A 60,948-nucleotide genomic window follows, 5' to 3' on the forward strand; every position below is an offset into this window, starting at 1 on the left:
AATAAATTGTTATTCTAATTTTGTCAGCGCTTTTACACTTTTTTGTTTGTTTGTTTGTTTGTTTTTGTTCCTGATATTTATCTCAAACTACAAATGAACGGTCCTGTAAAAAGAAGTATCTCCATAACATCTTCTTCTTATGAGTTAATAAATATAGATGTGTTTTCAGCATTATGATAATTACTATTTTTTCAAATAATAATTCTGTGGATTTTGAAATGGTTTATTTATCTTAAAAAGCAAGAGAATCTTCTTCATGAAATAACACACAGAGAAGCATCTCTGTGCAAGATACTGAAACTCAAATTCCCCCTGGTGGCCGTTACATCACTGCATGAATTGGTGAATGTGACATGTAGTGGAAAAGCACTATACAAGTGCAGTCCATGTACAAGGTACTAAAAATTTCAACTTGAACATATGGGAACAATATATAACGACATTGCAAAATATGCAGGTTCATGTATTGTCACAGTTTTTACAATGCATTGTTGTTGTTTTGTCTGTTTTGTTTTGTTTGTTTGTTTATTGTTCCTTCTTTTATATGCTTATTGCTGTAAACAAGCAATATGACATTGCAGTCCTGTCTATGTGAAATGACTATAACAACACACAGTATGTGAGAGGTGTCCGTGGTGGGGGAAGTATTCAGATCCTTTACTTTAGTAAAAGTATTAATACTACACTGTAAAAAACACTTTGTTGTTGTTTTTATGTCTACCTGCCCAGCGATGACAGATGCAAACTAGCTGCTGGCTAACTCTGGTGCAGTCACATTTAACTGTTTACTGTCCCTGCAACAATAACCAATAAATGAGAAAAGAAAAACAAAGGTTAAAGTCCTGCGTTCAGGAAAATGTACATAAAGTATTAAAAGTACTCAATGCAGAAAAACTCAATTTAATCAATCAAAAATAATTAAAACAATTAAGAAAAAGGAAGCAAATCATCTTATTTGAGAAGCTGGAGCCATAAAATATTTCTGCATGAAAAATTACTTCAGTGATTATCCCAATAGTCGCCAATTAATTTTCTGTCAATCAAACAATTGACTAATTGTTTCAGCTGCACTGGTACATTTTTATATGTTTTGTGTGCAAAAATCTTGCACGCCAAAACTAAAATAATTGCAGTGAAATAAAGAGCGCAATAATTCCCACTGAGTGTAGCAGAGCAGAAGTGGAAAGTGGCTTAATATCAAAATACTGAAGTAAAGTACAAGTATGTCAAATCTGTCTTTAAGTAGAGTACTTAAGTAAGTGTACTCATTCCACTTCTGGTAGTATCACACTCAACTAATCTTGCAATATTTTGTTGTATCTATGGCCATTATTATTATTCCTACAGGACAAAATGAATATAGCAATATATAATATATAATGTATAATATATAGTGAGTCTGTCCTGTAATGGCACCTGTACTGTACAATAAATGAAATGGAGCTAAATGTTCACTGTGTAAGACAGTGGACTTCAGCATCAGGCCCAGCCCGCAGCACTGCCCTCCATTTCTGGAGTTTCTGGGATCCACAGTCTCCCAGGACCTTTAAAGTGGAACATCAAACATCATCAGTACGGCCCAGCCTTAACTTCTTGTGCCAGCTCAGGAAGTTCAAGGAAACATCACTGCAGACCATCACACCCTGGACACCTGTTCAACTTCTCCTCATATGTTGGTGCAATACACCAAAACACCAAAAACACAGGAACACATATTTACAGTTCAAGACACACACAGTGCTTTAATGTGTTCATGTCATACCATTCAGTATTTATTCCTTTGCTCTTTTGCACAACTGTTTACAATTTACAGAAACACTTGGATATGAGCATGTAAGTTGTTGGTCATAGTAGCTTTATATTCATATGTATATACATTCTGTTTCACCTATATATGTACATAATAATGCTATCTAACCCTAACCCCTATATGCTCAGCTTCGTTGTGCTTGTCTTTAGCTGTATGTCTATTTCTGCATTGGGAGCAACCTAAACTTTTTTCAGTTTTGCTGTATCTGTACACATACTTGCAGTGGTGGTAAAACTACTCAGATCTCTTACTTATGTGGCAGCACTTCAGTGTAGTAATATTCTATACTCTATTGCAAGTAAAAGTCCTGCAGTCAATTTCTTATTGAAACACATTTGCTTTAAAACATGATTACATTACCAAGAGTAAATGTACTCATTATGCAGAATGGCTGTTTTAGAATCATGTTCTGAAAGGGGTGTTACATACAGTTATTGATGAATTAAAGGGACAGTTCACCCCAAAATCAAAATACATATTTTACCTGTAGTGCTGTTTATCAGTCTAGATTGTTTTGGTGTGAGTTGCCGAGTGTTGGAGATATCAGATGTCTAGAGATGTCTGCCTTCTCTCCTAAATAATGGAACTAGATGGCCCTCAGCCTCTGGTGCTCAAAGCGCCAGAATTTTTTTTTTTTTTTTTTTTTTGAATGAAAAAATTAACAACATTGTCTCTTATCAAGCATGAGCCTCTCATCCATGAGTAGATGCACGCTTCCTTTGGTGTGGTGATACAGTTGGCGGATGTAGTTTGGTGTAACGAAAATAGTTCCTACATGAAACTGCTCACAACACAGTCTGTGGATTATCTTGAGTAACTGGGTCATGATTTCTGTTAAGAGACATTGCTGTTGAGTTTGTATTTCTGGGCGCTTTGAGCACCACAAGCCCAGTGCCATCTAGTTCCATTATATTTCAGAGAGGGCAGACGTCTGTATGGCCGATATCTCCAACACTCTGCAACTCACACCAAAACAGTCTAGACTGACAGTGAACTTCAGGATTGATGCTGATTTCTTTTAATAACCTTTAAGTCTTAACATGGTTTAGTGCCGAGTTATATAGCTGAACTTCTGACTCTGCATGCTCCAAGTCATGACTTGAGATCCTCAAGCCTACCCTCCCTAGTTGTCGCCAGGTCAGGGCTGATACCAAAGGTGATCAGGCTTTTGCCATCAGGACCCCGAGGCTCTGGAATTCTCTGCCTGAGGAGGTTTGGTTTGCCAGCCTCATCCATTTTAAATCATTGCTTAAAACATATTTTTATAGAAAAGCTTTTCCTTTTGTTGCCTGATTTGTAACATTTGTGTTTTATTTTCTTTTGTTCTGTTTTGCCTCTGTGCACAATATTTTCCTTAACTCTCAACATTGTTTTAATCGTTGTAACTGTATTCTTTTATTGTTTTATTTTTATGCATGTTGTGAAGCACTTTGTAACCTTGTTTTGACAAGTGCTATATATATATATACATATATAATAATAATAATGATAATAATAATAATTATTATTATTATTATCATTATTATTATTATTATTATTTAAAAAAAAGAACTGCAGATAAGAGGAAAATATGTATTTATTTATAATCTGAATCTGCACATTAATTCCAGCTGTTAAATAAATGTAGTGGAGTAAAAATGTGGGTAACATAAAATGAAAATTGGCAAAGCAGCTTTATTTGTATAGCACATTTCATACACCAGGGTAATTCAGAGTGCTTTACAGAGCAGTAAAACATCAATCATAATGAAGGATACAGATTTACAATAAAAGAATAAAGAGAAAAAAATATATAAAAGGTTTAATTTATTCTAAATGATTTACAATTTTAAAAAAAAATCCCCATTAAAAAATAGAATTAAAATAAAAAATAAATTAAAATACATAAAATAAATATAAAAGTATAAATAAAATATATGTTATAAATAAATCTAAAATAGTCAAGTAAAGTACTTCAAAATCATATATAAGTGTAGTAAATGTACTTAATTGCATTCCTGCCCTGTATCCTACACTGGGCCAGTAAAACTGATGCAGATGTGCAGCTGCAGTAACAACACGACGGTCAGCAGGGGGCGTTAGAGATCTGTACTGGAGCCTGAAAACGGTTCAGATTGAGGACGCTTTGAGTCCTCCCTTTTTCTACTCGCATGCAACCATCCTCCTCTCAGCCGGTCCGCTCCTCTGTCGCCTCTCACATTATCGTCTCTTTATATTTTCCTTACTGAGCCGGTTCTCCTCCTGGGTGTGTGTGATCCTCACCTCCCCTGCTGCTCCCTGATCAGCTGCACCGGACACACGGTTCTCTCCAGCTGTGTGTGGCTCTCCAGTCCCGCAGGCAGGGTCGGCCATGTTGTTATGTGGGGGTTGATGTAAGTTTAGTAGTAGGAAGTAGGGAGCTACAAAGAGCTGGGACACTTTAGGGATCTGACTTTTTTTTTTGTCTTGTAATGCTGCAGCTGGATTAATCCTGTGTGATGACAATGACAGTGTCCTCCATCCTCACACCCTGTGCCTCTGCTGTGCTTTAACTTCAGCTGCAAATCTCACCACAGTTGCTCTGCTGGATGGATGAAGTGAGGATGAAGGCGGTTCGGTCCCGGTTGGAATAACTCGGATTGGTTTTTTTTTTACTCGTCCCGGATCTGACTGAGGAGAGGAAGAGGGGAGAAAGGAGAATACACAAGAAGAAGAAGGCTGATTTGTGAAGGTAAAAAAAAAATCCTAAATTGAAGTGGTCTTTGTGAGCAGGGTTAAAAAAAAAAAAAGGATGGGCCGAAACGCAGCTGCTCGCCTGTCTGACCTGTCATCAACAAAGGAATGAAACTGTCTTAAGATGATACACACATATACCTGACTGTGGGGTGTAGCATGGAGTGTAATTCTCCAGGAGCTATGTGTTCATCAGCAGATCATTTTTAAAGAGGTAAAAATCTCAGTGAGGATCTGCATGTGCTTTGAGTCCCACAGGAGTGTCAGTGCAACCACACCAGACAGCAGATAGATACTTTAAAGTAGGACAAGGTCACCACACCACATATATTTCACTATATAATAACATCTGTAATGATATTTACAGTGCTAGTAAAACAAAAAACTCCTCCTGCTACATCTGCTCTGACCTCTGTCTCCCACTTCTTGTCTTAATTTAAAGTCATGTTGGCCCCAGACAAAAGAAGCAAAAGTGCCACCTCATCATTCCAGATATTTAACCCAATCTTTGACTCATGCTGAGTCAGATTAATGTTAAATCAGTAGCAGGTTAAGGAGAAGAAAGAGGAGGAGGAGGAGGAGGAGGAGGAAGAGGAGGTTCAGGCTCTTTTAGTGATGCTCTCAGTCTGATTTCAAACTTCCTGATCGAACAGCTGAGTCACAGTTTCTCTCTGTGGCTTCCCCAGTTTGTGCTGTTGCTTTATTCTTCTCCTACTTTTTTTCCACTTTGGCTTTGAGGCCAGGGGCTGGGGAAGTGTCCTCATTACCCGCACAGTGTGTGACACTCAAATTAAAGCGACTGTCACGCTTGAGGTGAGTCGGGAACATATCATGTAAAGGATCCAGCTCATCCTGAACAGCTCAGCAGAACTGGGACTGAATTAATGCTAGTGTGGATCCATATAAGGGCTGGTGGACATGGAGGGGAGAATGCTGTGATTTATAAGATAAAATGTTATTAATATGTGGCACCGTCACTCTGTACACACTACACAGTGAGTGGACAGTGTCTTTGTTGGCCCAGAGTTCTGTATGAGCTCATGCTCAAGAAGGTTAGAATTCCTGTTCAAAGTCTCATCTCTGGAAAGCAAGTTTTATATAAACCCTCATCCCACAGAGCATGGGTGGATTATGAGACAATGGGCCCCTGGGCACAGAAGTGCAAAGGACCACCACCCCCTCTCCTTCATAGGTGCAAGACAAGCAGACTTGGTGGTTGTTTTGCACCTCTTTGTAGTCGTCTGCATCGTAATGCATCCTTTTGTGGTTTTGTGTCTCTTTGTAGTCATGTTGTGTCTCGCTCTATTGTTTTTTGTGTCTCTCTGTGGTTGTGTTGTGTCTCTTTGTAGTCATTTTATGTCTCTTTCTAGTCCTTTTGTGTCTCCTTGTAGTCTCTTTGTGTCTCTTTGTGGTTTTGTTGTGTCTCTTTGTAGTCATTTTTGTCTCTTTGTGGTTGTGTTGTGTCTCTTTGTAGTCATTTTTATCTTTGTGATTGTGTTGTGTCTCTTTGTAGTCATTTTTTGTCTCTTTCTAGTCCTTTTGGTCTTCTTGTGGTTGTTTTGTGTCTCCTTGTAGTCTCTTTGTGGTTTTCTTTTGTCTCTTTGTAGTCCTTTTATGTCTCTTTCTAGTCCTTTTGTGTCTCCTTGTAGTCTTTTTGTGTCTCTTTGTGGTTTTGTTGTGTCTCTTTGTAGTCATTTTATGTCTCCTTCTAGTCCTTTTGTGTCTCCTTGTAGTCTCTTTGTGTCTCTTTGTGGTTTTGTTGTGTCTCTTTGTAGTCATTTTTGTCTCTTTGTGGTTGTGTTGTGTCTCTTTGTAGTCATTTTTATCTCTGTGGTTGTGTTGTGTCTCTTTGTAGTCATTTTTTGTCTCTTTCTAGTCCTTTTGGGTCTTCTTGTGGTTGTTTTGTGTCTCCCTGTAGTCTCTGTGTCTCTTTGTGGTTTTCTTTTGTCTCTTTGTAGTCATTTTTGTCTCTTTGTGGTTGTGTTGTGTCTCTTTGTAGTCATTTTATGTCTCTTTCTAGTCCTTTTGTGTCTCCTTGTAGTCTCTTTGTGTCTCTTTGTGGTTTTGTTGTGTCTCTTTGTAGTCATTTTTGTCTCTTTGTGGTTGTGTTGTGTCTCTTTGTAGTCATTTTATGTCTCTTTCTAGCTTTTTGTGTCTCCTTGTTGTTTGTTTGTGTCTCCTTGTAGTCTTTTTGTGTCTCTTTGTGGTTGTGTTGTGTCTCTTTGTAGTCATGTTGTGTGTCTATCCAGTTATTTGTGTCTCTGTAATGATTTTGTGTCTCCTTGTGGTTGTGTTGTGTCTTGCTGTGGTTGTTTTGCATCTCCTTGTAGTGTTTTTGACTCCTTGCTGCTGTTATGTGTCTACTTATAGTCTCTTTGTGTTTGTGTTGTGTCTCTTAGTGGTTGTGTTGTGTCTCCTTGTAGTCTTTTTGTGTCTCTTTATGGTTGTATTGTCTCTCTTTCTAGTCATTTTGTGTCTCCTTGTTGTTTTTTTGTGTCTCCCTGTGGTTGTGTTGAGTCTCTTCTGGGTCTGCACATGTTAATTTCAGAGACATGTTGTAAGTGAAGGCCAGGGGGCCCTTGATACATACCTTGGTACATTGGGGCCTGTCCCTGGTAGGCCCGTTAAGTGATCCCTACTACCAACTGGGGTCCCCATAGACCCCAGAGGTATACTTTTTTTCATATCTTGCAGGTGTTTATTCTTTCTTTCCAATTCAATCAATTTGTTCTTAATGACTTCATTTCATTTTGACTAGTGATTTTTCAAGGCACCAAGATATTGAGGTCCTGGGGGCCCACTTTAGAGCACCAATTTCTACCTTTGCAGTTTCAATAGCTGGTTAGTTTCGGAGGTGGTGGTTGTTTCTAACAGTAGTTTATTTTTGGGTCCCAGAGACCCCAGTTGGTAGTCCACGTAGGGTTAAATGTCACAGCTCAACTCAGCATATTACGATTCAACAAACTGGGATTTAACTTTTTCCCTCCCGATACAAATTCTCAAAACTTGTCTAATGATCAGCGTCAGTCCTCTACTGTTATGTTCAAATCACCAATTTAAAATCAGTAGACCTCACTGCCTGGGACCATTTAAATCATTTTTATTTAACGTAACATGAAGCAGAGATTGCTGAGTGGATGCGACAGATAGTGGAAACACTTACTTTTAAAATGACATTGACAAAAAACGATTATGTAAATTGCAGATGTGTGAACTGCTTAATAAGGTCAGTATTAAGCTGAAACCAATCCGGTGTGTGGGACCGGTGCAAAGCTACGATGCTGTTCAATCTGTATGTAGCAGCTGATTTTGTTAATTGAGATGTCTTTTTTAGCTTTAGGAAGAAGAGTTGCAAGTTAAATAAATTAATATTTGTAATTCCTAACAGGAGAGACTTTGAGCAAGGCAACAGCTCTATGAAACACTGGTTTCATTTGCAGTTTTAAAGGTCTGAGTGGACGTTTAACAGCCGTATAATCTGAGCTAACATGCAACTTAATTATTTATAAATCCGCATCTGAGATGTGCAAGCATCTCCTTTGTAAATATTGTAAGATATCTCTAAAATTAAGCAGGCAATATTGGGAAAAAGGTAAGCAGAAAAAAGACAGGAACAGGTTCTACTTGTGTGTAGTGTTAAATCCTTTAGGGTGCTGCCCAAGAGCTCACTAAATTAAATTATACTAAGTACTGGGCAGGCACTGAATTTGCTTTGTACATTTTCTAAATTATTTTCTCAGGCAGAGCCCACACTTAAAGAGAGCTCACCCCGTACTTGTATGAGAGACTTGGACTGAAAATCATAGAGACATCTTAAGATGATCGTCTTGTCAGCTGTCAATAATGTGATGGTGGGTTCGGATGTATTTTTCCAGAGAGAACAGCCTGATCCAGATCATCATGCCGCTTTTACTGTCACTCCATTAGATGTTGACAGTTCAAACAGCCAGCCCTGTTATGTGCTGACAAATGGATGATTGTAGACACACTCAGATTCCCAAAATAGCTCACACTCACCCTAGACTCAGGTGCCAGTGTTCAGGTATTCCCATGAGACCTGTTTATTCTAGAGGATGTGTGTGATGTCTGTTCTCTGGCAGCATCGGAAAGCTTCTCTGTGAGGACTTTGTGTACTGATTTGTCAGGTTTAGTTAAATTCCTGAGGATGTTGACTCAAATTTCCAGGACAGTTTTTTACCCAGGACTGAAGTATTGGTGCTAAAGACAGCTGAGGAATTAAGCTGCTGTATTTCAAAGTGAAACAGTCGAGTGATCTGAAGTCTCTCCATTCTTTTCCACTGTTTTTAATATTTTCCTTTCTTGTCTTAAATCTGTTGTAAGCGTCAGGATCAGGTTACTTTGCTCGCCACAGAACTCTACACCCAGTCTAGATCTAATTTTAAATCATTTATTGATGTTTCTGTAGACGCTCTGAGGCTTCACATCCGTAGCATCACATGACATCTCTCTAGACCCAGTTTTAACCCTTTGGCATCAGAGGAATGCGATAGATGGTGGCAGGCAGCATCTGTTGCAGATCTGAAGCCCAGTAAAGCCCCAGAGACCCTCCCCGTCTGCAGGCGCAGCGTCAGCTGCTAACAGCTGTCCGACGGGATGCTGGGCAGGGTTTCACTCAGACTGATGGATAGAGGAACTCCACCTTCATCCCCCTCAGCTCTGCTGTCATCAAGCCAAATGTCGACTTCATCAGCGTCTAAATATCTTTAACCCCAGAGGAGTGGAGGCTGTAAACGTGAGATACTAAAAAGACCAAACATATTTTAGAACCAGGGTTTAGTTTAGTTATAATGCATAATATGCAAAATACAGATTTAAAATCTGTTCAATAGGGAGGGGTGATACACATTTTTAATTCAATATGATACAGATACTTTTTGTTTCAATTTTTCTGCAAGCCAAGGATATGTTACATAGCAGATACATTAAAACTTAACTTTTGGGGGTTTTTTTTCAACAACCCTGTGCTTAATGTGGGGTTAGATTTCACCACAAAATCCACTTAGTTATTGTTAGAAAAAGATCCTGTTTTGGATTGAAACAGCCGCTTTTGCTCGCACAGTCGCAGCAGGAGAGGCCAATGATGTCTCACTAAAAGGCAACTGCTTTTAATGGCACTGTCCCAGCTGGAAACACAGCCATGACTCACTAAAAGACAACCAGTTTCTATGTTTGTTTGTCTCAGACAGTGGCCTGCAGGCAGGTGTCTCACCTAGGTGTCACACCACCCACCATCCCTTCCACCTCCACATGACAGTCAGCTCATACACTATGTCACTTTAGAAATGTTAATATGATATGATATGATATGATATGATATGATATGATATGCAGTATATGTGGTTTGCAGACATGTAACAACATCTTCTCCTGGTGCCTGGGCTGCTTTCTGACAATTAGGAATGTAAATCAGGATGACTTGGCCCTCCAGTAATCCTGCACTGTCAGCTTACTCAGCTAAACTTTGTCTCCGCAGCCTTCTTTAGAATTCTGTACCATGTCCAGCACAAGCACCCAAACTTCTTCATCGCTCCATCAGCGAGTGTGAGAGAGAAAAACACCGAGCTCTCCTCTGTCTTATCAGCATTTTGTGAAGCCTGTGTGGAATTCTCACTCTGTGGTTGGAGTAGAGGGGGAGGAAACCGAAGACAGGTCGCTGATAAGAAGAGCGCATGTTTAAAGTTATCACAGTAACAGAAGAATATGTAAATGTTAGGCCTTTAAACTATGTTTGCTCCAGGTGAAAACAAGTCACAAGGAACCTCAGCTGTTCATGGAGGGGAATATCTGAAGCCTTCTCAGACTTCAAGTTATACATGTCATTTTTTTATGTTTATTATATATACTTGTGGGTTGCTGCCAGGCCTTGTGGAATAAATGTGTTTTGGCTGTTGTTCTTTGCATTTAGGGCTGGCAGTCGGACAAAGTAAGATATTGGCAGATGCTATATGCATCCAGGTGTCTGTATCCAACAATGCTACCTAGGTGTGTTTTCCTAGGCATCCTAGCAACGTGAATAATGGCGGTCTATTCGGCTATTCTGCTTAAGTTCATGCACACAGTGTACATTCAGCAGCTTTATACAACTGAAAATAGTAAGTCAAGTAAGTCTAAAGATGATAAACCAACAGTGACTGACATAGGACTCAAAACTCTGTTCTTTATACTACATCAGCTGACATTCTGGCAGTACAGCTGAGGGTTTTTTTTCCCGTAAATGTGCCACTGTAATCTCAAAGAATATCCAAGATTGGTTAGTACTAGCTCTAACCATGACCTCTGCCCAAATCCTAACCGCCCACGACCTCGATGTGTCACTAGACAAGTACGACTTAATCATAGCACATAGACTGAGATTTTGGAAATTGCTTAAGGTTAGTGCAGCTACACTGTGAGACTTGGATCTAATAAACTTGGGTACGGCATCAGGCTTGATTTATACAGACTGTACGATCACACGCGCCTACTGAATCTCAGGCTACGACGTACGATGCAATGGCTTCCCCTACTGAGTGCGCAAGGATGCTGCACAGGTTATTACCTCTCCAACTGTGAAGCACAATATAAAGGGTCACATTACCTATAACGTTCAATAACCTAAAGTTTTGTGGGCAACTCTGCCGTTATTTCCATCCATGCTTCGTCCTTCTTTAGGCGATCATGGTACGAGCTGGAGGACACATCATATATGCAAGACTTCTGCTGCCACAACTCAAGAAGGTTTTCCGCTTTGCTGGAATCCCACACATTTCTTTTTAGCATGTTTTGCCTCCATGGTGAGCTGCTCTCTGTTTGTTTAGGTTTAGCTCCGGTGCGTCATTTCATGCTACATTTCTATTGGCTGGATAGTAGACGCACATAGGTCATAACAGCAGTCACACAGTGAGATGGTGATCCTAAATTTTTGGCACTGTCAGAATTTTATTCCAGGCTGTCTTTGATCACAAGACCTTGACAACAGCCATCTTTGAACCCCTCTCACTGTGCAATGTAGGACCACTGTTTCAGAGCCACGACCAAAGATATCAGCATGTTTCTTTCATTTTGGTCATCTATCATCTGGGACAGCCCAAAAATCACAGTGTATACCAGGCTTAAGATATCTGCAGATGTCACATTCGACTTTGGGAAGTTGTAACAAGCATTTTCCTACAATCTTCTGACATTTAAAAACAATTAATTGCACTTAAATTCACTGCCACAGCTTGCTCTGTAACCGAAGCTTTGACCCTGAGCTGCTCTGTGTTGGTGTTTACCCTCCAGCTACCCGCAGTTATCATGTTTCAGGCTGGAGTATCTCCCCTGATGAAGTGTCCTTGAGCAAGACAGAGTCCTCACCAGATAGCACTTCTACAGAATATTAAACAAAGATAGTGTCTAGTGTGTGGCACTACAAACTGTGCAGGGAGATGGGAAGTTTAAGGTTTTTATAGCAAACAAACTCAGGTGATAGAAAGAAACTTGAGTTTTTCAAGGTTTTTGTTTTCATATTCATCTCTCTGTGGTTCTCTCAAAAGAGGAGGCTTCTTCTGGTATTGAATAAAAGAATGCACATATTTGTTATTCAGATTTCAGTCATGTTGGCTAAAGAGAGACATTTTAGCCTTCAGCAGATCATCTCAAACAGTCTGTACCAAATCACAGTGCTTTGATTTAAGCTGAATGAAAAGTCAAGCTCACTTTGTTGTTACCTTCTGTCTCTATCTGTCAGAACTATAATAGCAACACACCTCTCCATGAGAGGAAGGAGCCTCTGTACATGTTTGTATTTTGTGATGACATGTAAACTTCCTCATTTCAACTCTTCACCTTTCTCTCCCATTGTTTCTGTGTGGCTCTGAACGGTGCAACCGGGAGTTTTCTCTCGTGTTTGCATGCGATGTGCTGTTGTAGGTCATGTTATCATCCTGGGGGCAGTGGGATGTTGTCAGCAATGAGAAGAAGTTGCTATAATTAGCAGCAAGGCAGATTTTCCCTGTGGTTTCATGGCTCTGCTGTTCAGGAATGAGCTTGTGTTTGAGGGAATAGACTTGGACGTAAAAGTCAGTGAGGTTTGGCATTTAGGATCCAGTTTGGCTGCACAGTTTTGGACTTACATTATTTATAAGATGAGGTGTGATCTTTATTTTCTGTGATCTTTTTTCCAGACACATTTCATTATGGCTTTTTGGTCTTTGCAACATTAAAGGGACATTTCACCCCCTTAATCAAATACATAGATACTCTTACCTGTAGAGCTATGTATCAATCTAGATTGTACTACTGTTTTACTACAGAGTGGTAATAGAGATGTCTGCCTTCTTTCCACTATAATGGAACTAGATGGCACTCAGCTTGTGCTGTTCAAAATATACTTGTGACAGCGCAAGATGTAAACATTAATGGCATCCTCTTTAGCTTAACTGTAACATTAGTTAGCTCAGTGGTGTAGATCCACACTTCCTTCTGCACAGCTGTTTTGGTTGGCGGGTGTAGTTTGGTAGAAATAAAATGGTTTCTACATGAAAATGTTCACAACAAGGTCTGTGGATTATCTTGAGAAACCACGTCTTGATTTCTGGAAAGAGACATTGCTGTTAAGTGTTTTTGAATATATGTTTTTGGCACTTTGAGCACCACAAGTTAAGTGCCATCTAGTTTCTTTGAGGCCCAGACATACCAAACCATCTTCAAAGAACTAGTGATGCCAAAGGCCAACTGTTGGGTTGCCTTACTTCACCTGTGTCCAAAAAGTTGCACTTGAACGCAGCATGAAGACTACAGCTAACAGCCAACTAGCAGGCTTGTTCAAGATGAGCCAGGCCTGCACAGATTTGATCGCCGGTGATCGCCGCACAGTGTATGCCAGTGTCCGACTTCATTCCAACCTGTTCTGATGTCATACAGAAGTGGACAGCAATAATCTCGCGCTGCAGTCGCTCTCCACTGACTGCAAGACCCAGGGCATGATGGGCAATGCCTGGCTCTCACCCGATCCAAGATTGGTTCAGATATTGACTTTTGTTGAATTTAAGAGAGATTTTGATTTTATTTGTCTGATTTGAAGGTTTATTCTTTAACAGAAAACATGTCATGAGACTGATGGTGAAGTTTAGTCATCAAAGACGATACTTAGTCTACTGTATATTAATATTGGACTGTTTTAATTATTGATTGATTACTTTTTGTCACCGCCTCCTGCTGCAGCCGCCTGATCTCATCCACTTTCCAGGTTAGGCACAGTTCATCTCAAATGAGCCTGTGCGTTCTGCGCCACTTGAGAGGAAATAACTCTTCATGCTAGCAGGCGGTGGTAGTCTGTATTCGTCACTCAAAGAGGGAAACCAGACAAGGCCGATTAACTTGATTTTTACCACGCTGTAGCAAACAATAACACAAACAAATGTGAATTGTTTCTACTAAAAAGCTCAGTGGCTAAAAAAAAATCTTACCTAATCTAACAACTTACGTCCTCGTGACTTTAGTCATTTGTTTGCTTTTCTCCCTTCTGTCTCTCTTCTCGTGTGCTAAGCTGAACTGCCAGTCAGAGTGATAGTGTCCACCAATGGGCTCAGATGCCAATTCAACATGCTGAATCAACCAAAAAACAGTCAACAAGGGTCGACAAGGGCCAACAGTGGAGAACACATTGCAAAAACTAGGGCAACAGACGTTCACCAACAGCCGGACACTGACCGACAGCCAACAGTCAGCTTGGTGTTTCAGGACCCTTATATTGGACAGAAGGCAGACATCCCTAAGACTGATATCTCCAACTCACACCAAAACAATCTAGATTGATATAAAGCACTACAGGTATGAGGCAAAATATGTATTTAGGGGTGAACTGTCCCTTTAAATGCCAACCAGGTTACATCAGTTTTTACCTTATCCATGGTTGCTGCATTTTCACTTTGGTGTTGCAGTGTGAAGTGAGGACGGTGCCCGTGGTGTCATTATGTGGTGGCTGGCTGGTTTGAACAACATGGCACTGATAGAGGGTTAGCTGAGCTGATTCAGAGGCTCCCGCTCTACATCGTATCATCACAGCTGAGAGTCCGTAAGAGCCCTCCAACAGAGATCCCTCTCAGCGATGACACACATCTCGCTGTTGAAAATATTGAAGGTCACCGCAGGCCAAAATGAGCGTGTGTAGGTTGATTCTGGGGTCAGCACTGTTTCAGCTGCGGGGCCTGGTGGTTCACTGTTTTGTTTTCTGTTATTATCCTCTTAGGGTAAATCCTCCATCCTCATAATCCTCCTAGTAGTTCAAGCTGGTAGAGTTGGCACTGTCTGCCTGGTTGCCCCCTCCCTCATCCAACCAGCCTCCTGTTCCTCCTCTCTGTTTCTAAATCATTGTCTTTGCCCACACAGCCACTAATGGGGATTTATCTGAGTTATTCTGTTGCTTTGCAGAGCTACACGTGTATATTGTGTCGTTATGAGCAGAAAAGGCAACAATTCACCGTGTTTTAAAGACATCTCTCCAGAGGAATTCATTTCATTTGTATAGTGAGTGCAGCTTTAGTTCAGCTCTTAGTAAAGATGGTGGACCATATATCATATGACTGGGGAACATGTGTGTATGTACACACCCTGTCTGCTGACAGCTCAAGGCGCTCTTCTCTCCAGTGGGAATTCTATGTTCTTTTTAACGCTGATTAAACCCAAAAATGAAAATGCATCTTAAACAAGCAAAAAAATACAAACATTTTTCAAAATCTCACTGTATAAGTCGATATAACACATGATTTAAACAATGGCTGATCTATTGCTATTAGTTTCTATAACATTTATTTAAGGAATACTTCACGCACAAAATGACCATTTGCACATCAAACTGATGTACATGTTGATTTTCTTGCATGCCTACATGGTGAACGAAGAATTCAAAAACTGAGAAAATTCTTGATGAATTGAAGTCATAGGGGGCCGCATTTAACATCAGCAAAACTCTATCAAAACATCTGATTACAAACTCTCACAGAGCTCGTAAAGCATAATCCAAGGCTCATTTATCCATTCGTATGCTCAGTACTTCCCATACACATGCATTACTTGGAAAACCCTAAACACTTGTGCATAAACAGTCCCATGGCCCTACGAGTAGTGTGCTTGGGTAAGCCCTCTGCTTAATGAAATGCACGAGCAGAGTTTAAAGGCACGTACTTGGCCAGGCTTATTACTCCTATGCTTATGTGTTATAAATAATAGGTTTGGTTGCGATAATGCATGAACTCAGAGTGTTCTGCTTTTAATAATAAAAAGACGACAGCTTGTGGCCCTTGAGGCTGTTTGATTTGAGCTAAATGCTAACATCAGTATGCTAACATGCTGACATTTAGCAGATAATGTGCCGCGTTCCATTTACCTTGGGAGTTGGATGCCAAAACTGGAAATGACGTCAAACACAAGTTGATCGTGTTCCAGTAATAAAAGTTGGAAAAAACATAATTTCACAGTGGGGGTGGCTTTAACCAGGTTGCGATAGTAAGGCATTATGATGTATTTTACTCATACAACACTGTAGCAACAGGTCCACAGATCCAACAGAAGTATGTATCACTACAGCTTTCACTACTATAGACGCTCGGAGAAGCCATCTTGGATTTTGAGGTTTGGCTTGATGAGGTTCTATAGACCAGAGCGGCACGTCCCTTGACGTCATGGCCTCGCCCCATTATGGGGGATAGAAAAGCGATTACCACAAAAAATGATTTAGGCCTACGTGTGTTTAGCGGAGAGTTTTGAGAATGTAGCATCAATTCATTTCTGTTTTTTCACCAACTTTAGTATTGTAGTAATGTCTAGTAATTATTTCGACACCCTGCTTGAACCTGAGCGGTCCTGTTTCCCGAATAAATTAAGGTTGGTCGGTCTGCCGGTGTTTTGGATTTACTCGCGACTATGTTAACTGGTGACCTTCAGCCGAATGCGTCTGTGGTTGTCGTAGTGACAACAGCTGTTTTCAACCAGGAAGAGAACACGTAGCTGTCCTCGCGAAGGCCTCTTTATTCATTTTTTCAGAAGAATATCAAAACATAGCCAACGTGCTCCGTCTGTGGACTCTTGTTGGAGGAACCCAGTCACAAACCGACACTCAGTCGCGGTTTGAATCACACTTGTTATGACGGAATGTTGAAAACAGGAAGAGGCCAAGTTGCTTTTCCTGTAAATTTAACTCCTATCTCATAAATTTTCTAAATAGGTCTACACAGTTTCGTCTCTGGTGCCTGTCTAAATAAACATGTGCCATATTAAAGAACCGTGCAGCCCTGTGAAACGTAAAAAAGAATATTTTCACAGGATTCGACCCCGCTCCACCATGGGAAAATAAATAATAGGCACACAATAAACGTGGTGCGCCACTATTACAACACCACTCCACAGACAGATAAAATAAAAATCTGACAACATACAGCCAGCTATGTCTTCAAATTGGGAGGCAGCCAGATCAACTTGTGACCACACTGTCCATGCACTGAGGAACATTTTACAATCTCACTGCTTTCCAATACAAAAAGCAGGGGTTTAAACCCACTTAATTCATAAACCGAACATTTATTGTTGTGCTACAGGTCGATAAAGCCAATATTCATTTCTCCCAGACTTTCCCTCAGCGGGGGGCGTGGCCCCGGTGCTTGGCAGTTGATGATGCGATGTCGCTGTGGTGTATTGATATTCCGAGTCAGAAATATGACTTCAGGGGGCGTTAAAGTTGAAAATTTGAACTGGAAAGATTCAACTTCCTAGTTCAAATGGAACGCACCAATATTAAACACGTTCACCATCTTTGTTTAACATGCTAACATTTACCAATTAGCATAAAACCCAAGTTCTGCAGTTATTCTGTTATAAACCAAAGTAACAGAAAACAACCTAAGTGCTGTATCTTAGGCAACTGGACTTGCTTGGGTTCTTGAAGACATTTCACCTCTTATCCAAGAGGCTTCTTCAATTTTAACTGACTTATAGGACTGAAGAAGCCTCTTGGATGAGAGGTGAAACGTCTTCGAGAAACTTAAGCAAGTCCAGTTGCCTACGATACGGCAATTAGGATTACCATGACCTGGATGACTGAGAACCTTCACTAACCAAAGACAGATTCAAACTGTGACTAAAACTTCATCTTAGTGCTAGCTGTGCCACTGCTGGACAAAGATCTGGCTGAACCCATAACAATTCCTTGCTAAGGTAAAAAAAAAAAAAAAAAAACACTCTGGGTTATTTGTATTTTTCTAAACCAATCAGAATGGTGTTGGGTAGCGCTCAGCTCAGGATGCAGTGACGGTGCTCTTACAAAATAGTGTCAGATGAAATTGGAAGGGGAGGAGAATTCCATGTGAAATAGGCGGACGATGACAATCTGCCTGCTGTGAGTCAGACTAGGGTGTCACCAAAGTCATTAGAATTTATCCTCTAGGAATCTTTAATATCTGTAGAGAATTTCACAGCAATCCATACAATAGTTGAGAAGATACTTCAATCTGGACCAAAGTCGTGCACAGACCAGCACTGCCGCAGCAATAAACAGCCAAATCCTCTTCTCTAAAGCTTGAGCCAGCATTTTTTCAAACAGTAAATGAGTTAAAGTATTGATTTTCTTATACAATCAGTTGACAGTAGGGAGATGACAGATAATGAAGGGAGAGTTGGGGGATTGCATGCGATGTGAGTAGCGTGCATGGACACTGCAGTTAAGAAAAAGCATCATGCGTAATAAATCAGGAGGCTTCTTGAACAGTATGAATGTAAATGACAGTTTGCTAATGTGGTGTTTTATTTTGACATCCTTTCTCTTTAAAAGGGTCTATAAGTTCAGCTCAGTATTTATTCATTAATGATCACTGTGGAAGAGTGATGTCACTTTTATGAAACGGCTGATGTCTCATTTTTGGAAGGAAAAATCATCCTCACTTTAAAGTGCAAATATTCCTGGGACACTGTCCAGTGTTTTATAGCGTGGTTCATTGCTGACCCACCGAGCCAGGCTCTCGTCTCTCTGATGATGAAACACAAGCCCACCATAGTCGACTGAGCCTCTGAGCGAAGCCCTCTGCTTTCCACAACACTGGTTTTGTCTCGAGGTTAAAGGAAAGGTTGGCTCGGAAACTAAAAGTCTATTTTCCATGCCAACATTCTCAGCATATTGGCTCTGGATCTAACATCTGAGATTAGATTTATTGGTCCTTTTGAAGACATTTTTAAGAAATCTGTTTCATTTTGACACGTCTTCAGCAACTGACCACTCGTAAAATAGTTTTGTAGAAGACGGCCAGTGCTCAGCACGAGCTGTAACCTGCAATTTAAACGGATGTATGGTTTTATTTGAGCAAAGTGTTCTGAATCCTAGGAAGGTTTCTGTGGTTTGTCCCCGTTTTGTTGATTTCCTTGGCAGTTCAGCTGGAGAACTCGATGAACTCTCGAATGCGCCCCTCCGTCTCCGATGAGGGAAAAATCTCTCCCACCTCCCAACATCAAGGCCGCTGTTCCAAAATGATTGAAAGGTGTATTACTGCACCAGCAGATCGTCTTCTGCTTCACTGACGCATGGTTGTGATCCTGTAATCCTGTCACTCCTGTCACCAGCTGTGCCACAATGCTGCTTGGTAGCACTGTTTGTTTAGTCTGCTTTCATACCCCACATCACTGAATAAAAGCTCCTATTTCACTTCACTCCTCTATTGTTTTGCTGTCTTGTAAAGTGTCAACGCCAATTAACCAAGTCCAACTCCAGGAGCAGCTGTTGTTCTTGGAAGAAGAAAACGTTCTGATCTCCCCGAGCTCAGACTTCTTTACGAGCGTGTCTGATTGTCTCCACATTTTCCGGGGCTTCACCTCACAAAAGAATGCCTCAGTGTGACTCCGGCCAAATTATGTTAGGACGAGGAATGACAACCACGTAGATGGAGACACACCGATGTTTTAAATCTTGTATCATGGTCAGGGTGAAGCATGGACGCATTATGAGACAGTGGGGCCCTGGGTTTACACATCAAAGGCCCCCACCCCTCCTACAAAGGAGCAAGATGCCCAGACTTGAAATTGTTTCTGTAATATTTTGCAGGTGAACCAGAACTCAGAGACACAAAATCAAGTCAGAGATGTTGTCTGTAGTAGTTGTTGGTCTGTCTTTAGTTGTTTGTTTGTTTGTTTGTTTGTTTTGTCCATTTTGCATGTCTTTGTAGTTGTATCGATTCTCTTTATGGCTGTTTTACGTCTCTAGTTGCTTTGAGTGTCTTTTTTGTCCTTTTGAGTCTTTTTGTGTTTTACACGTCTTGGTATTTGTCTTGAGTCTCTGTCTTATCATTTTGAGTCTCTTTCTGGCCATTTTACATCTCCTTGTAGTTGTTTTTAGTCTCTTTTCATTTTGAGTGTGTTTCTGGTTATTTTGCGTCTCTTTGTAGCTGCTTTAAGTCTCTTTCTTGCCATTTTCATTCTCTTTTTGGTCATTTTGCTTCTCATTTGATTAACTTTCCAACAAGAAATACTAACATCATACTATTATTATTATATACATACCCCTGGACCCTTGGGCCCCTGGGTCTGTGCCCAGTCAGCAGGCTTAGTAATTCCTCAATGGGCTGAGGGCCCCTGAAGAGGGCTCTTTGAATCACAAAAAGGCATAAATGTAAAACACAGCACTAATACTGCAAAGAGTTTTTATTTTTCTCTATTTCAATGCCCTAAATTGGCCTTAATCTGTCATTTGTATATAAACAATAATCTCTTTATGGAACAACAATGGCATGTAATGGATCACAACAATACAAAATTGTAATGACCTTTTTATCCCTCTGTTTTGTAGTTGTCATACCTCATAACATGCATGCACAGTTGAATCTACACATTTGAGTCGTGCATGGTTCAAAGCGGATTTACCATTTGCCCATATGTCCCAGTTACCACATGGCTTATGGTCTTAGCAGGTCGCGACAACAGAATGATTCACATGAAAACATCAGGTCATTAGATGTTCGTTTCGTTCATGTTCCTGCGCTTACAGGCCTTATGTTGCAATCACTAATCCAACACAACTCCCTTGGCCCTTCACTTTATTTATCTTTCATCATCAATGTTGAATTGGATGCTGTATTCTTCAATCTGCTGGCATTAAATTGACAGCTCTGTGTTGTGTCTGTCCAGGCAGGGCAAGACGATGGGCTGCATCAAGAGCAAAGAGGACAAAGGCCCTACGATGAAGTATCGGCCGGAGAATTCCACGGTGTCGGACCCCAACGCAACCATCACCACACCTCATGTGGGTCACTACGGGCCGGATCCCACCCAGCTGCAGCAGAACCAACAACCCTCCTCCTCAGCGGGCTCTGGGGCTGCAAACTTCAACCACACCCTCACACCATTTGGTGGCTCGTCTGCCATGACCCCCTTTGGAGGAGCGTCGTCCTCCTTCTCCGGTCCTGTGTCCAACTCCTTCTCTGGTGCTGTCTCAAGTGAGTAGTGTTGTAATGTAAGATGTCATTACAGTGCTGATAATGGTCTTAGTGGAGAGCATTGCCCTTTTTTGTCATACTTAAAGGACCATTCAGTGGTTTGTAATCTTGTAGCCCATTTGCTTTACTGCTGAACACTTTTTAAAGCATACCATTGGGTTTTAGCTTTTGAATGTATTTTTTCTTATTTTCCAGGCAGCCACTCATAATCTTTGGATGCTTCAATCTGCTTTATGCCGTGGTATTTTCATAATACCATATGGTATTCATTATTAATACCATCTTTTTTATATGGCATTTATATCAAGTTGTAGAGACTTGACTAGCTGCAGATGGGTAATCCATCATGTTTTTCATCATTTTTAGTCATGCTAGCAGCTCTGAAGATGGCACTCTGCTGCTCCTCAGAGAAAGAATACGACTGACTTTGATTATCCCAAATAGTTCTGTTATCGTCACCATGAGGTTGTCTATTTTTAAGTGAAATGTCTTAACAACTGTTGGATGGATTGCCATGAAATTTACCAGATATGTCCATGGTGCCCAGAGGATGAATTCCAATGACTTTGATGATCCCTTAACTTTTCTTTTAGCTCCACCAGCAGGTCAAATGTTTCTCTTCCTGTGAAAAGTCTCAACACCTTTTGTCAGCTTTCCTCTGGATGGGTAATCCATCATGTTTTTCATCATTTTCAGTGATTCTAGCAGCGTGGCTCTGGGGCTTACGATCTCCTGGTAGCCAGTTGTTGATCCCAAATATCTTTGGTATCGCCATCAAGAGGTTTACATTTGTGGTTTTGAATGAAATAAGGTCTTACAGGTTTTACAAATGTAAGGAGTTTGCGCCACAGCAAATACACGTGAAGTCATATTATGCATTTGTGGATCCGTTTTTACACGCAAGACTGGATTTGCACATTTGTGGATTGTTCCTGTAAGTTTGCGAGTCAAGTGACATGTGTTCATGTGATATTACAAATGAACTCCAATAAAAACTTCCATGAATATCTCAACAACTACTGGATGGATCACCACGACATCTTGTATAAAGATTCATGTCCAACTCAAGATGAGTTTTAATAACTTTGGTGATCCCTTTTCACCTGCCACCATCACTTTGTTAGAAACTTTGGTTCATGACCAAACACCTTCAGAAATGACATTCCAATTACTTAAAGGTATACTATGGAGGAATTATTGATTACTGCTTATGAACAGCAATGCCAGCAAAAGAGGGAAGTGAAAGACAACAAGGCATTTTACTTCACTATATATGCAGTTTTTTTTCGGTGTCCACAATTATCAAAGCTTCCTCTTGGATCATTGCTGCTAACGATCTGGCACCTGGTTGCTGCCATTTGAAATCCTGACCTCAGCCCTGTGCTGGGTCCAGGAACGCCTTGAGCACAGCAAAATAAGACGAAAATCAGAAAATACTGCTGATAAATTCACCACCACACACTTGAAGTGAATCAAAGTGATGATTGAAAGGAATGACTGAGTTAATACATTGTTTTTGAGGAAAATCCTGCATAGTATACCTTATGTTTTGTGCTGATAAGAAAATGTTAGCATGCTTAACTTAACTCCTGTTTTATCACAGTATTTTGGCCACAGGACAAAAATGTCAAAATAAAACAGACATGATATTAACTGTGGTATAAAATGCACTATGCTGAGGAGAATGGTCACCAGCAATGTAAAGTATCCATGATAACATGTGTTACAGTAATCAGTAAATGGGCTAAACCACAATGTACCTAACACTGAGCTTAATTTGGTCAGTGTGCTGATCCGACATGTTGGTGTCACAGCTAATGCCCCAGCCATTGTTACTTTAACTAGCTTTTCCTTGTTAGATTGAACCCAAGTCCTGTTATCATCTGTGATCACCCTAAATGTGTCTGAGCAGTTTACAGCGATCCTGAAAGCAGAGAGATGAGATTGAACCCTCCTGTTTCGGTGGGATTTAGGGTGTAATCCTCCTCCACGTTGGATTATCTGAGCTCAGGGGGGGGGGGGGGCGAAGGTGGCACTGCCATGGTTATTTGCTTTCTGCAGGAGATAATGGGATTACTGTTGACAGCATTGTTATCGGTGGTTGGTATATGAATGTCATCTGTGTGGGGTATTGCTGTAACAGGAGGCAGAGTGTTTTACAGGACGGGACGGAAAGATGACGTGACTCTTAATGTAAATGACTGATCTGTGTCTTGTAATGCGTCTTCTGCCATTAATATGTTTTATGCGCAAGTGATGGGATCTAGATTATGATTGTTAGGCAGTTGATCCCATTAAAAACTGCTTTAATGTATTGACTTTCCTTTTGCTTGTGTCAGTCACGTCTAGTCTAGTCACCGTCATATTCTCATGCAGGAGAAATCTCATACTATAAAATTATAAGCCAAAGGAAATCAATACAGTTTGAGCTCTCAGACCTTGACGAGACAGATTTATCTCCCTTAATTGGTCTTTAAACAGTTGCACACACACAAACAAACCCTCCACAGCATCATAATGTCCTCTGCTAACATCATTATCCGCTGGTATGTGTGTAAAGTGCTCACATTCACACACTCACAAGGTATTTATTCATTACACGTGGGTCCTTTTTTGTGTTTTAGGTGGTGTTACGTTCTTTGTGGCCTTGTACGACTATGAAGCTAGAACATCTGATGATCTCTCGTTTAAAAAAGGAGACCGCTTCCAGATCATCAACAACACGTGAGTATCCTCCCTGTTTTGTTTTTTTTTCTTTTCATCTTTCCAGGCAATTGCATGACATCACCCACCAGCCAGAGCGTTTCTTGGGCTGGTGCGACATAGTGCATTCTGGTAATCATATGTTTTGTATACCACAGCGCTTTCCCTCTGTTTTCTCTGGTCATATAGCTCTAATTTAAAAAGTATATGCTTCTTAGTACTGCAAAGACAGCCCAGTTTTATGGAAAGACCATCCTTCCAGTAGAGAAACACCTCTTTAAAATAGCAGCAGATGTGACAAGATGTCTCTCTTTAAAGCAGTAATCCCTAAACTGCACCTGTTCCTTGTATATCTGTATTCATGAATGAGTTTGATTACTGTTTGTTTCCTGATGCTGCTGCTTTCTGCACGGGGCCGTGGATCTTTTATTTGATTCATGCTGTGGCAGAGATGTCGCCTGAGGTTATAGCATTGTAATGTAAAGTAGATTAGTCTCATTCAACCCTCATTGTGACAGTGTTTTTCAGTCCTACCTCAGATTTCAAAGACAGTTCAAAATTCGAATCATGTTGAAATGAATGCAGAACCAATTACTTTAAAAGAGAAAAGAAAAGCCATGTACCTTCAAACCTTTACCATAAGCCACCACGCTGGCTAAAGTGAGGATCATTTCCTTCAACATGACCCTTAAATTATTAACCAGTAACCTTTATTAACCAGTTTCCATCCAGATGATCAATCATAGCGGGATATATAAGGCCTTGGTTGACTGTTAAACGAACGAGTCATTTGTCTCATCTCTCCTGTGTCATTTTGTCCTCCTGCAGAGAGGGAGACTGGTGGGAGGCTCGCTCCATCAACACAGGGAGGAACGGCTACATCCCGAGCAATTACGTGGCCCCTGCCGACTCCATCCAGGCTGAAGAGTAAGACCTTGTTTTAACCTCATTACTCCATCTGCAGCACGTGCACCAGGAGACTAATAACACCGCCATGATCACATCTCACATGGCTCGTAACAAGCACAATATTAACGGCTTCACAACCAAGATGAGGCTTCATAATTGACTGAATTGATTTTCAGCAGTCAGCTTCACAGTCACCACTTAAAGGAATACCTCACCACCAAATGACTCTTTGTGTGTTAATTACTTATCCCGTGCTATGTTCAACTCATGAAGAAAACTTTGTTTTTCTCGCATGCCTCCACGGTGAACGAACAACAAAACTATATCAAAACATCAGTTTGCAAAGTCTCGCACAACTTATGCAGTACAATGCAAGTCTCATTTTTCCAGTCGTATGCTCAATGTTTTCCAAACACATTCATTTTTTCTGAAACCTTACTATTTAAAACACCTCTACCTTCACTGTTTATGCAGAAGTATTTTAAATAGTATTAAAATGCATCTATTTGGGAAGTTCTGAGACTGACAGTTGTGTGAGAGTCTGTAAACAGATGATCTGCTGTTGTTAAACGTGGACCTCTATAACTTTAATTCATCAAGAATTTCCTCTGTATTTGGATGTTTCGTTCTCCATGAGCACATGCGAAAAAAACAAAGTTTTCCTCACAAATTCAATGTAACACGGGTTGAAAAATTGATTCACAAATTATCATTAGTGGTGTGAAGTATTCCTTTAAATTTTGAGTGTAAAGTTTTTTCTTTCTCTTGACAGGTGGTACTTTGGTAAAATGGGACGTAAAGATGCTGAGAGGCTGCTGCTGAATCCAGGAAACAATCGAGGGACTTTCCTGGTGCGAGAAAGTGAAACTACTAAAGGTGATGATCACTTCTTCATTAACAGACAAGTTAAGTGAAAGGAGGAATTTTCAGGCATCCAGAAGTTGGAGTACTTTAAGGCTTTGATGGGCACAAAACTTTCCCGGTTTAATTGTCGGTACAAAATAAGAGCAACTGCATCAGAAAATGTCTGTTAAAGGTTAAAACTGTTCACAAAATATGTACATATGTACAAAAACTCAAAACCCAGTGAGCTTAAAATTTCTATTGCTAGCACTGCCAACAGTGATGATTGATAGGAATCTGATAACACATCCCCCACTTTAAATCAGCTCACTCTTGGATTCTAGGTCAGTGTTGATGGATTCTGCAATGATGTGGGGGTTTTTTCTCAATGCAAAAACAAAGCTCTGATTTGACCCCTCTGACCAGCTTTTTTTCCATGGTCACGTGAAATGATAAAAGCGAGTGTTGTAGTATTTAGAGCACAAGAATTAAGTGCACAGAAAACCTGTACTGTTAGCTCCCAATAATGTGTCAGTCTAACTGTGTTTGTCAGACATTCTTCAGACAGACTTCTGTTTCTTGATCCTGTGGTATTGTTTTTTAATGAATGTGTTCTAAACAGTAGAACAGACTTTTGATAATGTCTTATAGAGAAATTGAAATTTCCTTGGTTCTCCGTTTGGTATATCTAATGACTTTGACGGTAACATTGGTATTTTTCAACCCGGACCCAATTTTCCCATGTTTTTGTGTCTAAGTGACTAATGGAAACAACACTTTTTGAAATTGGCCCAGTATTGAGTGAGACTGGTCTCACACTGCGCTCTTACACTGTCTCTTCAAAATTTCATGCTGTTATGCTGCCTTGCCATCCTGTATAAAAAACACAATCATGTAATGGGAGAAAAGAGTTGTCTTGCCTGTAAGTCAGCATTGGAGGTAACAACAGGGCTGAAATGACGTCAGTATAAAAGGGACAGCTGATAGGATGGGATCATGGGCTGCATGGTTGTGACATTTTGACAACATCTTATGCGTGTGACCCACCACAGGAGATTCAAACCAGTGGTTCTCAACTGGTTGGTCGCAGTCCAAAAGTGACTCACAAACGTGTCCAGTTTTTTAGACAACGTGCTTGATTTTTGAGTCCAGCACAGAGCTTTGATTTTGAAGTGCTGTTTCCTGCTGTAGATTGAATGACTAATGGACAGCTTCTTTACAGAGACAGCAAACTAGCTCAAGAATGTCGCCAAATGCAAGGATAATGCTTAATGTATTAGACTATGTGGACCTTGAACTAATGACTAAGGAGAGATCTGGACCCCTCATGGCTGGACTAGTTAGGAACCACTAATTTCAATGGTAGCTGTTAGCAGTTAGCAGCTAACTCAAAAAAGAAGAACAGCGACTGAAAATAAAGAAAACAATGAGGTCTGGGAGCTCCTTCCCCTCTGAACAGAGGACAAGATCAACTGCGATGTAACAGGGACGGATGATTTCTATTGGCATGATAAGCCATTGTCATTGTTTAAAAAGCGCTGCCAACGCCTTTGCTGTTTGTCACATTCGAGGCCGGCACTGTTATGTCACGTCACCCCTCTTTTGCTTCAGCGATGCCGGCATGCTGTCTAAAATTACACTCTGGGGTGGCAAGATGCTGCCATTGTTTGGTTCTATGTAAAAATGCAAAGGCCGCATAAAGAAGGGACTTTGTAGCGGCCCTACAGCACGATCTCTGTGTTAAAACGGTTTTTGGCAAAAACAAGCTCTTTGAGTGGATGTGACTTGACAGTGGGCAATCATGGCAGCTTGTTTCTTACTCAGTACTGGACCAATTTCAAAAATTGTTCCCACTATTCACTAAAAAGCAAACATGGCAAAATAGGGTTCAGGTTGAACAACACCAAAGTTACCGTTTAAAGCCATTTGATGTACCAAACTGTTGGAGAAAAATCACTTCCATCACTTTCTATATCTAGACATAACTGGGAACTTAAAGGTGGGGAAAAAAACTTTTTCAACACAACACAGTCCAATCTTTGACACTTTTGTTTCGATGGATGAAGAACATTTCCCTCATCTCCTCTAGGTGCTTATTCTCTCTCCATACGAGACTGGGACGAAGCCAAAGGAGACAATGTGAAACACTACAAGATCCGCAAGCTCGACAGCGGGGGATACTACATCACTACACGCGCACAGTTTGACACATTACAGAAGCTTGTCAAACACTACACAGGTATGTAGTGTCTCTCTCTTTTTTCTGTCTTCCCTCATTCATTATTCATCACAGTCTTTCATCACACCTGAAAATTAGTCTCAGTCACACCTGCTGCTCTGTGCCGCCATGCAGTTTCCTGTTCCACCTGCATTATGCCCCAGAGATGAATAGTCTTTAATTTTAATAACAATTCACGGAGCAGTTTTGATTTTGAGCCTTGTCTACGGGCCTGAGGAGGGTTGAGGTTAAATCACTGTTATCCCACTTCATTTCACTCTGGAGAGGGTTTTGGTGTGTTAAAAAATCATCTCATTTATATTTCATCACTGTTAGTTTAAGAGCATGAATTCATCCACATCAAATGGAATGAATCGATGCATGAAACAGACTGCTTTTAAAACCCTGTATCCTGCTGCTTCAGAGACTCATGTGGGTGTGTGTGCCTGTGTGTGTTTGCCACCGCTGAGTGTAATAATGTAGTGTTTTGATCTCTACGTCTCGCTTCATCACAGAGCATGCCGACGGGCTTTGCCACCGGCTGACCACAGTTTGCCCCACAGTCAAGCCTCAGACGCAGGGGCTCGCCAAAGATGCGTGGGAGATCCCGCGGGAGTCCTTGCGACTGGAGCTCAAACTGGGCCAGGGCTGCTTCGGAGAGGTCTGGATGGGTAAGAGCGAGACAGACGAGACACGCAGGAACATGTTTTCTGACATCATGCATTTGTTTAGTATTCAAGTCATAATTAGCAAGATTGAGAAACACAAAATCAGCCCATATTTATGTAGAAAATGCAAACATTATGTGCATAAAACATCCAAGGAACACTCCAGAGCCTGTATTTATTGTGTCTATTTTGGTCCAAACTGGGGAATTATCCACTTCCTGCAGTTGCTTCCTCTGTTTGTTGTATCCTCTTTATCTCCAGAGATCGTCTCACTCAGCAGCCAAACTGATTTGTTCCTTTCTTGAACCGCGGCTCGTATCCGCTCATCCCAGGCATATTTCATGCGAGGAGTGCATGCATGATAGCACATGTCTGGGCAATTACAAGACCTAATTAATGATATTGTCTCGCTCCCACCCCATTAACAGCACTGATTACCCCCGCGGCCTGTGGGCTTTTCTCTCCCTATATCTTTGTCTCCACAGGCACGTGGAACGGCACCACGAAGGTTGCCATAAAGACGCTGAAGCCGGGCACCATGTCGCCTGAGGCCTTCCTCCAAGAGGCTCAGATCATGAAGAAGCTTCGGCACGACAAACTGGTGCCTCTTTATGCTGTGGTGTCCGAGGAGCCCATTTATATCGTCACAGAGTACATGGCCAAAGGTATACCAAACACACCTGAGAAGCTCCAAACTGACATATTTGATAAGTACTTAAACTGATTGTCTGAGATCTCTCAGCCCTGGGGAACAACACGACTCAGCAGTTTCCTGTCACATGACACAGATGAGATCTATTTTTAAAGAAAGCAAAGCGACATCTTCGCCTGTAGTCTTTTCGGGCACAAAACTGATCACGCAGCTCTGGTTTTTCAGGCGCTGATGTCAGATATACGCATGGTGATTTCCTTAAAGGAAAAAATGTAAATTTTATGGATGTTTTAATTAATGTGCTGCACAGATTGAGAGTCCTTGAAGGTCCCTTGTGGTTCCCTGAGGCCTGAAACTGGGATGTTTAATTGAAAACTGCAGTAGTTTGGGGGAGGTTTTCATTGCTTCAGCTGCCATGTGTTTTTTTCTCTGGCTTTCATGAGTAATTAGATTTATGTGTGTGTAAATGTTAACTCGATGACATATGCCTCTGTGTGAGCATGTGTGTCTAAATGCCAGTAGTTTGTTGATCTACTGTGTGTTTTGATCTCATAACTGTAGTATTTTCCACAGATCTCCTCACGCAGAATACTTTGAATCACATATCAGTTCACAGTCAAGCTTAATTTGATATTCAGTCTCATTTCCTAACCAGGTACAGTAATAACGGAGGGCTTAATTGAAATATTTAACATTTCATACAGCAGTACATTGATATGCAGCTGGTGTCACAGCCCTTTTATAGCTCCTATAGTATATCATGGCTGTCCTGCATTTACGACTTCTCCCTTTCATGTTTTTATAGGGAGCTTGCTCGACTTCCTCAAAGAGGGTGACGGCAAATTCCTGAAGCTTCCCCTGTTAGTGGACATGGCTGCACAGGTGAGACAAACCACAAATACCTGCATTTTTTATGCCTTTGCGCCAGCGATAGCTGTGGCCGGAGGCATTATGTTTTTGGGCTGTCCTCCGTCTGTCCCATTCATGTAAACACGATATCTTAAGAACGCCTTGAGGGAATTCTTTCAAATTTGGCACGAACGTTCACTTGGACTCAGCAGTGAACTGATTAGATTTTGGTGGTCATAGGTGATAGGTCAAGGTCACTGTGACCTCATCTGTCTCATTTTTGTAAATGTGATATCTCAAGAACACTTAGAGGGAATTTCTTCAGATTTAGCAGAAACATTGACTTGGACTCAACCATGAAGTGATTAGATTTTGGTGGTCAAGGGTCACTTTTATCTGAATGCAGTATCTCAAGGACACTTTGAAGTAATTTCATCAAATTTACCTCAAACATCCATTTAGAGGCAGAGAAACTGATTAGATTTTGGTGGTTATAGTTCAGAGGTCAAAGTCACTGTGACCCTGTCCGTCGTCGCATCCTTGTGAATCAAATATCTCAAGAATACCTTGAGGGAATTTCTTTAAATTCAGCACAAATGTCCACTTGGACTAAACAATGAATCAGTTAGAATTTGGTGAGCAAAGGTCAAGGTCACTGTGACCTTCCATGCATCTCATTGTCGTGAATGCAACATCTCAAGAAGGCCTTGAGAGGACTTGGACTCAGCCATGAAGCGATTCGATTTTGGTGGTCAAGGGTCACTTTTATCTGAATGCAATATCTCAAGGACACCTTGAAGTAATTTCCCCAAATTTGGCACAAACGTCCACCTTGTGGCAAAGAAAGTAACTACATTTTGGTTGTTGTAGGTCAAAGGTCAAGGTCACTGTGACCCCATCCGTCGCATTCTCGTGAATCAAATATCTCAAGAAAACCTTGAGGGAATTTCTTCAAATTTGGCACAAACGTCCACTTAGACTTCAGAATGAACTGATTAGAATTTGGTGGTGGAAGGTTAAAGGTCAAGGTCACTTTGACATGTTTTTTGGCTTCATTACTCAAGAATTCTTACGTTAATTACGACAAAACATCACACAAATGGCTGATGAGATATTATGATAAAATAATTAGATATTATATCCAAAAGGTCAAAGGTCAACTTCACTGTGACATCATAGTATTCTGCAGAAACACTTTTCTAGCCATTATTCAAGCCATCATATCTCAGGAAAAGAAGGGGGGACATTTGGTCAGATACCAAATTGGTGACACTAATCTTGGGTGTCCACCTTGAACCTGTGCTGATTGTGTAGATCTTCTGTGCAGCCAGGGGGAAGATTGTGTGTGAAGCATCCATGTTTTCACAGACGTGGATGTAAACTGTAACTGCCACCTGACTGGTTCACAGAAGCACACAACTGTGAAGCAGTAACTCTAGTTTGTTTCTCGAGTGCAGAATTTGTGTCAGTGAATGTTATGTTCACTGTTCTATTTTAAATCTCCGATTTTTAAAAAAAGAAACGACTGCCTCGGGTAAACATGTCCCCCTCAGTTTGCTTTTGTTCTTTCATTATTAGCATCCTCTTTATGTCTGACAGAGGGCTTCATGTTCTGAGCGTGAAGAGCTAAAAATTATTTGCCAAAGCAGCCTTCGTGAGATGCTGTCAAAATGTTTTGTTTTTAGATTGCTGACGGCATGGCTTTCATCGAGAGGATGAACTACATCCACAGGGACCTGCGCGCCGCCAACATCCTCGTGGCCGACAACCTGGTGTGCAAAATCGCCGACTTTGGTCTGGCCAGGTTGATAGAGGACAACGAGTACACAGCGAGGCAAGGTGGGTCCACACACAAACATAAGCACACACATAGACTGAGTCACAGGTGAGGTGTCAGGGCAGAACAGTGGCCTCACAGCAAGGACGACTCCCTGTTGCTTCCTATCATGGTGAATTAGGATAATAGTGGAAACCAGATGCTCCTGCTCTCTCTGATTAGTCGCACTTTGCCCATGCTGAGAGAATTCATCTCACTGCAATGTCGGCTCCTTAAAGGACTGATTCACTCAGATTACTACCTGTGCCTGTCATGGTATACAGCTATGTGGATCATTTTGGATGTATTTGCTCAGGTTTTGAGAGTCTTCTCTTAGATTTTTGCCTCCAAGCTCTTCTGCTGTCAATGTGCATGTAGTTGAACACACACCCAATAAAATTTAGGAATTAGTCTTTGAAGTTTATAGCAGGAGCAGCTGTGAAACTGTTAAAATAGTATTGGACAACAAATATAATCAAATCAGGAAATAAAGATAAGATACCACTGACAGTTTTTGGAGTGTATACTCCTTGATAATAGAGATAACAGAGTGCATACCTCACAAGATGGTGTCCCCGTCCCACACAGCATGACATAGCTTCACATTTTCTATAGAGGCAGCTTGGTTGGCAGTTAACTGACCACAGAAAAATTAACTCAGCAATAACAAGCAGCTTTAAAAATTATATCTACAGATAATACTCCAATAAGGCAGTTGGAGAGTACATAAAATGGGCTTATCAATATTGTAACAATATGTAGCAGTGTTAGCTTAGCTGCTATACAGCTGCAGCAGCACTGGTTGCTACTAGCAACAGACGGTTAACTGAAGCCAACTGCTGTTGGCTGAAGAGATGAATGAGATTTTGTTTGTGATGCTCTCAGCTTTGATAAAGTTACATTTAAAATATTCAGCAGCAACATCTCTTCACAGTCCCAGTGTTACTTTGGTTATTCCTCAGATCGCAGCGAGTTTACATGAGGACGATATCTTCAGGAGAAAGTAGCACTGATGAAAACTGTTTACAGAGAGGCACATTGATTCATTGAATTAATGTGATTTTTCAGAGGTTCTGTATGCGACATTCAAAGTATTAATAGCAGTAAACCGTTGTTTGCTATGTAAAGATAAAGTGGAGTAATGACCTGTGCAGAGAATGAAGTCACTCTCCCTGTGTGTGTGTTGTAATCTGTGCTTCTCTGTGGCCATGCACGCATGTTTGTGCATGTGTCTCTCGCTGGCTGGGTCATTGCCGCCATGATGCACTGTGTTCATACATCCAGAACTGCTGATAGCGTTACGGTGCCTATTGTGGCTTCCAAGTAAGTTCAAAAACAGCTGCCCACTTAACACAATTAGCTCTGTCAGTGCTGTTATCATTGTTTAGAGCTGTTTATGGAGTTAGCACCATTAGCTGCTAGCTACCGGCTCAGCCACTTCCATGTTGAGAACCATGTGCAGACAAGGCATACACTCAAAAGAGGCATGACATGTAACACAACAGCATCGGCCTCTAGTGTGACATATACGCGTCAACAGCGCTTTGTAAACAATAACAATGGCAAATCAGGGCAATAACAATCATTTACTGTCGATGTTTGAGCTCCCAAATCTCTTTGTTTTCACAATTTACTGACATTTACAGCCGCTGTTTTTCTTCTTTGAGTTAGCCACTAACTGCTAGTAGCTACTTTTAAAATCTCCCATGGTGGGTCGTGCTCATAACACGGCGTTAAAACTTTACATGCCCATGGTCCATTTCAGCACTGTTATTCCTCCTATGGCGACTTAAAAGCGAGATCAATCTGCCCCCCCCATTCCGCCATTGTGCTGTATATACAGCACGAAGAGGCATGATAGTCCCGCCTTAAACAGGCAGTGTTAAAGGGGCCAAAGAGCATAATGTCATGCTTGCTCAACTCTAGGGAATTTGTATTAATTTGAGTGAAACAACCCTTTAATCATAAGATCCTTACTAATGTCCTTTATACTCACTCCTATCCTTTAAACCTTAAATTTGAGAGACTTTTCTCTGAGGCGTATTTACAAGCTGAAAACCAGAAAATGATGTGATTAAATTATATAATTGTGATTCACTGTGGCCTCTAGACATAAAGCCAGACATGAAGGAATACGCCCTCTAGTGGAGTCACCTCACACCTCTCTCCTCTCCATCGTATCACAGGAGCCAAATTCCCAATTAAATGGACAGCTCCGGAGGCTGCTCTGTACGGCCGCTTCACCATCAAATCAGACGTCTGGTCCTTTGGGATCTTACTCACCGAGCTCGTCACCAAAGGCAGAGTGCCCTACCCAGGTAAGTGACAGTGACAGTGACACACTCATACACACACCGAATGTGAGAAAAAAAAAAAAAAGGTTGGCATCAGAGGGTGGTGATTCACGGCCAGAGTTATCAGCTTTCAGTCTGTCAGTAGACGTCAAGCTGGCGTGCTTGTTAATGTCTGAGGATGAAGTGAAGCCGTCTGACATTGTCTGCACTGGTTGTTTATGCCTCTGCAGGGGGAACACATACACACACACACTGATACCCTCACACACACGCACATTTGAGATTAGATGAGACCATCTGGTGGAGGACGATCAGGAGATTGAACACCACTCTTGTTTATAACCATCTGCCAGACTGACACTGCCCTGGGGAGTGGTGCCTGCAGTGTTCTGCACCACCTTCGCACAGCTCCGCTCTCTATCAGATGGAGCGCTGAAACCATTAATAGATTACTCCACTGATTTAAATATTTTTGATTACTGATTGAAGGGGTAGTTGGACATTTTGGGAAATACACATATTTGCTTGTGGGAAATACACGTTTACTTTCTCTGCTGCAAGTTACATGAGAAAATCAATACCACCAACACAATACCAATATCTGTGTGCTGAATATTAAGATGCAACTAGCAGTCCATTACCTTAGCATAGCATAAAGACTGGAAACAAGGGGAAACAGTTAGCCTGGCTCTGCCCAAATGTGCTCTGCCTAACCACACCTCTAATGCTCACTAGTGAACAGGTTGTATCTTCTATTGTTCAATCCATACAAAAAATGAAGTGTAGGGTGTGTTCAGACCGAAGGCAAAGCGAATTTTCATCTTGCGTTACTTGCGCAGTTACAGCCACTGGAGGCCTTTTGAAGTAAAAGTTGTTCTTACTAACTCTGGAAGGCAGCTAACGCTAAGGCTAGTGCTAATGTGGTTTGTAGAAAGGTACAACTGATAGCTAGAATCAAGTAACAAATGCGTATCTCCAGACCTTGACATGTGGTCTTATGGCTTTGCTCACTGTTCTCCAAGCTCCCTCAACTTTTTGGTCTGTCTCTGTATAGTACAGTAGGCCACTGATGAGCTCTTGGTGCCCAGAGACAGCAACGATAACTTGGTCTTGGTCCTGTTCCTGAATCTGTGTGACGTCAGAAAAATATCAGCGCTGATAGGCCTTCCAAGTGCATCATGCAACTTTTTTGCTAAAGTTGAAACACATGAACACATATCTGTGTCCATTTGTGTCTTTGCATTGACTTTGTATGTAACTGTAGCGCATGAAATGTTTGGTCTGAACACACCTTGAGAATAAGAAGTTGTTGTTATTGGATGGCTTTCTGGAGTCAGGAGGTTGCCAGGCAACAAGCATGGATTATAGACCGAATCATAATGGTTATTTACAATAACGTCTGCATGGAAGTTACAGCTAAAAACCAAAAAAGCGATGACAGTATCTGACAGTCTTCCTGCCATCTCCTCCTCAGGCATGGTGAATCGTGAGGTACTGGAGCAGGTGGAGCGAGGCTACCGCATGCCCTGTCCCCAGGGCTGCCCCGAGTCCCTGCATGAGATGATGAAGCTCTGCTGGAAGAAGGACCCGGACGAGAGGCCCACGTTCGAGTACCTCCAGTCCTTCCTGGAGGACTATTTCACCGCCACAGAGCCACAGTACCAACCTGGAGAGAACCTATAGCCTGCCTGGACTCTGCTGCATATCCCTACGCCTGGGAGCAGATGCACTTAAAGACACGAGCTCTTAATTATTCAACTCTACGAAAAGTCGACTGGAGACCAAGCTAACCAGTCGCATAAACCACTACATGCTCCACCCATTGGTTATTTTTTTATTTCAGCGTCCGCCACCATTTCATTTTACTTTTATATTTTTTTCTTTTAATTCATGGTACGACACAGGTCTTAATGTTTGATTTTTTATCTTTTAAATACACTACATGTTGAATTCTCTCTCATGGACACAGTATAATTGCTGTAAAAATAAGCTGTGATAATTCCTCACAATAGAGAAACACAATGTTAAGACTGATAGTCCAACTGTTCTGTGGTTTAATGTGGAGATCTCACACTCCATTTCCCTCCAAATTGTATTCTTTTGTGGTAAATTGGTAAATTATGCATCAAAACAATGAATTATTAACAGAGATAATATATTAAACTAACAGGGAGAAGCTCTCAGGGGACTGATGGTCGTTATCACAGTCCATTTGACAAAGATTATTTAAAATTAGATCCCACACAGCTTAACTTTAATTACATTTCAGCAGCTACAGTGCAATCTTTTATTTCTTACAAATGGCTGACAAGAGTGAGACTGTGACATGGTCTTTTAAGCCTTTATAATACTTTAAAATGTGTTCTGTTTTTTTATATTATTTTCTCTGTGTTCTTTTATTATCACAAGACTTTATCACATTTTATTCACATCACACGGACGTGGTTTTACAGCTTCAGTTGAAGACTTCCTGACTGTCCATCATCATCCAGACAATTCTCTGTTAAGACTTTTTATAACAATGCCATAATTCTTTCTGCCCATCACTGCCCGGGTTGCATAATCTCAGTTTACACAAAACAGCCTGTATAATGTGTCAGTGAGTTAAACAGTGATGAAACTCGTGGACTTGCAGCTTCTTGCCAGCTCAGAATGACACCTCACAGACACGAGATGATTTTACCGGCTGTAAAACGCTTTCTCAAAATGGAAATCATGAACAAAACAACCATTTAATCTTCTGAAATGTGACTGAACGAAGCACTCGGGACTCCTTCACGTTTATGTATCTAAGGTGGCACCACAGAAACTCTTTGTATAGCAATGATTACAGTTTTTTACAGTGATTTTATCTTTGCATTTTGCTTCTGTGTGGACTCTTAGGGACAGTATTGTGATGGGAATAACACTAATTGACGCCTGAGCTTGTGAGAAAGGGCTTTGTATATTATAAAATCCTCATTTTATAAGATTATTCATAAAACCGACAACATTGCAAAATATATTTGGGGGGGAGGGAGTGGGTGGGTTGGGAATCATCTGAGGACTTTGTACAATAAAGACGTGATTTTGCAAAGTCCAGTGTTCTTTTTTTATATGTAAGGTTCAGTGTGAAAGCTTGAGGGGATGTATGGAAGAAATGAAGTATTAAACTTCAATTAAAAGCCTAGTCCCTTTTGCTAGCCCTGTCTCAGTTAGACGCCTGGTCTGGTTGCCAAGCAATTTTTTTTCTAGAGAAGTTCTTTGGATGTATAAAAGTGGGTTGATGGCTACCTCAATTTATGCGTCCATTCCTCAGTTACCCTGTAAGTTATTCATATTCCTTTGGTCCATGAGGGTCCTCGGATCAAAAGAATCAAAAGGGGTTTTCATAAAAATGAATCCAAGTTTTGAGTCTTGTTTTAACAAGATGGTGTTGTGTCACCGCTGTCTGCCAGAGCTAGATCAAATGAATGATTCATAATTGATATATTAGCTGAAGCCTAATTTTTAAACAAGTAATATTTATGCTGGTTTAAATAATCAATATGATTGTATTTCCTGGTCTGCGCTGAGCAACAGTTTTGTGTGAAAGGAATCAAAGGCCTGTCCCCAATATAGGCCCGTTGATTTCAGTGATTTAAGCAAACAATAGCGCTGGGTTCTAATTGTTTTACGGTAATAATGTTTTATTAAGTGTATAATGACCTAAAAATAAGAAGCGTTGTGTGTTTGTTACCTGTAGCAGCCCAGAATGGACAAACTGAACACTGCTCTAGATATGGCCGTTTGCGTTTGAGTTTCACATTCACATTTTTGTGTTCTCACGTCGGCCACTATAATTAGAAGCCTCTACCCCTCTACCAAAACACTGATATTTTAACTTGAAACTGCTTTATTAAATGGTTTAAATCACTAGGTCTGTTTGTTCTGGAGAGCAAGAGACACCTGTGGATAATTCAGCTCCCAGTGAAAACATCCTGAATGTCTGGATCTGAAGTTATCAGAGAAAAAAGGTAAACACACGGGGCGTCGGTAGCTTAGTAGATAGTGCTGGCGCCCCATACTGCTTTATGCTCTCAAACCAGCTGCCAATGATTTGACCAGCTGAGCTGCAGGTGACATTGTTGGCCGGCTTGAGTTGAGCTCAGATGGCCAGTTCACACCACTGCAACATTCTAACACAGTTCCATCTCGTTGCAAATCCTTGTGTCAGCTGGTTGCAATTTGCAATCCTCACCACTAGACGGCACCAAACCTCCCTAAATCTTAAACACTGTTCCTTTAAATGTCCTGATTTGGCTCTTTAACTGTTTCAAGTGGACATTCGTTTAAACCATGACAGGCTGAGGTGGGTGGGATCAGCGTCCACAGGTCAGAAGAAAGTGCTCTAACGGTGTGTGAATCATAAGACAATCTCTGCGTCAAAATGTTGCACAAAATTATCAATCTAAGAGTCAGAGATGTGAGATTCCCGACGTCTTTGGAGCAACACGGCTCCGATGCGATGGTAAGAAAGTTGCTGCACCACATTACTGTGCTTATATCTGCAGAGATATGTCCTGAGTGTAACTCTCCACACTGCAGCACACCGACCCGGATTATTCAGCCGCATATGTGGTCGTGGACACGGACTGTGGGCTCAAAGGCTTCGGGCTCACGTTCACTCTGGGGAAAGGCACGGAGATCGGTAAGATTCACACAGCGAGCACTAAACATGCACTTCCGGTATAACACACAGTGTAGCAACATGAAAGGACCGACACAACTCGTGAATGTTTCATGACTCTACACTGAAGTTTGGGTTACAATGTTGCTGCTGCGTTCTAGTGCTCCGAATAAGCTCCGAACTTTGCTCCGTTGGACACAACTTGTTACTAGTGGTGGACATTAACTAAGTAGTCTACATCCTAGAATGAATAAATACACACACATACACACACACACACACACACACACACACACACACACACACACACACACAGAAGATGAAAATCGAAGCCACCTTTCTATTGTTTCACTTTACTAGAGTCCAGCTCCCCTGCTTGTCTCGTGCTCTGCTGTTTGTTTTCATGTTGGAAATATTTGTTTATTCTCCTATTGCACTATTTGTTGGTCAATTGTCTCCATGTTCCAGAAGGAAATGTTTTGTTTATTTGTTTGTTTTCTGACAGCTTGAGTTTCTAGGTACTAGGAACTCAGATTATGACTGTAACAAAATATAGAATCAATTTATAAAAGATGATACCGTTATATAGCCTAGCTAAAACTATCCAACAGGCTATAAATTGGTTAAAATGTGCTCCGCCTCCCCATGCTGTAATATCAAAGTGTTGCTTATGTGATAAAGCATCAGTAATAATATGATAAATACAGGGACACGTCTGCTCAACAAGTATATTTAATTTAATACTTTGAGTAAATGCTGTGGTAGTTCTGCTTTTACTGAAGTGAAATATGAGTTTTTCTTCCACCACTGCAAATTCCAATAATTGTATTTGTGTATCAAACCAAAGGGTTGTTTAATAATATGTAGCCCACGCTGTACCAGATAAATACTTTAAAAGCCAGGATGCTATTTTCATGGTGGAAAAGTATTTAACTTATGAGATAAAAAATCAGAGCAGATTGTTTTTCCCATGAAAACTTCTCAACATTCCCAAATAATGATCTCGTTAATTCAGAAAAGCAGGGCAAATATATTGTTTCTAAAGTAAATGCAGTATGCTTCCATAAATTACAGTTAACATTCAACCAAATAAAAAACATTTACAAGACACATATGATACATACACACATAGACACACATACACACACATACACACACACACACACACAAAAAAGACAAAATGGTGAGCCTACTACATACTAACGCTGTGTTGCATAGAGCTATCAAAATAGTTTTCATTATTCCGACTGTACCTGAAGGCAACATCTCTTTCTTCACGTGCTTGTGTGCAAAGTTGAACCGCACACCGCCATCTTGTGGTTTGTTAAACACAATGCAACCGATTTCAGGTGCAGTTGGTCAAAGACAGTAAAAAAAAAAATAACTCCAAAGAAACAACAATTATTACAACAATAAAACAATACAATGTTTAAAAAAGTCAATAATAAAACAGTCAATAAATGAAAATAAGCAGCAGGGATTAAAATAATACAGAAACAACCATTAAATCTTAAAAACTATGGCTCTGATGTTACTCAAGATTAAAAACCAGATTAAAAAAATGCTGCATTGAGCTTTCGTTCTGTTGATTGTATCCCTGCAGTGGTGTGTGCTGTGGAGGCCCTGGCTGCACTGGTTGTTGGGAAATCCCTGCAGGAGATTGTGAGCGACTTCCGTGGATTTTACCGCCTCCTGACCAGTGATGGTCAGATGAGATGGGTAAGAAGAGCAGACACATGAGCACTAAAATATAAAGTATTAAAAGATGGAGATAACACTCAACAGTGCAGCCTGGTATTTATTATATTAGAACAAAAGCAACATCTCACTGGAGTTTTCTTTGCCTGTCTCCTCCTGGCTCCACATCACATTATATTTATTGCTTACAGCACCTGGCTTTACTTTTCCAAACATGGAGCAAGTCATTCACATCCTCTTATCACATCATAGATTCTTTTTACTACGTTTATTAAGATATATTGCTTTTGCTGTCTCATCCAGAACACGATGAGTCATGGTGTTTACATAGATCAAAAATAAGAACCACATAAATCCTGTTTGGTTTTCCAATTTTAAAATCATTCTGTTTGTTCTTACGACATCTTGCTGCTGAGTTTACCACAGAATTGTTTCCTCGTATTATTGCAAGGACCCAGCGGCCCTATCGTCTAGTTTCTAAAGGATCAAAAGATTGATGAAAAAGACTGATTAAGACTGATAGAGGACAGAGAAATGTGATGAATCCAGGCTTTTCAGAATCTGAATCTGGTTCATCGCCCAGTAGGTTTTCACATATAAGGAATTTGCTTTGGTGTACTGGTGCGTAATGTCAACATTATATGACAGAATGAAATAAAAAATAACAGCAAGAATTGCAAAAATCAAGAAACAGACACATAGAATAGAAGAAAATCCGAATAATATGTGGAAAAAACACTATTAAAAAGTCTGTTCAGTATTTTTTAATTAAAATGACAGAGCTGTGCAGGTATTAGAGGTGGTAGTTTGTGCAGAAATGTGCAGACTTGTCCAGGAATGAGCAGAGGAGTGAGTTCAACAGGTAGCATCAGGTGCATGCAGAAGAGGCTCTTCACACACAAATAAAGCAATTTATAATGTGTGCAAGGTGGAAATATTTTTTTATGTTCCAAAAATTCTGATTAAGGTTTTTCAGTAAGTAGTGTCAGGTGCGTGCAGCCAAAAAAAAGCAGAAGAGGCTCTTTAGAAATCTAGTTTCGAAGGCCCCAGAGACACTGTTTGCCATCTTAGTATTTTACATTCTTCAGTTAAGCATTTTTTAGTGCTACCTGCTTATGTAAAGCTGAACTCATGAAGTGATGTCACAGCTGATGTTTCAAGCTCTCATGTGAATCAGTTAGGCCCAGAGAAAGGAGTGATCCACCTGGCCACAGCTGCGGTCCTGAACGCCGTGTGGGACCTGTGGGCGAGAGCGGAGGGCAAGGTGGGGACTGCCTGATGAGGCATTATTAGCAAATCACCATTTCCGCCACAAGCGTGACACTTCATGACTCATGAGCTGTTGTCATCATTTTCCCGCAGCCACTCTGGAAGCTGCTTGTTGACATGGTGAGTCAAGGAAAATGTAGATGTTGATTTATGTCCAGGATGTGACCATGGGGGGAATATCATGTTTTATGTGTGTCAACGCAGGATCCAAAGCAGATTGTGTCCTGCATTGACTTCAGATACATCACTGATGCGCTTACGGAGGAGGAGGCGCTAGGTGAGACTGGTTTATGATGTGTTATATATGTCCAGCACAGTTTAGGGAAATAAATCCCCTTTCCCTAAATGCATTGCTCACTCTGCTTATCTTTTTTCTGTCAGACATACTGGTGAGAGCGCAGGAGGGCAGGCAGCAGAGAGGTGAGCACACTAAACACAGTCATTAATTACCAGGTTGAATGGGATTCTGCAGAATGAAATGGCCTCTTTAGAAACTATCAGGAGTGCTTTTAGCCCGCATAATAGGCCCTAGCACTCCACGATTGCTCCATTAAAACACACTTCTCCTCGGGCGTTTATCACCTATGTGGACTGCTTCTTTGGCCTCCCAGAGGAGCACATGCTGAGAGAGGGTTATCCTGCCTACACCACCTCCTGTGCATGGCTCGGATACCCAGACCAGCAGCTCAAACAGGTCTCTGTGCTGCAAAGTGCACGTCATTCCTCAGGTTACACAAATCAACCTCAAATAACCTTCACAGCTGTGTGTTTCTGAAGCTCTGCACAGATGCTCTTAAAAGCGGTTGGACCAAGTTCAAGGTGAAAGTGGGTGCTGATCTGGAGGACGACATACGCAGGTGCCGCCTCATCAGGCAAATGATTGGACCCAATAACACTTTGGTGAGGTTGTTTTTCACCCCGGAATTGTATTAACACCAGGAAGTGAAAGTGTACTGAAGTTTATTTGCGTTTAGATGATCGATGCCAACCAGAGATGGGACGTAGCCGAGGCCATCAGGTGGGTGAAGAGCCTGGCTGAGTTTAAACCTCTGTGGATCGAGGAGCCCACGTGTCCTGATGACATCCTGGGTCACGCTGCCATCTCCAAGGTGAGGAAGAAGTTTGATTTTCCTGCTAATAAAATGAAAATAAATGTTTATTGAAAATTAAAGCGTGTAAACATGTTTTAGTAGAAGCCCAAAATACAAGTATGAACCTGAAACTAACCATAGTAGGTCCCCTTTAAATGCTGATAAACGATGTTTGACTTTGTTGTTGCAGGCTTTGGCTCCACTCGGGATTGGAGTGGCAACAGGAGAGCAGGTCAGAGCTCGTGTTTGTTCTACCGTACATATCGCTGGCTGATGAATCGATAGTTTCTAGTTGGGTGACTGTTTCCTCTGCAGTGTCACAACAGGGTGATGTTTAAGCAGTTCCTCCAGGCCTCGGCCCTGCAGTTTGTCCAGATAGACAGCTGTCGGCTGGGCAGCGTCAACGAGAACCTGGCCGTGCTGCTGATGGCCCACAAGTTTCAGGGTAAAACTCAAGACATGACAGTTTTTTTAATGAAGCCACAAAAATGATAAAAGAGAGTAAAAGACTGTCAAATAAGTCAAAAAATATATATAGTCTGTATCTGCAGTACACACACTACTACGTCTTTTCCCTCAGTGCCTGTGTGTCCTCATGCCGGAGGAGTCGGTCTCTGTGAGCTCGTCCAGCATCTGATTCTGTTCGACTACATCTGTGTGTCTGGGAGTCTCAGCAACAGGTAAGAGCAGGATTTGTTTGTGTCCCTAGTCAGAACTCTTGACTGTAAACAATAAACAACTTAGTATCAGCACTGTTGTTTTTCTCTTTAGAATGTGTGAATATGTAGATCACCTTCATGAACACTTCACCAGTCCTGTGGTGATTCATGACGCCCACTATATGCCTCCAAAGGTAAGCTGGACAGATGGAAACTATGATTTACATAATTAGTGTCTGCATTACATTACATCTTTGACGCTTGTTGCTTTTGGCCAGTGGTGAAGAAGCAAAGGTCCAGTGTGTAGGATGAAGGTGCATCTATTGGCAGAAATGGTATATAATATTTATAGCTATGTTTTCATTAGTTTATAATGAAAATGAAAATAAGAATCATTGTGTTTTTGTTACCTTAGAATGAGCCATCTGTATATACATAGGGATTTTTTTAAACTGGTCCAGTATTGAGAGAGACCTCTGCAGCTGCAGCAGCTAAACAGGCTGCAATGTAGCTCCTACAGGCAATTATGCATCATCAATTTACGTCCACTACGGGTTGTTTTTGCCGCTGATGGCTTCAGATTGTTATTAGCAGTGTCTTGCAACACTAGAGAAAGGATTCCTACAGAGAACTTCATTTTTCTCCTTACCTTTCACTGGTCTGTTTGTTACTTGTTTTTATTAGTGCAGCCCTTTGAGGCATGCTTTGTGATATTGGGCTGTAAGAAACTTCAACTTGACGACTGTAACCAAGTCTCACTCAAGGAGAAGTCTCGTTCTGAGATCTCATGAGAGGTGACTTGTTACAGGAAAAACATGGTTGGAAATGTTAGTGAGAGCCGGAGAGAGGAATGTTTGTTGTGTTGGAGTACAGAAAGCGTAGGTTAGTGTAATCTAAAAGATTTTCAGTGTCACGGCTGACTATTTATCTGATTGTGACAATATGAAAAAGTCACACTAACAGACTGGACCGGTGAAAGATAAGGAATACATTTCGTTTCTGTTGGGTCTTTTTTCACAATGTTGTCAGACACTTCTAATAATCTGAGCCTGACAGCAGCAAAAACAAGCTCTTTCAGTGGACATAAATTGATGGTGCAGTATTTAAAGTATTACATTGCAGCCTGTTTCCCCACTGCAGCGATCTGTCTCAATACTGGACCAATTTAAAAACAAGTTGTCTCCACTGGTCACTTTGACACAAAAACATGAGAAAATACTGTGGAGGTATTTTTGGCCACTTTCCACCACTGCTTTAGGCACTTGAGCTCACTGTGCTTATTGTTCCCAGGATCCAGGCTACTCCTGTGAGATGCTGGAATCATCAATGCAGCGACATCAGTACCCTGAAGGAGAGGTGTGGAAGCTGCACGGAAACAAATGAGGACTTTATCTGAAACATTTTACCCAAGGCTCTTTTAGACTCGTGACTAGACGGGGTTAAGCGGACTAAACCACAGACGTGTAGCAGACACTGTAACATTCTGACCTTTGTAATATTTAATTGTGTTTTGCTGCTAGGCTCCTGTCAGGCCAGTAATTCTGTACAAATCAATCTGAAACAACAGTCTTTATTTACAATTAGAAATAAGCAATATTAAAATCAAACAGATCAAACTGGCATTTACAACAAGCAACCTGAACATTCCTCCTCTTGTGATCAAACTAAGCGCATCAGCAGTTCAACTACAAAAAATGTAACATGAGTGGAGGTTTGTTTACACTTGGAGGAAACACTTCTGGAAGAACCTGATATGGTTTAAAGGGCCAGTTCACCAAAATCACAATAAAATTAACGCACTTTGTGATTTGGATGAACTGAACTTAAAATATGATCTTTCTTAAAAAGAGAGTGAAGGATGTATACAGTACAAATAAAGCAATGTGACAAACATTTTGAAAAGCACTTCCTACACACCATGAACTGTGTTTTTAAACAGCCATCTGCATCTTAATGGTGGGATGAGGGTTGTAGTCGCAGATCTCAAAGTCCTCTGCACGGAAATCATTGATACTCTCCACTGTTTTCAGGATCTTCAGCGTGGGGAAGGGGCGGATCTCCCTCCGCAGCTGTAAAGTCAGACACGTGTGTAAGTTTGAAATCAAGCAGAGCAGAAAGACAGAGATATAAATCTTAAACTAACTTACCTGTACTTTAAGAGGTTCGATGTGGTTCAAGTAGATGTGAGCGTCTCCCAGAGTGTGAACAAAGTCGCCAGGCTGAAGGGACAAAGAAAAAAAAAAAAACACGACAGGTAAGGTAAGCACAAAACAATGTGCTGGAAATGAGTTTTGACAAAAGCGCACTGCTCTTACCTTGAGTCCTGTGATGTGTGCGATCATGTACGTAAGAAGTGCATAGCTGGCGATGTTGAAAGGCACCCCCAGGCCCATATCACCAGAGCGCTGGTACAGCTGACACGACAGCTCGCCGTCACACACGTAGAACTGGCACAGAGCGTGGCAGGGGGGCAGAGCCATGAGGGGCAGGTCTGAAACAGCATATGAGAATAAAGATTTAATATAATAAAACATCACTACAATCAGGTTTAAAGAGAGCCCTAACGCAGTTTAGGATTAGTTCGAGCTATTTTTGATTTTAATAATGCCACACCTTTGGGGTTCCAGGCGCACATGATGATCCGTCTGTCCTCTGGATTCTTTTTGATGGTGTCAATGACCTTCTGCAGCTGGTCGACACCTTGCCCTGTGTAATCTGATGAAGGGATTGATGAAAAAAGAATCACTGAAGATGTTTTAATTAATCCATTTAAAGGAATAGTTCTTCATTTTTTGAAATGTGCTTCGCTCTCTTGCCAAGAGTTTCAGCAAGATTAATAAAATAATTCTCTGCGCCCAACCAAGCAACAGTCTGCCAAATAACCTCTGAAACATCACAACGTGTCGTTTTTACACTTCTGTTTCTGCACTTAAGAGATGCTGGTAGGCTCATAGTGTTAATTTCCAACAGAGCCATGCGAGCAGTTCCCCCTTTTACCAGTCTAAATGCTAAGCTAAGCTAACTGTCTGCAGATTCTTTACTGTAAAAACATGCGTGACATCAATCTTTGCATCAATCTCCACGCAAGAAAATGAGTAAGGGAATCACACAAAATTTTCAAACTATTTATCCAGGGGAAAAAAGGACTAATGCAGCTGTGTTTTTTTTTTGTGCATTGTGAACTATTGTGTTATTTTGATAGAGCTACTTTTTAAAATAGCAGCTGAACTCAGTCTACACAGTTGATCATCTAATGTGATTATTCACCTGCAGGATGCCTCAGCCTGCAGCTTTTCCATGTGATTTCGATCATACATCCAAATTCAAAAAAATTGATTTGTTGTGACTTTATGTTAAAAACAAAAATAATCAATATTTTAAAAAAAGTAGAGATGCATGAAAACCTGCAAAAGGAGAATGTGTAATTGTAAATATGAACACTTTATCTGTGTAGCAACCAAAAAAAGCCTTGTCACTTCACAGTAGACTGGATGTGGTTGTGACAAACCGTACCTGCGTGCATGTTTGTGTACTCGGCACCAAAGTGCCTCCACTGGAAACCGTACACCGGCCCCAGGTCGCCCTCCTCTCTCTCTGTGAACCCAAGGTTGTCCAGGAATTCCCGGGAACCGTTGGCCTCCCAAATCTTCACCCCTTTCTCTGAGAGCTCCTTGGCATTTGTTGACCCCTGTGCGAGACAGTGAGGAAACATCAGAGCCAGGTCAGTGCTTTTTGACATGAAACCTCAGACAGAAATGCTGCGTGTGAACTTAAAAAGTCAATTCACCCAAGCCAAGTTTTGAGATTTCTATTTCCATGTCTAAGAATGGAACTTCGTGATGGTCTAAAAAAAAAATTAAGAGCATAATATCAGTTTTCATAGGGACTATTTATTTGGTAGAAAGTGTTCGAATGAAAACTTTCAATATGGTGTGGATAGTTCAGACTAATGGCGATCATTTCTTGAAAGCCATGCCACTGTTATTTTATTGTCTTCTTTTCAAATGTGGATAGATTAAAATCTAAGCAGAAAAACCCAACACTATCTGTATGGCTTCATACCAGTAGGAGAAAGAGGGGAAATATTTTTTTTCTGTGAAATAATTTGGGTGAACTGACTCTTTAAAAAGGATCGATCTCGTCTTATCTTGATTCCTCACCTTAATAAACCACAGCAGCTCTTCAAGGATCCCTTTCCAAAACACTCTCTTGGTCGTCAGCAGGGGAAACTGATCTACAAATAAACAGGAACAGGTTAATAGATAATTACAGTCAACATTAATAATTACATAAAGTTGTTTAACAGTGGTGAAAAAGTAACAAAGTACAGTTAATAGCCTGACAGACGCAGGATTTTGAGGCCAAAACTGACATTGACTTTTGAGACTTTAGAAAAAGGAGCTGAATCTTTCTATACAAAGACATAAACAGATATAATTACATTATAGATATCCCTTAAAAGTGGTTTTTAAAATGATGATTAAAATATGTAAGGGCAGTTGCCCAGCTGAAATATAAACTAATAGTTGTCAGTGACCCCTGCTGGACAAACCATGTAAGTGACCACAAATACATCTCTAGCATTTCTGTGCCAATATATCTGTAGCTTATTTCCGGCTCTTGTACTGAATAACTTTTACTTTACATGAGTATTTTGACGCCATGCTATTTTAAACTTCTACTCCTCTAAAATACATAAATATTGTACTTCTTACTCCACTACATTTATTTCATTTGAAAGCTTTATTTAATAGTTGCATAATTAAGATTTTACGTACAACATAAAGGATGCAGTGTCGATTGATTAAGTCAGTGTACAGTTAAAATTATTTCTATTATTTATATATAGTATATAACTTATGCAACTAAATGGGGACATTCTGCATCTTTTACTGTTGATACTGAGTCTATTTTGCAGTCACTGTTGAATTTTCAATGTACACATCTGTAGGAGTATTTTTTACATTGTGGTATTACTTTTACTTTAGTAAAATGACCTGAAACTTCCCCCACAACTGTTTTCTATCAGCATTTTAACATTTATAAGTTAAACACACCTCTCAGACTGTATCTGGCCTGAGCACCAAACACAGAGATGACTCCTGTCCCGGTTCGGTCTCCTTTCTTGTGGCCGTGCTGCATGATGTACTCGATTTGATCCAGGTACCCGCGTTCATCACAGAAAACACCGAAGTAGTTCTTCTTCTCTTCCGGTGGTGGCGGCTGAGTCTTTTCTTCCATTTTACAGCCGTCTGCTATGTGTATTTCTGTAGTGGCGGGCATTTTCGTTCACCTCAGAGTAGACGGTGTGACACTGAGAGCTGCTGTGTTGTTAGTGTCATTGGTGGTCTCTTTCCCGGGCGATTTAAGAAGAACCGCCGAAACGGCAAGCCCGGCCCAACAGCTGACCGTCTTCTTCTTCTTCTTCTTCTTCTTGATTTCCGGCAGTGTAGACGCTGAACTGCGTATTACTGCCCTCCACTGGTCGTTATTTCTAATCTACTTCAGATTCTTCTATATAGTCCAGTTTCATGCAGAAACTGCAAAACTGCTCTGGAAGTCAATTGATGGTTCTCACCAGGGATGGACTGGCCATCGGGCGTACCGGGCAATGCCCGGTGGGCCGACGCACGTCTGTGGGCCGGCCCAGGTCTGTCATAATATATTTTTAAAAAGTATATAGTTTTTATTGACCGCGACGGTAACGAAGACACAAATTGGCCCATTGGTTGATTTTCTTGAAGGACATTGGACTAGTCCAATGAAATCTCTCAGCTCTCGTTGGCCCGCCCCTCCCCTCCTTCCTGACTAAAGTTTGACTGACTTTGCCATTTGCAGGACCGGAGGAGTTAGAGGGAGTGTGATGACTGTGGACCCCAAAAAATGGACAAAAAAACACACAAACGAAAGGGAGGAGCAGAAAAGCTCAGAGACAAAAGGCAAAGAAATTTAAAAGTGGACGCTGCAAAATGCGCAAAAATCACCGATATGTTGGCAACCGCCAGCTGGGGGGGGGGCGGGAGGAGGAGGCGAGTGTAGCAGTCCCGGGGCCGTCGAGTGCACAGGTGGTTGTTGGAGGAGAAGAAGCGGAGGAGGAGGGGGAGAAGGAGGAGGACGAGGTGGAGGAGGAGGAGGAGGAAGACGTGACCCAGCAGCAGGGACAGATTGAGGTCAGAATAGCTACTGCCAGTGCCACCCTGGTAAGAAGTAGTGTTGAAATGTTAGCAGAATTAAGAGAATTAATGAAGGTGATACCCCGTGGAATCAAGAATAAAAATGTTTTAGGATGTGTACATCTTCACTAAACAGTATCTGGGGAAATTGTAGGCTAAAAATATGCAAATGCTCAACCTAGGAAATTATTACAGGACTAATTTTATTCAGTCAGACTTAAAACATACATGATAATAGCAGCCTATAGAGTTTTGTGCACAACCTTTTTCTTGCTGGTTTGGAGGTGATCACCCTACTGTGTGTGTGTGTGTGTGTGTGTGTGTGTATGAGAGAGAGAGAGAGAGAGAGAGAATTGCCTAGCCTTTGTTGTCAAATAATGCTTTGAGTAGATTGTAGATTTGGTTTCCAAGTTATACCTTAACTGATTGCTGCTCTCTTTCTTTCCTTTGTCTGCCTGTCTTTGCATCTCTCTCTCTCGCTCTCTCTCTCTCTCTCTTACTGCAGGCCTAATTGTCTTATTTGTATTTTTATAAACTGTTTAATTGTGGCACTGTGGCCATCTCCCCCAAGAAGGTCTCTGTGAGTAGTGAAAGAGTGTATCAATTTTTTTTAACATGGTTACTCTCTTCCATGTAGGCCACTGCACTTGATTTTAATTTTTGAAACTTCACAATGTGCACATACATCCTTTGGTATGGCATGTGCTTCCGCATATCGCATAAATAACCATGGTGGGCCGCCAGGGATCAAAAATGCCAGGGCCATTTTTTGGTCCCAGTCCAGCCCTGGTTCTCACAGTGGCCAAACAAAGAAGAAATAGAGAAAACTTGAACTTCTAATTCTGCCATTTGGGAAAATAGTCTCTGCCTTTCAGCGTTGTATTGACTGCATTCTAAGAACACATGTTTAACTGTTTCAGGCCTCCCACAGTGACATAGACCTGTGTCGTGCTTTCCTATAATAAAAAGAGACTGGTTTAAACCACAATGACCCAACCTCAACCTACACAGTTTAACAGAGTCCCTTCAGGATGGAGAACTACAATGACATTTCCTATTGACTAGAGATTGTATAGAAAAGAAATGCCTCCCCTTACTTTCTTTCTCCCAGCCCACCTGCCACTCCTTTATTATGCCCTCTTTAATTATCCCTCTCAGTTCCACTCTTCCTAGGGGGAGTTGTACTACAGCTTGCTTATTCAAGCTTTCTTTGGCTAAGCTGTCCACTTGTTCATTTCCCTGAATCCCAGCGTGCCCAGGAACCCAGCAAAATGAGATGTCACTGCCTACCCTTACTTTAATTATTACTTTCAGGATTTCATTTGCAATATCAGATCGAGCTTGAGATTTCCCCTTAACGCCCAGGGCAGCAGCAGAATCAGAGCAGATAACAACTCCTCTGGCCTTTGTCTCCTCTACCCACCGTAAAGCCCAAAGGATTGCCATTAGTTCAGATGTAAACACAGAGCTTTCATCAGAAATTCTAATACTAAATTTCAAGTCAAGTTGCTCTACATAGACCCCAAACCCAGCTCTCCTACTATCTGGATCCCTAGATCCATCTGTATAAATTATCAACTTGCTCTCCCTGATTGAATTAAGATACATTTGAACACTTGTAGTCATCTCTCTCTTATCTTTCTTCTGAAGAAAACTCAGCTCGATGTCTAATTCATCCATTACCCACGGGGGAATGGGAGACCAGTTTATGTGCTCCACTATGCCCCTATGCTCCATGTTTAGTTTTGTAGCCCACTGATTCACATTAACAATAAAGGGGTTAAATTTCCTGCTTCCTTCCAACTCTTGTAGAAGACGCCTAGCTGGGAAAGTTTGAGCACTCCCAGAAATTTTTACCCAGTACTGTAATCCTAACTTAAGGCCCATTTCAACAAGCAAAGCAGGGATTGAGGAGGTTCTAAAAGCTCCACAGCAGAGCCTCAAGGCCTTTGCCTGAATTACTTCCAGCCTGGCTAACACTGTTTTTGAAGCCGCACCATAAATAAAACACCCATAATCAAAAGCTGATCTAATCATGGCCTGATAAATAAGCTGCATCATCTCCCTGTCAGCTCCCCACTCACATCCAGCCAGGCTTCTTAAGATGTTGATAATCTTTTCACACTTTCCCACTATTTTACTAATGTGTACAGCCCAAGTCATACGCTCCTCAAACCAGACACCCAAAAACTTAAAAACCTTCACTTTTCCTAATGGAGAACCATATATTTTCAACTCAGTAATAGGTAGTTTCCTTTTAAATCCAAATATCATATATTTTGATTTTGGTGCTGAAATCTTAAAACCCCATGTCATTCCCCACTCCTCTACACTCTGTAAAGCCTTTTGGACCTGTTTCACAATAAACTCCACATTTCGTCCTCTTTTCCAGATAGCCCCGTTGTCAGCAAACAAGGACAGCCCAAATCCTTCCCCTACATTATCAAAGATGTCGTTTATCATTATATTAAATAACACCGGAGAAATAACACTTCCCTGTGGAGTGCCGTTCTCTATTAACACTGTCTTAGAACTGACACCACCCACCCGAACTTGAATAGTTCTTTCCCTTAAAAAATTCCTGATCCAATTACAGCTGACCGTCGCTCCCGTTATGAAACAAAATCTCGCGAGAGTAGCGAAAAAAGCGCTTCCTGCTTTGTCTTCTACAACAGAAACTAAAAAAGGAACCACAAAGCATTTTTTACATTACTTTCTTAAATTTTAGTAATAATTAAAGACAAAATATAGACATATAATTATAAAGATAGAGAGAATGTATCATGTACAACAAATAAATGCAGGATAAGAGGCTACTTTTAAATATATGTCAGAGGAATCCCATTATTTTTAATATATTTATCTAACAAAATAAATGTCAACTAATTGTCCTGTTGTTCAAGCTTCACATTATATGACAATAAATTACTGCAGTATGGTAAAATTGAATTATTATTATTATTTATGGAAAAGTAGTAATATAGGCCAGAATAAATTATAAATTACAAATTAGTTTGTATAAATAAAATTAAATCAAATTAAATTAAATCACATTACATTTTGCAAGCAGAATCATTTTGTATACCAGATTTTCACCCTTTTCCTACTGCACAAAGCTTCCAAAAACAATTTTATGTATAGATTTTAAAGTAGAGGTTTTGTCTTTGCATGCACATAAATACAGATTGTTTAAAAAACTGCACAAAAGATGTTGTATTATAATTATTCAAGTATCAATCTTACAACAAATTGCAAATATTACATTCAAAGTTATGGTTTAAGAAGTCATTACATGAGCTTGCCCTACTTTCTTTGGATTACTTGTGACAAACATGACAAAAAACAAAAGAATGGCTCGAGCATAATGTTCACAGTTTTATTGCCGAAACATTTAAAATCATTAGAATGAACATACATGAATAAAAACAACACAAGCTGTACATGTAAAAGTACATTTTCAAGTTTTACAAAAATATGCTTAATTGTGCAAGAACTGGACACTTAATTCAGCATCTGATGATGGTGTGTGAGTGCTGGAAATAGTCGCATTACTTAGTTTAAGTGCAGAAAACAAAACATAAAACTGTTTGTAAAGACAAGCAAGTCTGTAAATTTAAATATTCCCATGTCTACAAATACCAATGCTTCAGTGCACATGGGTGCATTTGATTTGTTAATACAAAGTCAATGAATGATTACATTTGTTAATGTTTCTTAATTAACTCATCATTTTGGATAACAACATTTGCATAGTCTCTCAGAATAATACTGCATTTGAAGAAATGCACAGGGAGTTGTTATTGTGTGAAGCTGGTTGTTTCAAATTACCACAATTCATTTTACTCAGTTGCAGTTTGGAGCTCTGCCAGGTGAAGCTGGGAGCCAAATAATTAACACATTAAGCCACATCGCTGCCTGAATCAATATCTCTTATCTGCCGTTTATGGAGTGTCAGAGCCTCCTGAGCTACGTACTGGATAAAAGCAGGGTCGTCCACCTCCAACTCTGCTGGGACTGAGACACTGATTGGAGCAGAGTCCAGTATGGTTACAACCACACTGCTCTCAGCTTTGGGTCTGATATTCTTCATCTGCTGCTGCGGATTCACCTGGAAAATGAGTAAAACTGCATCAGTGATGGGAAAACAATAAATAATCGTCTGCCTTACCTGCCATAGAAACTGAAATACTGTAATTAACAAGATTACTGACAGCCAAAATGATAATGCACTTCTTTAGGCTATATTGTCAGGTAATCTTGTTTTGGTTTGGCTTTGGAGTCTTTATTTAAACCGTGTTAATTCATTTTAGGGATCAAGTCTATTATCTACAAGAGAATTAAAATAACAGGATTATTTTTAATGCTCTGTGGTAAAGAGATTCACATGTTGTAGGTAGGAATAACTGTAAAGAAAATAACATTAGCATCTCAAATTAACTACTGTAAGAAAAAGTCTGACAAATCTAACGTTACTACAAACGTACTGTGATCACACTGAAGATACTGTGTGGCCCTGCTGTGCTGCTGGACAGCTGGCTGACCCAGCCGTACTTGTCATCCATGTTTTTGAGCCATCTCTGTGTGTCGGCTGTGTGTCTCTGGACCAGCTGCAGCCTGTCGTTGTATTGCTGTTGAGAGGCGTTGAGCAGCACGTACATCTCCTCCACCTCAGAGTGTAACTGCTTAACATTGGGACACTCTAAATAAGCACACACAGAGAAATGCGCATTAATCCAGGTGTGTGTGGTGAGGTCAAGAACAGGAAAACAGTCCAACTTTATCTTTATTTTATTCTCTGAAAGCCAAGTATTTAAGATATTTGACAATAGCATTCACATATTACTTTATCAGTGTGAATGCAGACATTCTAAAGCTAAAACGCTATTAGTTGTACACAAAATTCAGGAATTTCCAGCAACTCTTATCTAAAATGTGATGAAATGATTAGTCAATTCATACACAGAAAATTAACCAACAATTTTAACAATCGATTATCTATTTAAGTAAATCATATACAGTTTCCAGCTTCTTAAATGTGAGAAGTTGCATGTGTTTTATATCAGAGTAAAATAAACATATATTTAACATAGCAAACATAAATGAAGAAAACTTAAGACTGCAAAGGTTTTTGGGAAAGTGTGATGAGCATTTTTGCCCCCTAAATGATTAAACAAACTGTCTAAGTAACAATGGATGGATGTTTCACTCTGGCTACGGCAGTGGCAGTGCTGCAACTTGTGAAATACAGCTTTTTAATTCCCCCTTTAGGTGAATTTCTTCAATAGTATTTGGGCCAGAATTACCATATAAAATCCAGACAGGAACAACTTTGGCATATCTCTATATGCATATAGATCATATCTACATACACCACTCAGCCACAACATTGAAACCATTGACAGGTGAAGTTAATCACACTGACATCTCATTACAGTCTAATGTTCTTTTGGGAAACCTTGGATCCTGGCATTCATATGGATGCCACTTGACATGCGCCACCCATCCTTAAACACTGTTGTAGACCAAGTACACCTTTTCTGGCAACAGCACCCCCCAGTGGAAGTGGCCCCTCAGCAGGACAATACACCATGCTACGCTGAAAAACCTGCTCAGGAATGACCCAAGGAAAATGGCAAAGACCTCAAGGCTTCAACATGGCCTCCAAATTACCCAGATCCCAGTCTGATTGAACATCTATGGGGTATGCTGGCCAGATAGACAGAGCCAAGTCTGATCCACAGTGGGACCTCTGACTTGTCAAGGCATGGACACAGGGCTTCTGGTGGTGTCCTGTGGGATCTGGCACCAGGGCATTGGTAGCTGATCTTCTGAGGCCTGTGGGTTGCAAGGTGGAGTTCCGGCACATCCAACCTGATTGGGATCTGGGGAATTTGGAGGCCAGGTTGACGCATTGAGCTCTTGTCATGTTCCATAGGTCATTCCTGAGCAGTTTTTGCAGGGTGGCACTGCCACTGGGGAGTGCTGTTGCCATGACGGGGTACTTAATCTGCAACGATGTTTGAGTTGGTGGTGTGTGTCAAGTGGCAGCCATGCCAGGACCCAAGGTTTCCCTGCAGAACACTGCATTGTAATGACATGATCGATGTGATTCACTTCACCTGTCAGTGGTTTTAATGTTGTGTCTGATTGGTGTATGTGGCTGCTAAACAGATCTGAAACCAGTACTTCCTACTTAAAAAAACAAACATGTTATTGTAGCAAGTATTAACCTTTTAACAGATAATCTTCACACGCCTCGCACAAGGTTTGGAGCTGCCAGCACTCTGATGTTTGTCTGCGGAGTCGTCTGCACAGATATCTGCTCTGGGACAATCCCAAAGCAGAAAGGGATCCTGTATCTTTGTAGATAGACATACAAAAATAGATGTCACAGTAGATATCATTATTTTATATCTAGAAATGTAGAGCTACAAGTGATACACCAGATACCTGTGCTCGGTTGCTGAAAGTACTCCTCTGCTTCTTGTATCTCCTCAAATACATCAGCCACTGTGGAGCTGAATTCTTTCAGCACATTCTTCCCAAAGTCAGACACTGAGTCAAGGATGTGATCCAGAGCCACTGTCCTGAAGAAGCCAGCACTTGAGTCGCTCTGCATGCCCGACAGCGGGCTGGGTTGGGCCTCTGTGGTGAAGGCCGACAGGAAGGAATGCCCAAACACCTGTTGCATCCTTTTCACCAGTACGACGCTCTGGTTGTACAGGAGGCTGATGTTTGACAGCAGCTGGCTGAAGGATGCATCCGCCTGCAGGAGCTCCAGATCTGCTCCATCGTCTGTGACCTGGTTCTCAGGTGAGGTGGCGTGACCCACATTCTCCTCATAAACATGCTCTGTGGCTTCCAGCTGGGCAGCCATTTTCCTGAAGAACTCCTCCACCTGCAGAGAGAGGTTCATTTGGAACTATCTTGTTAGAAGTGTATTACGAATCAGATTTAATTCTTATAATTTTGAAGGTCAGTGATGATAGGTGGTGAGGTCGAACCTTGAATGAGAAAGAGGCGAAGCCACGGCGACACGTAGAGGTATAGAAGGCTTTACAAGTATCTTCAAGACAGGGTCGACATTCTTCAAAAGAAGACTTGGTTAAATCTTGACACTGTCTCTCAGCCTCCTCTAGTTTCTGCTCTGTTTCCCGGACCAGCTGCATCGCCCCCTGAAGGAACCCCAGAACAAAAAATGTCACAGATACATTACCTCTTAATAAGCCAGAGAGGATAAGATGTGGTTTGGGACCTTGACACAAAACCTTTTATTTTGAAATGATATTTAAAAAAGCAGATTAATCTACAGGCAGTTCATTTATCCTTACTGCAGTAAAACTAGACTCCCTAAACTAGCCCCACTCCAACATTCATTCTTCACTGTCTGCTTTGAGGTTTCTCTGTAAGGCTTTGTGTGGCTTTGCCTTCATGAGGCAGAGAATATGTCATGGGCTTCAGAATAACGCACAGAGACTGGTATGTAACTGCTCACGTTCTGTGACAAGTTATTGTATTTAAACACAGCCTGACTGCGTGGTATTTCTTACATCAGGAGTGATTACTGTGACTGTGCAGACCTATTACATGTCTGCAGGGGCTTAATGGATGTAACAGTAACACATAGCATACCGTCTTCTTGTCACTGCTGTGCCTCAGGGCGTCCATAAGATGTCTGTGCTTCTCCTCTCTTTTCCCCATCGTTTCCTTCACCTGCTTCACCCCAAGGAGCGCTCGCTTTATCTCCTCATCGACACACTGCTCTCCTGCTGCAGACAGCTCTGCACACACCAATGAAACATACCGTGATTAAGCAAGGCAAACAAATTCAGTGAGAAAAAGTGCCAAAGATATAATTTTCTGTGGATGAAGGCCTCACTTTGCAGCATGTCCTCGCCCACTGGAGGAGAGTCAGCTGCACAGAGCAGGAGCTGAGTGATGCAAAGAATTTGAACAAGCAGCCTCCTCATCCTGTGTTCAGCTCTGTGAAAAGGGCAGAATTTACTTATTATTCTGCTATGGAGCACCACACAGCACTGTGCATGGATTACTGAATGAGCCTTCTGGGCACAGGGCCAGAGCTCCAAAGTTTTTAAGGGCCTTCTTCGTCTGCAAAGTATAACTCAAATGAACACATGAAGACCAAGAGGAGGTTCAAAAAGACCACAAAGAGCTGCAAAGGAACTACAAAGAGACGCAAAACAAAAAGAGGCTAAACAATCCGCCCATGCACAGCACCATGACTGCTTTAACATTGCACAGATCATGTCATGTGTCTACCACAAGATGGTGCCATTTCCCAAACATTTTACTACAGAACTCATGTAAAAAATAATGCAACATGAAGGGCAAGTAATTATCCCAGTGTTCATTTATAAGCATGAAACATCACACCAGTGTAAAGCCATATACACATAATTACCAGAGGAGATCCCCATTAACTAAGCTTCTGTAGCCCATGGATCTAATCACATTATATAACAGAGATAATAACCATAATACACTGCAAATTGATTATTTGTTATAAGTTAGCGCAATTACAAAAGCTTTAATGACTACTTTTATTATTCCTTAGAGTAATCTTGTTCTTGTACCTTTAACGGTGGACAGGCAACTTTGTGTGCATGTATTAATCAACAAAATTAAAATAAAATAACAAAACTAAAATTAATGCAATGCAATTTTATCAATTAATATTCACTGTAAACACAGACTATCAATGTGTCCATTCCAGTGTCCATGCATGTGACCCTAAATCAGTCTTAATAACTGTATTGGATGCTTCCTAAGAAATGCCTTCTCCAAGTGCACTGTTGAACAGCTATATTTTGGTTATTCTTTTTGTTACTGGTGTTTTTGACAAGGATATCCGAGCAAAACAGAAGGTATAGCATATAACAATCAGAAGACATGTTCACTGTCCCCTCTGGGAATATAACAAACCTAAGTCCGCAAAGACATTAAGTCCATTCTCCCCTAATTCTCTTCTCACCCAAAGCTGCTCACAGCCATTCAATAGAACTTCAACACAACCTGGACAACACAAGAACACTAATGATGATTTAAAAAGTAAATGGGCCTTAATAATACCAGTTACATCTGAATCTACTGAGTCAGTACACCATGTGGCAGTAAAACTTAGACACTCCCTCCATTAGGGCCAAAAAGGGGCCCCAGCCTTCTTCAAAATATCCTCTCCCCCCCTTGAAATGTGGTTTTCCTATATGCAAAACAGACACGAAATAAACTGCAAAGTAGTTTAAAAATAGTGTATCTACCTTGACAACTAGGCAAACATCAGACTCCACAACAGAAGCAGCAGGCCGTGCTGTTGGTGAGATGAGAGTGAGGCGCCCGCCGCCCGCTTCCTCGAAGGATTGTTCTATTTTTATGGATCTACTCACCAGCACAGATCCTATTAGTGTGTTTGCATTATTAAGCCCTATGCGCGCAGCATAACTACAGATCAGTGTAAGACAGGCTTTAATGCGAGGTTAACATTACGTGTTCGACTGTTTGCAGGTCTATCTCATTTAATTGTCTCCCAACATATTGCAGGTAAAACTTTCTGCTCTAATCTCCATCAGGCTGACAGTAAAGCTGGGCCTCCTGCAGGGAGCTGGCACACACCGACATGGTCTTGGCTGAGCTCTGTGTTGTAGGCCACAAGGGGAGCAGAGGGATGGCATGAGCATGTGCAAATATGTATGCTATTATAAAAACATTAAAGAGGAAACTGGTGTAGCTTTTAACTTTAATCATGTAGTGTATACCATGTGTTTAAATTCTGGAACATCTGCTCTGTGGGAGTCATTATGCTTCCTGTCTTTGCTTCTCTACCACCAGCGACTCTCTCCTTCTGCATACAAGACAATCAGAGTTGTTCTTATCATGATCCAAACTTGGCAGCCGCGTGATAAATGTGGAATTCCTGCATGCTCTCTCAGCTCGCTGTTAATCTGAGCCCACTGCTAAAACGCCTTGACCCAGCAAATGAGGTCCCAACCTCTGAATGAGGACCAGCAGGAGCGAGGCTGTAAGATACCTGACCCTCAGCTGCTTTTTATCAGCTCCCCGAGATCCCTATCTGGAGCCTAATACCAGCCTGCTGCTCCAATTATAGCCGACAGTAAAATAACAGTTTTGAAGCCTTTAGGAAAACAAGTAATTAGTCGCTTTATCATCTCAGGCTGGTCTGGAGTCTGAGATGTGGCGGACTGGGTCAAACTCCAGCTATTAGCACTGAGCCTGGGTTTGAAGGCTCTGCTATCCAAAGAAAGAAGAAAAACAGATCTCAGTTTGATGTCTGTGTCAAGTTTTTTTAAAAGCTCAGAGGACGTTAGAGCTGGGACAGTCAGTGTTATCTGTTTCTTTTTGCTGTAAATCAACTGGTTTGAGCTGAGCCAGTATAAAAAGATAAAGATCAGGCAGGGCCACAGCAGTGACACTAACCTGCACTGTGAAGACATGAGTGTCTAATTTCTTTGATGTGAGATGCAGCTGTTTTCTGCCTTTGATCAGTGATCTGCATCTGCAGGCTGGAGAGATTATGGACACAGGAAGTGTTGAAATGATCACTGCACCTGGAGGAGTTAAAGAGGAAGTGGCCGCTGGTGAACCTTACTTTCTAATTCTGATAGATTGTGGTGACTCTTGGCTGCCATTGGGACCACAATGTGCGATAGAAATCATCATTATGATGAACGCAAAATTCTATATCATCTAATGAAAAAGTTTGGGAGGATATGAAACATCATACAATATATGAAGCAGACATACCATGGAAGATAAATGTAGCTACTATAATGCAGTGGTTCCCAACTGGTCCAACCACAGGATCCAGATTTCTCCTCGGTCATAAGTTCAAGATCCACACAGTTTTATATATTCAGTGTCATACTTGTGTTTGGCCATGTCGCTGAGCTAGTTTGCTGTTTCTGTCAAGAAGCTGTCTGTCACAACAGCACTTCAAAATAAAAGCTCTGTGCTATAAATTTACTGTACTTCAAAATAAAGTGTGTTTTTCACAAACTTGACACATTTGCAAATCACTTGCGGTCTATTCAGAATGGATCTGCAACCCACCAGTTGGGAACCACTGCTATGAAGCACATGGTAAAACATTTAAGCCGGATACAGGTAGCAATAAATGCAGTAATCAAAATTTTGTCTGTAATTAAATCCAAAAAATGTTATTTTCTTCTAACAAATGAAAAAAAGGCATTGCTTCATGACTTCTTAAAGGGACAGTTCACCCCAAATCTAAAAGTGTGTGTTGGAGATATCGACTGTAGATAATACTGCCTTCTCTTCAATATAATGGAACTAAATGGCACTCGGGTTGTGGTGCCCGGATAAATAGATTTAAAAAATTCAACAGCAATGTGTCTTTCCAGAAATCATGACCTGGTTACTCAAGATAATCCACAGACGTTGTTGTGAGCAGTTTCATATAGGAACTATTTCCTTTCTAAAGAACTACACC

General features: G+C 41.0%; 4 protein-coding genes across 4 annotated transcripts; 2 read left to right on the forward strand and 2 right to left on the reverse strand.

Moving 5' to 3' along the window:
* Window positions 1–3,938: 3,938 nt before the first annotated feature.
* LOC125881847 (tyrosine-protein kinase yes-like) lies at window positions 3,939–36,934 on the forward strand. Its single transcript, XM_049565229.1, has 13 exons — window positions 3,939–4,182; window positions 4,348–4,520; window positions 20,666–20,973; window positions 23,598–23,697; window positions 24,505–24,603; window positions 25,358–25,461; window positions 27,518–27,667; window positions 28,162–28,317; window positions 28,800–28,979; window positions 29,772–29,848; window positions 31,501–31,654; window positions 33,818–33,949; window positions 35,400–36,934. The coding sequence occupies exons 3-13, from the start codon at window positions 20,679–20,681 to the stop codon at window positions 35,606–35,608; spliced, it is 1,656 nt and encodes a 551-aa protein (XP_049421186.1). The 5' UTR covers window positions 3,939–4,182; window positions 4,348–4,520; window positions 20,666–20,678; the 3' UTR covers window positions 35,609–36,934.
* A 1,271-nt stretch (window positions 36,935–38,205) lies between these two features.
* Window positions 38,206–44,973, forward strand: enosf1 (enolase superfamily member 1). The gene is made up of 15 exons (XM_049565390.1): window positions 38,206–38,414; window positions 38,492–38,594; window positions 40,177–40,292; window positions 41,449–41,535; window positions 41,634–41,660; window positions 41,745–41,817; window positions 41,922–41,960; window positions 42,152–42,234; window positions 42,318–42,440; window positions 42,515–42,649; window positions 42,822–42,863; window positions 42,947–43,076; window positions 43,212–43,311; window positions 43,403–43,484; window positions 44,581–44,973. Exons 1-15 carry the CDS (start codon window positions 38,334–38,336, stop codon window positions 44,671–44,673), a joined length of 1,314 nt encoding a protein of 437 aa, XP_049421347.1. The 5' UTR covers window positions 38,206–38,333; the 3' UTR covers window positions 44,674–44,973.
* tyms (thymidylate synthetase) lies at window positions 44,845–48,830 on the reverse strand. The gene is made up of 7 exons (XM_049565391.1): window positions 48,348–48,830; window positions 47,451–47,524; window positions 46,804–46,978; window positions 45,904–46,005; window positions 45,606–45,781; window positions 45,438–45,509; window positions 44,845–45,359 (listed from the first exon to the last, which is right to left on the reverse strand). Exons 1-7 carry the CDS (start codon window positions 48,571–48,573, stop codon window positions 45,222–45,224), a joined length of 963 nt encoding a protein of 320 aa, XP_049421348.1. The 5' UTR covers window positions 48,574–48,830; the 3' UTR covers window positions 44,845–45,221.
* Window positions 48,831–52,991: 4,161 nt separating this feature from the next.
* Window positions 52,992–57,666, reverse strand: LOC125881819 (clusterin-like protein 1). The gene is made up of 7 exons (XM_049565186.1): window positions 57,343–57,666; window positions 57,096–57,244; window positions 56,468–56,638; window positions 55,914–56,361; window positions 55,694–55,822; window positions 53,948–54,162; window positions 52,992–53,571 (listed from the first exon to the last, which is right to left on the reverse strand). Exons 1-7 carry the CDS (start codon window positions 57,431–57,433, stop codon window positions 53,362–53,364), a joined length of 1,413 nt encoding a protein of 470 aa, XP_049421143.1. The 5' UTR covers window positions 57,434–57,666; the 3' UTR covers window positions 52,992–53,361.
* Between the last annotated feature and the right edge of the window lie 3,282 nt (window positions 57,667–60,948).

The sequence above is a fragment of the Epinephelus fuscoguttatus genome, linkage group LG21, assembly GCF_011397635.1.
Source record: "Epinephelus fuscoguttatus linkage group LG21, E.fuscoguttatus.final_Chr_v1".
Lineage (NCBI taxonomy): Eukaryota > Metazoa > Chordata > Actinopteri > Perciformes > Serranidae > Epinephelus > Epinephelus fuscoguttatus.

What these genes read in the sequence shown, in the direction of transcription:
- enosf1 (XM_049565390.1), top strand. Translation starts at nt 38,334, where the DNA reads ATGTTGCACAAAATTATCAATCTAAGAGTCAGAGATGTGAGATTCCCG. An exon ending in GTGATGGTCAGATGAGATGG is followed by an intron (nt 40,293 to 41,448) that starts GTAAGAAGAGCA and finishes CATGTGAATCAG; the next exon opens with TTAGGCCCAGAGAAAGGAGT. An exon ending in GTCACGCTGCCATCTCCAAG is followed by an intron (nt 42,650 to 42,821) that starts GTGAGGAAGAAG and finishes TTGTTGTTGCAG; the next exon opens with GCTTTGGCTCCACTCGGGAT.
- LOC125881819 (XM_049565186.1), bottom strand. Translation starts at nt 57,433, where the DNA reads ATGAGGAGGCTGCTTGTTCAAATTCTTTGCATCACTCAGCTCCTGCTC. An exon ending in GGGCGAGGACATGCTGCAAA is followed by an intron (nt 57,245 to 57,342) that starts GTGAGGCCTTCA and finishes TGGTGTGTGCAG; the next exon opens with AGCTGTCTGCAGCAGGAGAG. An exon ending in GTATCTTCAGTGTGATCACA is followed by an intron (nt 53,572 to 53,947) that starts GTACGTTTGTAG and finishes CTCATTTTCCAG; the next exon opens with GTGAATCCGCAGCAGCAGAT.
- LOC125881847 (XM_049565229.1), top strand. Translation starts at nt 20,679, where the DNA reads ATGGGCTGCATCAAGAGCAAAGAGGACAAAGGCCCTACGATGAAGTAT. An exon ending in GACTCCATCCAGGCTGAAGA is followed by an intron (nt 24,604 to 25,357) that starts GTAAGACCTTGT and finishes TTCTCTTGACAG; the next exon opens with GTGGTACTTTGGTAAAATGG. An exon ending in AGAAAGTGAAACTACTAAAG is followed by an intron (nt 25,462 to 27,517) that starts GTGATGATCACT and finishes CATCTCCTCTAG; the next exon opens with GTGCTTATTCTCTCTCCATA.
- tyms (XM_049565391.1), bottom strand. Translation starts at nt 48,573, where the DNA reads ATGCCCGCCACTACAGAAATACACATAGCAGACGGCTGTAAAATGGAA. An exon ending in GTGCGCCTGGAACCCCAAAG is followed by an intron (nt 45,782 to 45,903) that starts GTGTGGCATTAT and finishes ATGCTGTTTCAG; the next exon opens with ACCTGCCCCTCATGGCTCTG. An exon ending in TCGAACCTCTTAAAGTACAG is followed by an intron (nt 45,360 to 45,437) that starts GTAAGTTAGTTT and finishes CTGACTTTACAG; the next exon opens with CTGCGGAGGGAGATCCGCCC.